Source organism: Chiroxiphia lanceolata, chromosome 1 (genome assembly GCF_009829145.1).
Source record: "Chiroxiphia lanceolata isolate bChiLan1 chromosome 1, bChiLan1.pri, whole genome shotgun sequence".
Lineage (NCBI taxonomy): Eukaryota > Metazoa > Chordata > Aves > Passeriformes > Pipridae > Chiroxiphia > Chiroxiphia lanceolata.
The window spans coordinates 14,348,024-14,420,112 of record NC_045637.1 but is presented as its reverse complement, the minus strand read 5'-3'; the positions used below and the strand labels follow the sequence as shown (position 1 = coordinate 14,420,112).

Here is a 72,089-nt window from a genome sequence, read left to right as displayed (position 1 = left end):
TAGCACATTTCTCTCTCAAGAAGCTTTGATGCCAGGAAACAAAATACCCAAGTACAACTATTTTTCTAACTTATTCATCTTTGGAGGTTGCCAGGGGAAGGTCTTTTTTGCCTCCTAGACCACCACAAAGTTGAGACATGGGGAACAAGGGATCGTCCACATGACTGTTCTGTGAAAGTTCTGGATTTTCCGAAGGGCCGTTTACAGTTACATGTTTATTCAATTTTCCAGTCAGTGAGCATTACAAAAATAAAGGACAGAAAAACAGAGGTTATGCTGATAGTTCCCAAGTGACTATCAAGAGCATGCACTTTTAGTCTCCGATGCAGATAATAGCAGATTTTCTCAGGAAGCTAAGGGAAGACACAGCCCAGCTTTGAAAAATTGCATAGAAGATAAAAATTTGTAAAATTTGTACCTATAAACCCATATCAGCAATCGATTTTTAGGTGATTCTTTGAGTTATTGCTAACATTTATCACATTCTCCAACAGACACCAACTGTAACAGTTGTAGTGAGGTAGTGAGGAATTTTCCACCAGAGGTGAAAAGCCCTTAGATGAGCAAATACACCTAGAACTTAAAAAAAAAAATCTTTTAGTTGAGTAAAAAGTACCAAATTTCTGGTCTTCTGACACTCAAAATATTCTGTAGTTGCAATCTGACATTTAGACCGGTTTTATTTTTTATTAGATTATCTGTCTTAAAAAAAAATCAAGTCAAATGAGGAAAATTCTGTGTACTTGACTAAATACTAAGAATGATGGCCCATTTTACTGTTCTCCAGCATTATTCACTGAGTAATCCAACATGTAGTCTTGCTCCAGTAGTAGTGCAATAGATTATACCTTGTTTCCTCTTTGTGATGTTGATAACAGATAAGCTGTTCATCTATATTAAATGTAATAACCCTTCCTTGTGATTTCTCCTCTTTGCAAACATCTGAAACTTCTGAAGGAAAGAAGCCATGCCAGCTTGGTAAGCCATGCCAAAATGAAAACAGTCATGAACAAAAAGTTGTATTGTTGCATAAAAGTACAGAATTGTCTTCAGAGAAACCTTCCTGCATAATTTCACTATCTTTCTCATATTATTTGTCATGTGATTTCACCCTGTATTTTTTCTGCTTTCCAAAGTAAGTGAAAAACAGTCACTTGAAATGGAAAGAGCTTTGATATGTCCCTTCTTATGTTCTTCTACATATACCTGTTCCCATTGTGAGTTTACATCATTCAGTTGAAATGAAGAGGTGGACCGGGCTTTTCATATTTAAACACTCCTTTTTTCCATGCTATATAATTTGCAAAGGATTTGGTACAAAACTTGGGGAAGTTAATGCGAATTTTTCCATTTTTCCATGCTTTTTCATTCATTTGCATTCAAAGACATGCTGGAGTTGCACATTCCATATCGGTAGCTTCCCTATATTTTTTCTCTTTACCCTATTTCTCCTTTCCACAGAGAATTGGGATATTCTCTGTTGCTCCCATCTCTTTCCCAACCACATCCTGCCCAAATCCTTGTCACATGCCTATCAGGTTTAACAAGGTGGGTCTGAAAGAGCTACCTGGCTTCGTTACTCTCATTTATGGTGGAATTTGTTTCTCCCACATGTAGGAACAAAGTCAAATGCTTTGTGGAAATCTAACAGAATCAACTCTCTACCTTTGAGTTAAGAGATACCACAGCCAAAGGAAAAATACAGGCACAACTTCTCGACCTGAACTGTTCTTGGGAACAACTGCTTAAGCAATACTGTGGCATTGTGCCTAAACTCCTTAGCCTTGCTGGACCTAGACTGACTCACACAGGATCATCTTAGCTCTCCCTCTAACCACTGCACTGGTTGATCTGGAAACCAAATTGTCTTCCCCTGCATAATGCAGGGATGACTCTTCACTTTATCAAGCAAACTGACTGTCTCATCTAAAAGGTTATTCAGGCAAAATGTTGAGGTTTTATTGCAAGCCAGCTCCCTGCATGAAAGACAAACATAAGAGTAAAGCCTCCAACTCAAATAACTGTGGAATTTATCAAGAACACTATATGCTGCAACAACCTAAAACAGTGGGCCTCAGGACTGTTATCCAATGGAAGTAAACAAAGAAACACATATTCTTGAGGGCTGCAAAATTTCATTGCTGAGAAGTGTAACACTTTGGGATCATGTCATAAATCAATTTTTAGGATATAGGATGTAGAACAGGTTGGCATTTGGGCCTAAAATTGAGAGAAAGCTATAAATGCTTCAAATATAATTGTTCGTTTGAACAGGGACACATATTAAATATAATTTACTAAATATGTTACAAAACAATGGTAGCTAGCCACTAGAATGTTGTAGCGTGCTTTCACTCACTTGAAGCAGTTAAATAGAGATGACACATCTTCCCATCACCACCAGCAATTCTCAGCAGTAATCATCCAGTGAAATTCCAATGCTTACGTTACATAAGCGTGCTGGTTTTCATTGGGGTAGAGTTAACTTTCTTCGCAGTGGCTAGTATGGTGCTGTGTTTTGGATTTGTGCTGAACACTGGGTTGATAATATAGAGATGCTTTTGTTATTGCTGAGCAGGGCTTACACAGAGCCAAGGCCTCCTCTGCTTTTCGTACTGCCATGCTGGCCAAGGAAGTTGGGGGTGCATGGGAGGCTGGGAGGAGACACAGCCAGGACAGGTGACCCAAACTGACCAAAGGGATATTCCAGACCATATGACATCATGCTCAGGATATAAAGCTTGGAAGAAGAAAGAAGTGGGGGGACATTCAGAGTGATGACATTTGTTTTCCCAAATCACTGTTATGTGTGGTGGGGCCCTGCTTTCTTGGACATGGCTGAACATCTGCCTGCCCATGGGAAGCAGTGAATTAATTCCTTGCTTTGTTTTGCTTGTGTGGGCTGCTTTTTCTTTCCTTATTAAACTGTCTTTATCTCAACCCACAAGTTTTCTGGCTTTTATGCTTTCGATTCTCTCCTCAATCCTTCAGGTGGGAGAGTGAGCAAACGGCTGCTGTTTGGGGTTAAACCACAGCAACAGGTGTGCTGGTTTTGACTCGGATAGAGGTCATTTTCTTCACAGTAGCTAGTATGAGGCTGCATTTTGGATTTGTGCTGGAAACCATGTTGATAGTTCAGAGATGTTTTAGTTACTATCAAGGCCTTCTCTGCCTCTTACATCACCCACAACAGTAGGAAGCCAGTTGGGATCATCATAATAATCCCTTCTGGTTTTAAAAGCTCTGAATACTATATGTAATCCTTGTAATTAATCTAGCTCCATAGGCCTCTGTTTACAAGTTAGTTATTTTGGCTGTCTGTATCAGGACAGGAGAAATAACTAGTTGCAGACAGTCAGAGTTTATTGAAGGCAGGGAATTACTATTTGGAGCAAAGTCTGTTTCTAAAAAGCCTACTGTATAAGCCTATATTCATTGGAAACACCGAAGTTGATTTCGATGACACATCCTATTTGCTGAAAGTTTACGGTAGATTGACTCATGCAGTTTTATGTCGTGCTCTGTTTAAAATACTTTTTTTTTTTTTGGTTGAGTGGTAGCTGTTTCAGTGGTTACCTTTTGGTTTGATGGTTTGTTTTTATAGGGCAGAGAAAGTTTACCCAAATTACTAGCAGTTGCCAGTACTGCCTGAAGAAAAATGTCATTCTGACATTGATTTCTTTGGGGAATGAATCATGCAGCTATATAACTTTTAGCAGTACTGTCTGTCTAGATTTGTGATCTTTCTTCTTTCTTTTAGAACAAAGTTTGTCACTTAAAACAATGTGTGATGTCTCGTCTTAAGCATATTTATAGCTTTCCCTCTGTTTACTAACCGTTCTGTTCTGTGTGTCATTGGTGTCCGGCATGAGCACCATCGGTAGTTCCATTTCAGTATAGAAACCCATAATTTCACTTTATATTTTGTCCATATGCACCATTTTTGTGGCTATGTTTTATCCATGATGGGGCATTACAAGGAGGCCTTCTTAATGATCGAAACCATAATGTGTCCCAAATATATCACAGTATGGATAACTGCAGACAGTAGTTTAGGGGTATTTTGGGTTTTGACAATTAATGACTGCCTGCACGGAAGTTTTAATGAATTGCATCACATAAAAAAGCACAAACAGAAAACCGATGGCACATTCCTTTGGAGAGTTCCCTTGAGCTCAGCTAATCCAAAGAAAATCTAACCAGCCAAATCTTTAAATCAGCACAAACAGAAAACCTAAGTAATGAATATAGATTTATGGATTTCTTCAGGTCAGTTCCTGCTCACTTGAAATATTCCACTTAGGAGGAAAGGTCTGAGGAATCCCAGGAGCAGCAAAATCAAAGCAGCAAATGTTTCTAGTTTGGTTATAATCTCATGTAATTAGAAAAACAGATAAATCATAACTTCTCATTTTCTCATTCCTACTTACTTTTTAAGGTTGCTTGATTCCTTTGTTTCCTTGCTCTATTACTGTGGGTGCCTGTTATTTACTATTTATTAAGTGCTGGTTGATGTAAATCTTTGGAGGCATAAAGCCGTAATGTTTGCCATGATGTTTAGGGGCTCTAGTCAATAAATCTCGGCTCTTGCCCTTTGTCTCCTTGAGAAAGGGCAATTTAGCATTCAGTTTCTGACTCCATCACCCTCCCCACCATGGAGTGGCACTCACTGAACCTGTTCCAGCCTGTATGGCACAGCCTGAGGGCAGGTACAGTCATAATATCCCAGGGGACACACTGGCCTCTGTACTCAGGGAAAGACTCACACTTACTGACTCATTCCCTACCACAAATTCTCCTTAAAGAAAACACATGAATCTCTTCCTAGTGCTAAATGGCAGTAATTTACTTTCAGATTGATTAAGCTTAAATTTTTTTTATTTTATTTTCAAAGTTATCATTGAAAATAAGCCAGTTCCAGCTGGTGAATTGGCATAGGCAGCATCGAGCAGGATGCCAGCCTAAATCCACTTCCAGTGCTCATCTGTACCCTTGTGAAATTGGCTTCCCACTTCCATGAGCAGGCACCATGCCATCGTACTGCATGGGTACTGGGGTGGGCAGCCAAGCAGTCATGTGCACACACTGACTGTGGGCAGGAAGGGCACAAATCCAAGCCCAGGAATGTGGAGGCAACAGCATGGCTGGAGTCTGCACAGATTCAACAGTTAATGGACCGTGTCAACAGCATGAAGCTGGAATTGCCTCTGATATCAGCCAAACAGCCCCCTTCAGTGTGTGAAGTACTTTTCATCACCAAGGAATCAAGACATATGTTGCACCAGGAAAAAAAAAGGAGAAGAAGGAGAAGAACAATCAGACTTCTTAATGATGGGTTGTGCATCCACACTCTGCCTGCCCTTTCCATAGCCTTTATTCTTTTGATTAGGTTGCTGATCTTTGGAAAGGGAACCACTGATCTGTGACGCAGCATTGTGGATGCTTTGCATGGCAAATCTCTTTTGTGCTATAAAGCCAAGGACCAGTTAAGATTAGAGGAAATCTCTTACCATTATTCTGACAGCTCAGAAGTTCAGGTTTATTCTTAACTGCTTCTGGCTCGCAAGAACTTAAGGAAGTGCTTTGAACTTCCCAAGGGGTAAGACCTCTTTGCCACAGCACAGGACAAGAACCTGCCAGGATCTACTGTTTCCTCCCAGCACATGCTGCTATGACCAAATTGCAAGCACCTAGCAGATTGTGGCAATTTCCTGTTCCTTAGACTGAAAGTGACTGTGAATCCCATGAGAATAAAGTTGGAATCTCCAAAACCCTTGGAGAAATAACAATGCTATATAAAATTTTACTGACAGTCTTGGACATAGTCTGACACTGTCTTTGGAACTGATTTAATCTTACTTGTAAACTCGCAAATTCTTTTGAATGCTGTCATAAAATTCCACATATTAAACAAAACCACGCACCAGTTTTTGGTGGTGAGAAATACTGTGCTGACTTACGAGCCTTTCTTCTGTATCTATACTTACATTGCTGCAGTCAAGAGAGCAGGTAGATTAAAAAGCAAAGCATCTAAGTAGGTGTCACTTCCTCTGAGACGAACAAAAACTTGAAGTTTTGGAGAATTCTGTGTTGGGGAAAAGTGCTGAAAGCTCTGTGGTTCTCAACAGTTCCCACTAATGGCAAAGTCATTACTATTCAGAAATCTTTTTATAAGCCCTGTAGCTCGTTTTTTGCCTTGCCAGAGGTAGCTCAGCAGTAGTTCCAAGTGATGTGAATTACTCCAAATAGTAGAAGTCACAGCAGTCCTTTTATCAAGTTTGTGCTAGTGCTGTAATTTATATGTTAAACTATTAAACTAAAAACCAGTCACAATGACAACACATTGTACACCTAAGCAAGTACCCACAATTCAGAGGACTGGGCAATCACCAACCATAAGAAGTTCAACAAGGGAAAATGCCTGATTCTGCATCTGGGGTGGGGCAACCCTGGATGTTCATACAAACTGGGGAATGAGATGGTGGAAAGCAGTGCCGTGGAAAGGGACCTGGGGGTCCTGATCAATGGCAAGTTGAATATGAGTCAGCAGTGCCCTGGCAACCAGGAGGGACAACCATGTCCTGGGGGGCATCAAGCAAAGCATTGCCAGTCGGTTGAGGGAGGGGATTGTCCCGCTCTGCTCTGGACTGGGGAGGCCTCACCTTGAATATTATGTCCAGTTTTGGGGACAGCAATATAAGAAAGATATTAAGCTATTGGAGAGCATCCAAAGGAGTGCAACAAAGATGGTGAAGGGCCTTGAGGGGAAGCCATATAAGGAGTGGCTGAGGGCACTTGGTCTGTTCAGCCTGGAGGAGACTGAGGAGAGACTTCATTGCAGTTACAACTTCCTTGTGAGGGGAAGAGGAGGGGCAGGCACTGATCTCTTCTCTGTGGTGACCAGCGACAGAACCTGAGGAAACAGACTAAGTTGTGTCAGGAAAGGTTTAGGTTGGATATTAGGGAAAAGTTCTTCAGCCAGAGGGTGGCTGGGCACTGGAACAGGCTCCCCAGGGACATGGTCACAGCACCAAGACTGACAGAGTTCAAGAAGCGTTTGGACAATACTCTCAGGCACTTGGTGTGACTCTTGGGCATGGTCCTCTGAAGGGCCAGGAGTTGGACTCAATGATCCTTGAGGGTTCCTTCCAACTTGGCATATTCTGTGATTCTGTAATTCTGTGTAAATCAGAGGCATGCATATGACATGGGAGGTGAATCCAGCCTTCTCGTCTCCAAATCACAGGCCAAAAGCTCCAGAGGTACCAGCAATAATCAGAATTGAGGAGGAAAACCCCATCACTTTAAAGTCTTTCTTCATTACACAAAATTTGAATTTGTGAGAAGACACACAAGTTAAAAAACAAACCAAAACAAACACAAGAAAACAAACAACTTTCTGAGTATGAATTGAGTAAAGGGTTTTTTCCCTTTAGTTTTGTGATGCTGTCAAGTGGAAAATAAGCCAGAACCAGCAGCCTGCCACCCAGTCACTACCAAACAGTCTGGCAGACAATAACTAGGAAGGTGGGAGAATGAGGTTCAAATTTTCTTTTTCTTCCCAAAAAGACACCCATGTATACAGAAAACCAATGTTACAATACATATTACACAACACTGTGAGTCTTCAAGCACCAGAGAAGCAACTCAGTATGCAAGATGGAGTTCACTGAGCAGTGCAGACATCGTGAGACACATTTAGTAACAGGGTTCAGGCAGTGACCAAGGCCAGGAGAATATGAGCTAGAAAGGAGGTCTTTAAGCATTCTCTGGTTTCCTGTGGACCCTTACTTGTTCAGTGTGTCTCCCACTCTCATCTTCCTCACATCCTTGCCTTTCCCTTTTGCTGGATGAGTTCATAAATCTTCTGGGGCAGGTAGCTGCCTCCTGGTTTGTTGGTGTTTCTTTTGCAAAATGCTGAAGAAAGTGATAAAAGCTGTTTGGCTATGGCTCTACTTGGAAAATATGCAGCAGCGTTTGAACTGAAAAGGAAATAAAAAGAGAAACTAAATAACTATAAATTTAGATGTTGTGTATAATAATAACCTGTAAGGTCAAACGGGTAATACAAGGCACAGCAGCTGAATTCTAGGACCAGGGAATTAAGATCCTGTAGGACTGGCAGAGCTTGTGTTTCGAAGTTTTGTCATTGCTCTGTATGATAAACAGGTTTCATATAAAATCCACAGGTCGCACATCCCCTAGGTACCACTTATTCATTTATGTGTTTTATCCTGGACACAATCTTAACATCTGCCATCTTCTGTGACTATTTCTGCTACCCATCACATGGCTTTTTCCAGAGCACCCCACAGAGTTCACCACTTCATGGAAGGGTTGTGATCATGTCAGAAAGCAAAGCTCAACTTTGCTCTAATACAAGGTTTTGTACAAGATTCTGTCAGTCTGTGCTTCAATGTCAGTGTTTTTTTGTTCTCTTAAAAAATGTTAAAGAGAGCAGAAGCAACCTTTTTCAGTTTGTCGTAGGGGGGATTATACCTATTCTCTTGGGGAAACTTGTGCGCAACTTTGCCACTAGTTTGTATTATAAATTTAGAAAGCAAACACAAAAGACTGCACACAAGTGCTATTTCAGTTCATGGCCATGTGTACAGGTCTGTTTCTAAAAAGAAATACTTTCATTAGCCATGCAATCCTCTGTTTCATTGCTTACATGACTATTTTTTTTAGAAAGGAGCCTCAAACCAGAATGGGAAGCGCATAACTATGCAGGACAGAACTGCGATTCCAGACAGAACATTAAATTTGGTTCTTATTTCTGCAGCCCAAAATAACAACTCTCCAAAGAGCATCAGGGATGTTCAAATTCCAGAGCCAGAACTAAGCTCCATGACTCAAGACATTCGATTTCTAGGAGGAGACTGAAGAACAACTCTAAAAGATAGAAATGCCTCAGATAAGAATGTAAAAATCTAAGGCTGGGTAGATGCCCATAATCTGTCATGTGTAAACAAATAGTTAAATTTATGTCAGGGAGCAGCATGTTCAGTTTTCTGAAGAAGACATGTTTCCCAGAAGGAATTACATAAATATTTATGAAAATGAAGCAGGAAATATTTTCCCAGGGTAGGACACTGTTCAGCACTGCATCAGGTCAGTAGAAGCTGGGGTTTATTTTGTCAGTCTTCCCCTGGAACTGAATCATTGCCCCCTTGTTTGCAAAAATCTGTTCTGACACAGGAAGAGGCTGCACTTATATAAACACAATTACAAACCACACTGAGTATTTCATTTTCTATCACATCTCTGAATACATATGTGAATGACTTAAATTTTTGGACAGCTTCTTTGAGTGACTGCCTGGAAAACAATAGCAATAGGTATCTGTCTTGGGCCTCTCTGGAAGGCTGGCACCGTAAGTCAAAGATGTCTTCAACAGAACTGAAAGCCTGCATGCTAACTGATAAAGAAGTATTCTCAATCCTAGTGTTCACAATAAAAGTGCATATAACACATTCCCTGTAAGCCAGGACATTTTTGCTAAGTGCAAAAGTTAGAAATGCAAAGTTATAATGCCGTGCTACCTGCGTGAGCAGAAGTCACACACAACTGAGGTCTATTTAAAAAAGGGAGTACAGGGTTCAGTACTGTACCTCATACAGCATCCAGTAGCTCTCTGAATCTGTGGTCTGCAACCCAATTTCCCTCTAAAATTTCAGTGCTGACCAACTATTCTTCTCCCCGGACAACAGCTGTCTCCAAATCCCTCCTACCTCACAGCAGACACTTACAGCTGGAATCTGGGTCAGCATTTCTGTTTAGGGGCTAAAAGCTGAGGGGGATAGGAATGTGAAAGGAGAGGAAGGAACATCCCAAGAAGGGGCTGTAAGCTCTAATGCAGATCAAAGGATCCCCCAGAGCACCATGCCTGTGTCAGACCAGGAAAAACTCACACCTATCCCTCAAGACACCCAACTCAACAGAGAGTAAAACTCATCAACAGGAAACTCATCAGCAGAGAGATTATAGTTGACAGGGGAACATATATTTCTATACTGCTGAGGCTGATAAAGCCTTTCAAACATCCAACAAGAATTATCTATAACCATTAGAGTCCTAGAAGCTCTCTTTACTAAACATATAAGCAAGGAGACTTTGGAGAATTTTGTCCTTAATTTGGTTCTTTTTTTTTCAGTTATTTTCAGGCATATCAAGATCTAGTAATTGTTTATATCTTACTCAGAGGAACAACAACTGGTGAAGACTCTGTTTATAGGCTCAAGTAGTCATTGAAGGGTGTCAAAACCAAAAATGAGGGTTTACAAAATAGCCCTAGGATTACTTTGCAAACCATGAGTTACTGCTCTTCCTTTTCCATTTTCTCTAAGCTTTGCCACTGCAATTGATGTATATGGTATGACAGACTGAAATATCTCAAATGATCATGACCTCTCATACCAGGAGAACTGAAACCATCTCAAAGTGGAGAAATACTCTAAATTTTTTTTTCTTTCAGATGTTCCCAGATTTATTCAGTACAGTAAGGTACAGAAGAGGAAAGTTCTCCTTAATACTCAGTTTGGGTTAGAAAGGATGCCATCAGACTCTCAAAACTGATGGCTGAATCAGCCCATGGTTACAAGCAGGATGTATTAACCTAGAGTTCAACCACAGGATTTGGGACTCTATAAACTATTAAAATTAGTTTTTTATGAACACTATTTCAGGATGTTATCTGTATTCCTTATAGTCTGTTGACACTTAACTACTAACCTCTAAAGAATAAGCAAATGAAGGCACTACAAATTTTGAGGGAAGTTACTTGGACTCCAAATAGGCAACGCATGACACAAAGATTACCTGACCAGTGCTCATCTCAAAGAACAGAATCTTTCAAGATATTCTTTTGCGTCTTAGAGTTTTCTTGTAAAACATTCATGTCCCTCAAAGTGTTTGCTTTATGTCTTTTATGTCTGGACAACGCTGTTTGTTTTTCTCTCTTGCCTACAGACATTTCTTTAAGCCTGATTCAATGAGAATTAACATGCACAATAGGCACTTTGCCTCATTAAATCTCCATCAGCAATGAAGCTGCTTGAAGATTTTTCAGTGAAACTGGTTTGATAAATACTGATTTGCCAAAAACCAAGCTTTTCATGCTAGTATATCAATTTTGATGGATTGCCTGCTAAGGGAGGTTTTCTAGATCCAGGACAGTGTTTCTGGTCCAACATACAGTAAGACCTAACTGATTAGCATACAGCCTTGTAATAAGGCAATATACCTTAAGGCTCTAGTGCAGACATTGGTTTGAATTAGGCAGAGAAATAATCTGAATCTGGAGCTCCTACATTTTAAGTGTCTCCGTTACCAAGTTTTTAGATACATTAAACTTAATTTCTCACTGCGTGTTCAGGAGGTTTCTGACTGTCATGGAGGGGGGAAGTAGGGTCTTGATTTATTTTCTGATGTGAAATGAGAACATTTGTAAATGATCACAGCACTATTAGATAAATGTTCCCTGCTTAGTCCCAGACAGTGACTGAAGTGGCTAAACAAATGGTTTCCTCTCTCACTTACACTTACCCCTCTTTATCCCTGATAAATAACAAAGAAGTCACTGTAAGTCTCTCAGTACTGCGTAACAGATAGCATCATTCATGTCAGTTTGGCAACGGTTCCCAAAATGCCTCCTCCAAAGCTAAGTACACTGGCTTCCCACTCCTACGCTCTCTATTCTTGCTCTTACATTGACCTTCTGCTCACAAAATGGAAAGTGAAGAAAAAGATAAATAAAACAGATTTACAGTGTACAAGTCAGAGGCACAGTGCCCAATGCGAATCACAAGTTTTTCCTGGTATGATTCTACTCAACTATAATCCTATCTTTCTCTTTCCTCCCCCTCTAGCTGTGTGTACCCATTATCAAGGCCACATTTGAGGGGGTTAGTTAGATGACGTTCCTTAGGACAGAGACCACTATTTATTTCTGAAGTACTGTATAAATTTTAACAAAAAAGAAAAGTGTTTTGAAAAGGCAGACAGTCTGTGACCAGTCTAGAAAGAAAGAGGGAGAGGAGTGTCTTGATGCCTCTTGGGACTTAGGCCAACATTTTATCCCAGATGAAAGCCCGAAATTGAAGCCTTCCTTCAACCTTTACAGAAAGGTATTTGCTTTTACATCAGTACTGCTACTTATTCTGTCTGCCCAAAGGCTGAAACACTGTACGACTAGGGAATTAATACTCTCTTAAATAATGAGGAAAACCTCTGATAAGCTATTACCATAGGGAATATGTTTTTTGCCTAAAATGGAAAGCAAACATGCTCTCATACACTACACAGTTCAAAACCATAGTTTGGTTTTTAGAGTAGCTATCTCCTTCACTGTGGGAGAAACCAGAAGGTAACAAAATTACTGGAAATATTACAAATACTCATCTCCCCTTTCTTTTTTGCCAGGCTATGTCAAACAGTCTTCTGTCTCTGGTTACTGTGCTCTCCTTAAGAGAAAGCTAGAGCTTTTTCTAGGAAGGGAGTGCACACAGAGAGATATCTGTCACAGCTCCTTTCAAAAGGAAGGATGCACACTACTTGTTCCTCCATCCAAGAGTTCTCCTACACCTATTTTCGAAGTCTCAGCAGCCAACTGAAAACCTGGTAGCTGTCTCACGCAGATTTGAACCAGCCGCAGCTTCCTGGACAACCCAAACATAATATTCTCTTGGGACATATGCTACACCACTGTCCCAATATATGGCCTTTCCCAGTGCATGGAAAAAGCGTTATGGGAGGAGGTGCTGCAGTCATTCAAGCTCATCTTGTTCTGTGTCTCCAGTTCTGAAGTGTGCCCTTTCTGTACTGAGTCTACCAATGTAATTTGGGCTTGGAGCAAGCATTATGAAGTTATCTGCAAGCATAAAACCATCAGTTGTGGGATTGGGGCTAAAATACCCATTGATCACATAAACTTTTCATTTACCACTCTGGGGACTTTGGGTACACGGCACCCAAAGGGTGTGAAATAGCACCAGTGATTTCCACCCACAGAGAACTGGCAGCTCGTCCGTGGTCACTAACAGTCCCCTTGGAGGAAAGCTTTTGTGGAAAAGTATCTCTACATGTTATATGGAGTCTGCATTACTTTCAGCCCACAACCTGCCAAAAGTATCCTATAACTAATTAGTACACACTTGGATACTGTACCAAAGTCTTTTGTCTCTTGAGTAAGTGAAAAGCTGAGCATAAAAAAATCAGTGCTGAAAGGAAAAAATATTACAAAAGAGATATTCCCAAATGCTGAAGAAATTTTCCACAGCAAATGTAGCTAAACATCTCACAGATAAGAGATAAATTGGAATAAACAGCTGTCAGTGTTAAATAAATATCCTGGATAATGTGCAGGACAGAAATAACTACAGCATCGTCAAACTTCTTTCTTCACTTTATTTAGCTGTTCTTGCATGTAGCTCCCAATCTTTCCACTGCTCCAGTTAGTGAAGCATTTATTTTTGAGTCAGCTGCATTTCTTAAGACAGTAACAACGAAAGGCATTTCCTGAGAAGCTGCAAGGATGAGCAGGAAGAAAGAACAACAGCTAAGAAAATACGGGACCCTTGTAGTGCTTTTTATCTTCCAGGTTCAGATTTTTGGTTTTGATGTTGACAATCGACCTACAACAGATGTCTGCTCAACACACACAATTTTACCTGGACCAAAAGGTGAGGAATTATCAAGTTGCTAATTCAGAGACCAGTACTGACAAAGGCTGATTTTTTAAAAATTAGAGATATGGAGGGTTTGTGGCATGGGCTGGGCAGGAAAGATGTGAATTAATGTGGACTGTACAAACATCTAGGAAAGTGGAACTGTAATGGGGGAAAATGATGAAGGAAAGATAGTTAAATTTGCTTTTCTTCAGTTTCAGGAACAGTGTCACATATTTTCATATAAATTAGAGGTGTCCTTTTGCATCTTTCTCCAGCCATATAAATCTTCTCTTAACTTTTTGTGTTCATCACGCAACTAGTACAGATACAAACTGAGGAACTTGTCTAAAAGTAGGCACCTATTGTGAACTGCTAATTGTCTGCTTTGCACTTACGTATAGAGAGAGATATGCAATATTTAAAATGACTGAACCGTCTTTATTCCCAAATGTTTACTTGTAAACACATCTCTGCTGCACTCATCAGACCTGATCCAGTAGCCCTTGTTGAATTAAACGGGACCTTAGCTACAGATTTCAGGAGAACTGGATCAGCCCTGGCATATACAGGTCTTTTATTTTCAAAACACTTTGGAAATACGAGAAATCAAATTTTCTGCATTAACTAAGCTTTTCTGTAACACAATTAATGTTGCTGGAATTGCCTGAAGGGTATCTTAGCAAAAAATTCAGGTTCATGACATACAAATCTATCTTGTACTAACAGATCTAAAATATACATTCCACACCACGGCTATTGCAGTTCAAACTATTGCTTTTTTTTTACAAATTCATTGTATTTTTCTATGGGCTACAGACTGAGAGAAAAAAAAGTGCAACTTATGTAGATTTAAAGTAGAAAAAAGATTATCAAATCAAGAGTACTGCTATAGACTCATTTGTTTTTATGATGGATTATTCAAATGCATGTTGCTTAAAGGACCATTTTTAATCAGCAAGTTAATTTCTTTATGATTACAATCCAAGCTTAAACTTTTGCTGCCACAGCATAAATGCAGAGAGATTTAATGATCCCCAAGGGAGCTAGTGGGAGTTGGTTTATTTAGTATCTAAATAATGGCAGGCTAGAGAACAAAGTTTGACAGGATTGTGTTTAACAAGTCACAAGGCTAATGAGGTGGTCTCGTGAAAACACAGAGTAGCTGGGACTTCGGCTGGTTTCTGTGGTCTAGCTTGTATAGGGAGCATTTGAAGGTTAGGTATTATGGTTCTTTGTAAGTGTGGTACTGAGAAAGTCAGAATTTAGTCATTAGCAGTCCTACTGCCTCCTGGCTGACACCAAGACACAAGATGAGACAACTAATGTATTGGCATAGCCTGCACTACCACTTTAGATTACTATGCCCAAGATCCACGACTGGTAGAAGGAGTATCAAATAAATCACCTCCAAATTACTGGCTCTCATCCACTGCAGGTCATTAAATACTATTTTGCAGACTATGTGATGTAATCCTATAGATTTCAGTTCCTACCAGAGCTGAGCTCATCCAGGACAGTTACAAGCAGCTCTTAGAGGCACTAGTTTTAACTACCAGTCATCTGGGCAACTAAAGACCAAGCAGGCTGACTGTATGAACTATCCTATTACTCCTCAGGCACCCCTTGTAGTCAAGTATGAAACATGCTGACCTAATATGGCAGAAGAAAGTCTGTCCTGCTGCCAGTTTTCCTCTATTCATCTTATGTCTATGAACTCAGAGCACATGATCCAAGCTTATGACCACTGCCACAGGCAGCAGTTTGCTGCTTAAACTCTAACCTCAGTAGTGGACAAGCCTCTGAGTTTTGCTGCTGTAGGTTTTATTTCCTGTGCTACATCTGTTGTGTCCCTGTGTCCACTGTTCTCACAAAAATGGGTTTTGACCCACCTGGCACAAGTTTCACCCCCTCACCTCCCTCTGCTCAGCATCCCAGCTATGGTAAAACATGGTGGTGCTCCCACAAGACAGAGGTGCTGAGGTCACTCAGTATATTGGCCAGCATTTTCTACCACCACAGGCCAGATTCCTGTTGTGGCAACTTCCTCCTTCCATGACAACATGGAAGTGTCTAATAGTCCAAAGCAACCAGAAGTCAAAGGAATTAAAAGATATTCAATAGCCATTAAGACTTCCTACACTGTTCCAACCTCACCTATCCCAGTGCAAGGTACAAATTGTCCTGTAGGCTAGATCCAGTCTGTGTGCTACGAGTGGGATGGCTCCTGGTTCTATGCAACAGCAATACTGCCATTTCCATCACACAGCGCAGAGAAGAGTAGAAAGCTGAGGGAGAAGTGAGTTTGTTTGAAGAGGCTCAGAATTTATAACCCTTTATTGCTTGCACTATTGGGGGCTGTATTTCTCACTTCATCATCTAGGCATTCACAGTTGCTACAGGAGCAAGCTCCCAACCTCTCCACATGCTCACCCTGAAAATTACCTGTTTAAGAAGGGTCATTAGTGTTGTGAAATTAGGCCACTTTGTCCACATGTAAGCCACTTGTAACTCGTCCAAGTTACTTTGTGCAAGGCATATTCTTCCCCTTCAAAAATATACTATTTGGTATGCTCATAACTGAGATATCCTAAGAGTAGTATGACATGAGTGACGGGATCTAAAAAAAGGGTAATTCCAGGCTAATTATCAGGAAAGCCTTCAAACCACTTATGACACTCCCACCAGCTCCCAAAAAGCACGAGGCAAAACGAGAGGCCATCGTGTATAACACTAAGAGCTAGAAAATACTCTTGAAGACTGCAGTTTCCCAGCAACAAAAGGAATGTAGTAAATGTCCTGTCAGCCTTTGCACTTTTTATAGCAATGACAGAAATGGGTCCGAGTTAAACTGCTCAGTGTGACAAACCATCAGGGGTTTCAGCCCGACCTCTGGTGGTTCACGCGATGATCACCAGGCGCCTGCAGTCCCCGCCATCCATCTGCTGTTTTCCAAAGTTGGTGCAAGCAAATGAAAATTGAAGTCTGTTTGCAAAGAATTATGCAAAGAAATTTGCTAAATTGGCACTCCAGAAAAACGGGAAATTAAAAAAAAAAAAAGAATAAGAGACAGGCAAAGGTTGGCAATTTTCTCCCAGTTTCCTTTTCTAGGCAACACTCAGATTTCTTCTCAAAAAGAGGGGATTATTTTCAATAAAAATAGCCCCACTGCAATGGCTGTTTAGTGCTGTCTGTCTGAAAACGCTTTTAAGGTACACAACAATCTGGCTTACATGGCAGTGTGAGGCATTTTCTAGGGTTCTTATTGAAATACCCAAGGAACAAAGCAAACAAACAAAAAGTACAGATTTTCAGTGTTTCTAACTAGTGATTTTTGGTGTTTGATCTGAATCTGAGGTGTTAGGAACACCTTGCTCCTAGCTGGGTTGTTGTGGCACAGGAACTGGGCTGAAAATTTACACTAGGTAATGCTGATCCACAGCTGAGCAACTGGGGCAATAAAGGCCAAGTTCTGTACTTCATTCACTTCTTGGATCCAAAGAGAACAAGATCAAGCACAAACAAAACAATGAAATTTCCAGGGCAGCCAGATGCTTGGCCTAGCAAAACTAGTCATGGCCCTATTGCTTGCTTTCTACCCTTCCAAGCCTGGAAGCAGGCTGGCTGTTCCTGCTGCTGAGAAAGGATCTGGGACTGTGGGGAGGCAGCAGCTAACACAGTTAGAGCAATGGCACCAGTTGTTGGTTCATGCCCTGGCAGCATCAGGAACACCAGACTCTGCTCCCCTGGGCTCTGTCCTTCCAGCTTGCTCTTGCCTAGAGACTGCAAGCTCAGCTCTGTCTAACCTGCAAAGGAAATAGACAAGATGGGATTTGACCTGTTCTGAGTAAATCAATAAGCAAGAATATGAGGGTGAAAATAAGCAGAGAATCCAAAGTTTTGACTCCTAAACTCCCATTAAAAACATGAGCAGGGGGAGAAGATGACTGGAGTGGGGGCTGGCTCTGTGGAAGCTGATTTCACATGGATTCATGAGAGCTCAGCGCTTCAGAAGGCTGGCTCTAGATCTTGCTGTCTGTCCCAGGTCCCAGCTCATTTCCTTTGAAATCCAGACACAGGAACTTTGAAGGTCTTGAATAAGATCCAGGTTGAGAAACTGAAATGAGATGAAATCTGAAGAGTGTTGGGAGTTTTCCATAGCAATTTAGATGTTTCCTTATCATTATTTCTGACAAGTGATGCTTATAAACTCTTTGACATTGGCTGGTGCCTCAAAATAGCATTTACTGTGGTCTCCAGTATAGCTGTCCATCTCTCAACTTTAATTGTGTTTACGCAATTTCACTCCTGGAAAATCTCAAACTCTCTCAGAAACCAGATATGCTCTTATGCACATTTCCTTCCGAAAATATAAAATGCTTTACCACATCCTATAAGCTGTTCAAAACTATAGCTAAACTTCCCTCTTAGTGCCTTAAGTTTGGTCTGAAGAGCCCTTTAATTTCAACACATAATTCTTTTTTTCATGGCTTTTAAAACTCCTCATTTTAGTGTACATTAAATTTCTGACATTTATCAGCCTCAGCTACAAAGCATGTATGTGGGGGCTTAAATACATAAATTCAAAAGACAGTGGGTCTGCATTTCTTACCAATGGCAGTCTGATTCCTCCCTGAAGCCAAAATAATTCATGAGTCTCTGAGACCATGCCAGAATGGCAGGGAAACAGGCTGGGAAAATTAAATCAAGCAGATCAGGTAAAAGGAGAATCAAGGATAATTTAAATTATTTCTGTGTTATTAAAGAAATAATATATGTTCCACTCATGCACAAAAGCCCCCAGTTTCAAATAATACAAGTCAGCAGAGGTTCACTGAGCCTCCTGAAGGCTTAGGTATGACTCATGCAATGCAAAAGGAGTGGAGGGTATTCCTACTGAAGTCAATGGATGTTTACAAGTAGAATAGCAAGCAGAGAATTCAGTTTTTCTTGAAGATTCTGTTTCACAAGGGAAGGGATTCTGTTGTCTAGTTTGGATCTGGGTGAAAAAAGACAACGTCTAAGAATGGAGGAATATGTGGGAGCCCTGTATGTTCCTGCAGGACACCTGGGAGAGTGTCCACGGGTGCAGTTTCCCACTGCACTCAACTTTCAGGCTTTCTACCAAAAAGGGAGGCCAAACATTATCTCCTTCTTACACTCTGACCACGTGGCCTCACCTTCACCTTGTGCTGGGTCAGCTATTTACTCACCATACTTTTCACTGGGCTGATTCAGCTCCCTCACTAAAAATGTGTATTTGCCTTACCGGTATTCCTCTGTTAAGGGAGTTGAATTCCTTCAACACAGGGTCAAAAGAGTGCTCAACATCAGGCAGAGGGGAGGGAGGTGTGCAGGACAGTGCTGGGAGCTGAAGTGAGGAGGAAGGACAGGGAAGAGGACATCATGTCAGACAGGCAGAAGACATCAAGTAATCCTGTCCTCACTAGCCATGTATAGTGTGAAAGCAAGAATGCACACTGCTATGGAAATTTGCTAAGGATCTAAAAGACGCTGAAAGTGAAATTAGAGGAAATCTTGAGTCTCTCCATTGACATAACTGTGACGTGCTCATACATTGGAAATACAAACTGGGATGTGTTTGCTTATTTCTTAAAGTCTGTGACTCCCTCTGGTGACAACTCTCTCAGGAGCTATTGTGCACGTGAAAGTGCTGCAAAGATTCTCCCTGCTCAGGGTCAGTCAGCGCCCCAGGCTGCAGAGCTAATCCTGTGGCTATCTGCAAGATTCTTCCAGGAGGGCAAGACATTCAGTTGTTCCTGCAGGATTCTAAAGGCTTCAGGATTATGCACATCTCTTTATCCCTTTAGTTTAACACCCAAGACAAGCAGAAATCACCTGCACTCTTCACACTCTCTCTCTGGAGATGAGGGGAGGTCCGTCCCTCTGGTGCCTCTGGTGGGACTAAGAGCATGAAACATGTTGCTCAGCAGAACTGTGTCACACATAGTCAGATGGTAAAACCACATAACAAATTCCATACAAAACCTTTGTGATGGGACATTGGCTATGCCCAGCAATGCTAAATGTATGCAAGGCAAGCTGTGCAAAGCATCCATGTGGTATACTAATTGAGATCAACCATCCTTCCCCCCCTCATAGCAGATTAGTCGTGGCCCAGGGCTTCTCAAGGACTTTTTGGCTGGTAGTGGGCTTTTTTTTCATTTCAGAATATTTGATGTAGGAGGACAACTGCGCTGCAGCCCAGTATACGTGGTGTTTCATTTGGAAGGGTGGGCATGCCCTGGAGTGTGGAGGAAGATATAGCTGCCAAAGAGAGGATGAGAGAGCATTAACACTTCTGTGGTGGTTTTGCTCAGAAGACAGGAACTGGAGCTGACCTGAGGCCATGGCTTGCCAGCACACCTGACTAAGTGTCCCTGCATGGACCCAGAGAGTCTGAGCAGAGCTCCAAGAGAACAAGCTATGTGTTAAGAGAGATACACATGCGTAAGGCCAGATAGGAGTCTCCTCCTGGTGTTGGCCCTTAGGCAGCCTGCAGATGTGCTTTCACCCTGATGCAGGGCTGCCTCTATTGATAAATGCGGGCTCTGTAACCTCCAGGAATTACACTCTGGTTCTCCAAAAAACAGGGTCAGCCCTTGATCACAAGATTTGGAGAGCCATTAGATATATGTGAACAATATATATGAACCAGAAAACATCCTCAGTTCATCAATACAAACCAAATAAATTGCCTACAAAAGATTCAGCAGGGAAGTCTAAGCCACTTGAAGGTCAGTAAAATCTTACTACTTAAATTCTTACCAAATGTAACCTCTCAACACTGTGTTCTTTAGTGAAAGTCCTAAAAAGACCGAGCCCCTTTCAACTGCCTAAAAATCCTGCTGGTGATTAGACCTTTAGCATTTTCCTGAGCTTGTTTATAGGAGAAAGAAGGTCTGTTGTTCGCTCTCAATTATAATTAAAATTTTCTAATGGCTGCAAAAGTCACTTTCTATTTATGGCTTCTGCTTTTCTTTTGTCTTGCACAGTCCCAAGATGGAAGAGTCGAGTAATTTACTGCTTCAGGTGTTCATTTCAGTAATCTGGTATTTTAAATCTGTAACACAGAAGAAACAAATCAACTTGAGGGAATACTAACACGGTTGACAAATGGTCTTACTTCAGTTACTGATTTCAAGTGCTTCTTCACCCATGCTTCAAATGCCAATGCAGTGCACTATCTGACATCCCTGCAACCACAGTTTTAAGGTGACAATCTGCTAATCAGATTAAAATTTAACCAGACACTGCCACGAGTGTAAAGCAGCACAAAGGAGAGGTGATCCTCTAGGTATAGATTACAAGCATATGAGGTCAAGGGTCAGAAAAATCACATTGCACAAAGCACAGTAATACAGAATTCAAAAATCCAGCCCAGAGTACTAGCAGGACAGATTTTTTTTTTCTGGATAATCAAAAAACAAACAAAAAAAAGGGGCTAATGCAATGGGATGGCTTGTCCACGTGAAGCCCCAGAGAAACGGGAGGAATATTACAAATTAGAAAGGAAGTCAACTCAACCTCTGCCCAAAACAGTCAGCCCCGCCTACTTGGTTGCAAATCATAGCGAGACCACAAGAGGGGAGCACAACACAAGAGTTCAAGTTTCGTGCCAAAATTTGAGATCACTGCACACAACAGCTAAAGGAGGACACAAAACATTTTAAAACCATATTAGCAAGCACTGGGCTTAATCCAGTCTTAAATTAACAATTAGATGGTACCACTAACTAATACTGGTTTGTGTCTACCCTTGTTTTGTAATGGCCTACCTATTCTCAGATGACATGGGGAGAAAAGCAGGATTACTCTCCTTTACAGACAAATTATTTTTCTTCCCATTTTTCTGGATAGGGAAATTAAGACAGAATGTGGTAGGCTGCTTTATGCCAAGGTGATAGATCTTACTTCCCTCTCCCTTAGGCTTTTGGATGGTTTAAGCAAAAATTTGGACTATACAAGGTATAAACAATAAAAGTTGAGGCCCTTCCATAACCTCTCAAAATCTCAGAACAAACTTTCCAAAACCCATCATTCCTTTCACCTGTTGGCTCTCAGTCTGATGGTCCATACAGGACAATCTTCATCTGCAGCAGTCTCATGTGTGAAAAGCTTACTCCAGTGTCTCTCAGAAAAAGTCACTGTAGCTTTCAATGGCTTGAAATGTTGAAACTGAGATAGGAATAAAACATCTTTGGAAAGGAATCACAGCTTCTCTGCTTTTATATTGGCTTTCTTTTTTGGGGTCTATTTCTAGGATTAACTGTCTAAGCAAGGTTTCTTTAAAAAGAAAAAAAAAAAATGAAAAGGCATCTTGCACAGAGGTCCTTCTGCAGCAAACAAGAGTCCTTCTGGAGCCTTTAACCCCAGAGAGCAGCCTGCAGGCCACAGGGAATGTAACTAACCAGCCTGAGAGATGATGAGGACTGCCAGGGTGACAAGCCCTGGTTTGAAAGGTCAGCAGGAATTTGGTTTGCTCCAAAGAAACTCCAAAGAAACAAAGCTTCTATACCAGACCCAGACTTACAACCCATCTTACACAAAGCAATTAATTGCACAGGGAAAGGTTGGACCTGAAAAGCCTCCCACAATTCTCTCTTGTCAGAGAACATAGTCCATTTGTTAAATATCCCCATATTGTATTTATAGTCAAGATTCATCCAAATTTTCCAGCCTTTGAATCATGCATGCTCTGCTTCCTTTCTATTATCACACAATTTTCCCCCTGTATAGGTTTCATGACCATATTGGCTCTTAACCTCCTCCCAGAATTTCATTTCACAAGCTCTTTGTCAGCCTCTGGGAACCTTTTCTGAATTTCTGAGCTACTGAGAAGTGACTTTTACACTTTTCTCAAGGGTTTCACAGATGGATTTGGAAAGAACAATATCTTGTCCACTGAAGTCAACAACAAAATTAAACTGTACATTCTCTAGCTCTGCTGTTTGATGACCGGCAGAATCATAGAATGGCTTGGGTTGGAAGGGACCTTAAAGATGATCTAGTTCCAATCACTCTGCTATAGGCAAGGACACCTTTTACTAGGCCAGGTTGCTCAGAGCTCCAACCTGGACTTAAACACTGCCAGGTATGGAGCATCTACAGCTTCCCTGGGAAACCTGATCCAGTGCCTCACCACACTCACAGTACAGAATTTCTTCCTCATATTTACTCTAAACCTACTCTCCTTCAGTTTAAATTCATTTCCCCTTGTCCTGTCACTACATGCTCTTGTAAATAGTCTCCTTTATCTTTCTTGTAGTCTTCCTTCAGGTACTGGCAGGCAGCAATTAGGTCACTCAGAGCCTTCTCTTTTTCTGGCTGAACAAACAAAATTCTCTCAACATTTCCTTGTAGGAGAGGTGCTCCATCCCTCTGATCATCTTGGTGGCCCTCCTCTGACTCACTCCAACAGGTCCATGTCCTTCCTGTGCTGGGGACCCCAGAGCTGGAGGCAGTACCCAAGGTGGGGTCTCACCAGAGCAAAGTAGAGGGGCAGAATCACATCCGTCACCCTGCTGGTCATGCTGCCTTGGATGCATCCCAGGACGCAGTTGGCTTTCTGGGCTGCAAGTGCACATTACCAGCTCATATCCAGCCTCTCATTGACCAGCACCCCCAAGTCATTCTCAGCAGGACTGGAAGCCAGTAAAAGCAGGCTGATCCTTCCATCAGCTTCAGGCTCAGACCCACAGCTTCAGCTGGATATTTAGGGAGCTTGGCTTTTGGAAATATATACTAACTTTTACAGTATTTTTAAGACTCAGTGAAAATAGAGATGTTTAAAATTTCTATTGCTGCCTGCTTATAGCCTTTTCCTATTTTGTCCTGTGGCAGCTGGTTTTAAAAACAAAGTGCCTGAGTGAGCCAGCCCACACATACATCATGTTTCCTCCTTGTCTATCCCTCTAGAAACTGCTTCCTCCGTCCACCACAGACTGAAGTTCAGCCCTTTGTCTTTCTCAGCTTGGACCACCGACCTTTTACCCCAAATGGCATCCTGACCAACAGACTGAGTCTGCTCTCCACAAAAAAGTCCCAACACTGAAGGGTTTTTTTGGCATAAAGGGACAGACTCAGTTCGGTCCATGCAACTGGCATGGAAAGGTGCCAAACATCTAGAACTACATTTTATATGCTGCAACTAATATGCAGCACTTCTCATCTGGCATCACTCCACAGAACAGCCTCATGGCACACTACCTATGACTACAGAAGTAGAGGAAGGTAAATCAGGAATGAGTGGGCAGTATTTCTCAGAAAAAAACATGAGACCAATGTAATGATCACTCTGAAAACAACCACGGGAAGGTACTTTCTCCTCACCACATAAAAAACCCACTGAGCTCTTTGCCACGGGATATTTATTATAAGGGCCAAAAGTATACATGGATTTAAAAGGCACAAGGCTATTTGGTGGAGGGAACAATCACTAGTTCATAAGAGGTCTGGATGCAGTGTTTGGCTCAGGTGAGCCTTTAAACCACTGCTTGTGAGAGTCTGGAAATGGCTGCCTGGGTCATAGTCACCCTCAGTACTCCCACTTCCCTAAACACCTCCTGTCAGGGCTTGGAGGCACCATCCTCAGTGAGATAGGTTATTGGTCTTGTCACATACTGCTGTTGTGTCCTCACTTCTCATTTTGCTGACATCCAGGCAGACTTCCCTCCCCTGGTTCTCCATACACTGAACTGCAGCCTCTTCTTCCCTTACGGGCTGCAGGCACAGACACAACTGGCTGCCAGTAACAGGTGAGATCCTGGCTGAGCCAAGAGACTGTGGCACTGCTTCCCACTGCATGGCAAGGCTTACTGCCAACAAGGGTAGGGAACAGGGGGAGAGGCTTTGGAAGACTGCCTGCATTCAGTGCTGCTGTTTGGTGCAGGTGAGTTGTGTCCCCTGCCCGCACCTCCTGGGGGAGGGCAGGGGAGAAAAATGAGAGAGAGCAAATCTTTTCTTGGGATTTGGCTCAAAACTAAGAAGTAAAAAATAAGACAATCAACTTTAGTTGTGCCTCAAATTTCCTGCATAGTACAAAGAAACACTGTATGGTACCTATGGAAGGAGACAATATTTCTTTCCAACTAATTGCTGCCTTGCACCTTTGGACTGTAAGCTGCACAGTGAGAGACTGTCTGTTACAACAGTAAAAATGTTTGTACAGTACTACACAGGAACCTGTGTAAGAGGGTCTTGATCTCATTTGGAGAAATCTCTGCACTACTGTAATAAATGCAATGATTTTGCCTCTTACAGATACCCTGTGTATGATTTTTCAAAATAAAGCATTGGAGTAACTGCAAAACAAGTTTGTTATATCAACATACAAATGTTATCTGTCAAAAACTGAAGGCAAGAATTCTGCCATATTAAGTGCCAAGGTCTATGTTAAGAAATATTTCAACATATTTACATTCCTCCCATTTTGAAAGCATCTGCATACCTTGAACACAGAGTCACTAGGAAGAGAATCACTAGGAACAATTAATAAACACCTACTGCCTGCCCTGGTAGTATGTCTGTGTGTTCACAAGTTTCCCAACAGAGAAAGATTGGCTTATTTATCTGTTTTATAGCTAATAAGGCTTAACGCGTGGGAGTAGAAATTGGTGTTGTTGAATTCTCATGTTGTAACAGCCTCTCAGAAAGGTAAAGTTTATAGCTTTTCCTAATGATGGTCAGATTCATCATCTCTTCTCTGGAAATTTATCCCATGGCTACTGTGCCTTCAATGTGAAATAGAAAGAAATTAATAGGAAAAAAACCCTGTGAACTTTACTTTCTGAGCGTGTATAGTTGTACTTACTGCACTCAGAGAAATGTACCATGTTTTATTTTCTGGTTTTTTGGAAGGGGATGAAGGTGAAAAAGGAGACAGAGGAGAAGTAGGCAAACAAGGAAAGGTTGGACCAAAAGGACCAAAAGGTATTTATAACATTTTGTTGGTTATTACTGATATATGAATATCATTATGCACAACTGTAGTGGTGCATATGATTGCTGATGTTTAATGCTTTTCATTCCTGTTGAACCAGTGGATTTCACAATCCTGTCAAACATTAATCAGAGAACCTAACAATACTAAGAGAGGTTGGAGCAATTCCTACCGATACTTAAGACAACCATATATGGCTGTTATGAGTGTGATTCAGAAGAACCAGATCATATGTATAATCAGAAAGATTACTGATCCTTACTCAAATGATTCTTTAGTTGAAACTGAATTTTGAAAGTTATTTCCTAGTAATACATCAGGATGCTCAATAACATTGGGTCTCAGTTGTCTGTATTCTGCAGAAGAGCAAACAAAGCCATTGAAAACAGAAGTTCCTCTAAACAAGCAGCATCTGAACTGAGAACAAAGAGTGACAGATGTTTCAGAACTTGGCTCAATTAAACATATTCCATATCCACAGTGTGACCTGTGGAGGACATTTGGAGGCACCAAATGTGATGGTGTCAGCCTTGTTTGCATTCTGCAATTCAAAAGCTTAATTTATCTTTAGAGTTTGATGATAATGTGTATCCATGGTCTTTCTTCCTTGATAGTGGTGTAAGACTAATCGGGAAAGTTTTTACTTTTATAGAACCTTTAAAATAACCCTGTTATTATTGCTATAATAAAAAACTTTTTCCATTTTTAAATGCATTCTTATGATTTTGATTCTTACCTTAAAATGAACATCAGGTAAGATACAAGGGAATCAGCTAACCAACCATTTACAAAGCATCTTACTGATGTTAAATTCAGTGTGCAAGCTGAGATTCCCTAGATTGGCCTGTCATCATTAGGCAGCTATTTTAGAACTTGAACTACTAATCAATTAAAAACTACATCTGATATTTTGGTGCTCTGAAGACAGGGAAAGCACATACAGCAAAACTAGCTCCCTACTTGCAATTCTGCTTTGAGAAGGATTCCCAGCAAAGCTGCAAGGACTTTACCTCAAGAAAGAAGGGAAGACTTTTGTCTGAGGTGCAGAAAAATGAAAACAAATAAAGCTGCTGTCAGCGTGGTTTGACTGTGAAGTAAAATCAATATTTGAATATTCACTAGCAGTTTTAGTTTGTATTTTCTGTAAGAAAATATGATATTTCTGGGCATTGAACAGGCAGTTCTATTAAGGTGCCTTGCAACGTCCCACTGTCGTATCCTACAACAGCAGACACCTGTGCTGTACTCCTCCAAACATCCTCAGGGCTGCACTCATTCTGACTTTGCCACACATGCAGACTAGCCACACTCAGGAAAAATAGCAGCAGTAGATACCTAAACAGTGCCTTGGAAAAGAAATTACAGAAACCATCCATACTCATTTCCTTTTCATTTCTTCTCTTAGGAAACAAAGGACCAGTGGGGGATGCTGGTGACCAGGGAATGCTTGGGAAAATTGGCCCAATTGGTGGCAAGGGTAAGCTCTGGTCTGGGAGTTTTCTTGGTTTTTTCCCTCAAGGTAAATATGTGTTTTGTGAGAGTTCCAGAGATGGAGTAATATCAGATAATGGCTGTGACCAATGCTCTCCAAATAAAGTTATGCATAAAAATTGGTGATGAGAGCTAATGGAGATATTCTTGTTTTATTTCCCATGTGCACTATATCTGTCTTATTTGGATAAAATAATTTGGTTTATGAGTTAAAAAAACAACTCTTTTTGATGGATCTAGTTGAAGGTGTCTCTGCTCATTGCAGGAGGGTTGGACTAGATGATCACTAAAGGTCCTCTCCAACCCAAATTATTCCATGATTCTATGGTAAAAGAGGAAAGGAGAAATCCAGCCCTTGTGAGGCAAATCCTCTGCATGTTCTAAAAAAGAAATACAAATTTATACCTCTGATTTGGACACTGAAGCCCTAAGTTAATGTTCTGCTGCTGTTCAGGATGCCACACCTGGTCACCTGCACTGTTCTGGGTCACGTGCACAGGACAGCTTGGTAAGGAAGGGATTTAGGAGTTTTAAGAAGACATTCATATAAGCAGGGACAACAACTACTTGCAAATCAAGGCAGACTCCAAGTCTGCCTGGACAATAATTTCATGAAATTATGCTCTATTTATCCTAAGAAGAAGCTCGGGCATTTCTTTCTGGTATTTCTAAAGAGCTACTTAAGAAGGAATATCAATTCTGCCACAAGGAGACCTGCCTTGAAAGCTGATTAGGAACTCCACCATCCCCAGGGGAACTCTGTGGTCTCTAACCAGTGCATCAAGACAGGTATGCTGGTGAATGGGTGGAACAATCTCTCCAGGGAGCTTCTCAAACCAGTGTTTTCAATAGGCCTTTGGTGGCCTCTAGCCAGCATCAGTGTCAGAGAAGAAAAGAATTTTGTCTGAGGGACTAATTTTAAATGAAGTATCTCACAAATTGCTTTTCTTTATCTGAAAATAAACCAATGCTCTGAACCTTTAAACCAAGCTCTTTCAATCTGAATGCACAATTTTCCTCTTACAGTTTTTCTCATTTTCTTTATTTGAAGAAGCAAAGGTCATTAAGTCACTGTTTAAATCTACAATTAAACATTCTAGTTCTTAATGAAGTAACTCTGAAATTCCAGCTTGCAAGTATGCATGTCAAGCAATGCTAATTAAAATGACAGCCAAAATGTAAATTCTTCTAAAAATCACAACCATATAAAGTAAAAAGTTCATCAAAACATGGCTATCAATAAAGCAGAGCAAGCAGTATTTTTTCACTTCTAAAGGTTTAATTCATAAATGAAGAGCTGACATGAATTCCAGATAAAGTCCAGCTGCTCCTGATCCAAATTACAGATGAGATCTTTTAAAAAGCTAGTCACCTCCACTTATATACTAGCAGAGCATTGTAAATCATTTTTATGATTTACAAAAGAGGAAAGCAGTTGGATGAAAATAACTCACATTTCCATAAACTGCAACTGAAATTAAATGCTGCTCCTTACTGACCTCCCTCTGTGCAGGTGCAGGTGCCAACTGCTGCCCACACACACAATCTGTGGCACACATGAATTCAGTGGCTTAGTGCACATGAGCCTTGTCTGGTGCCTCAGCCCATTATGGAGCTACTGAACCCAGGGAAGGGCTCTGTCCTGTAGCCCACGAGAGAACCCAGATCTCACCTCTCCAAGATTTCTGGAGTGCTTTCAGCCTCTCAGGATCGTTTTGCAGTTTATATTTAAAGTAAGTAGTACCAGGAACCAGTAGAACACAAGATGCCTGTGTTATCAGCAAGTTAGCTATTAAAGGATTCTCATTTCCATACACCAGAATTAATCACGGTTTGTTTAACTTGGCATATCTTCCAGCACAGTACATCAGAGCTTCCTATCAGAAGCACACTGTTAATATATTATTAAACAGGTTTTCGAATACACTCCCCTGACATGTGCACTGTCTGAGATCTGAGAATATATTTTCCTCTTTATTCAGGTGACAAAGGAGCCAAGGGCTTATCAGGGGTTCCTGGAAAAAAAGGAAAAGCAGGTATGCTATGCGTCCTTCTCTGCAGAATGATCAAGTCTGCTGGATTTTTGATTTCAGCACTGGTTTGTCTGGAGTTTCAGGAAATTTTGAGGTCCAGGGGAAAACATCAGAATAAACAGGAGGAGACTGAAAATGTTTTGTTGAGCAAAATGAAGACTAGGATAGGGACATGACTGATGCCTACGAATACACCAACATACACAAAATACGAAGAGTCACCCAAATTAATGGGCAATGTTTGTTATCACAAAAACTAACACATAGACAGGCCGGCAGTTTACATTTATACTGGGTTCTAGAAGAAAGTTACTAACATAGTTAGTTCACTAACATAGTCCTTCTACCAAAAGTTTTGCCAATCCCACCTCTGTGCATACTCACAAAACTCCTTCGCTGAGAAAGCAGCAGTTCCCCGTTTCATGGATGCTGTTTTTGTTAGAAGGCTGGGGGACCTGTGCTGATTACAGATACAAAGGTAGATCTTTGGTATTCAGATGTGAGGCTGTAGTGATCCTCCTGACAAGCCACATCTCTGGAGCTAGATAGAATCAATAATGAGAGGGCAGAGGATGTACAAATCCCACACTGATATGGGTCAAAAGAAGATGGCAAACTCTTCTATCCACATTTTTAAAAGCAGGGATTCTTAAGCCAGTTAGCAAGGGATTATACAGAGTCAAAATATTTAGCGCTTTGATCAGCAGAAGTACAGCCAGTGGGTCAAGGTGAGACTGGCTGTCCACATGTAAAGCCTGGGTCTTCAGAAGCTTTGGAAGTGGGCTATGGGTGACTCTCCATGCACACACACAAATGCTTCTAAACAGATAAATCCTCTACCCTTTGTATTGCATCAGGCACGGTCTGTGACTGTGGGAGATACCGCAGATTTGTTGGACAACTGAATATAAATGTTGCTCGTCTTAATACATCCATCAAGTTTGTAAAGAATGGTAAGGATCTTTATGTATTTGATGGGTTTTAATTGGCTTCAATAACAGTTATCATTGCTATTCTTCTACCATTGCTTCTCTAAGGCAGAAGCCACAGATGACCCAGAGAGAGGGTCCCACTGTGCCAGGCACTCTAAAAACCTACAAAAGAGAGACAGTCTTTTACCTATACGAATGTAAGGCCCAGATGACTAAAAGCAAAAACAGCACAACAGAATGAATAATGAAAAGCACAAGGCACAACTTGCTAATCACCTCTGCACTGTCAGTCTGCTTAGGCTCAGTGTCCAGTCAGGCAATGTAAGGAAAAAGTTTGTGTCAATCTACTCCAAAGAGGCAGGAAAAGCAATAGGAACCACTTGATCTTTCTGCTGCCCGGGAAGGCTGCAAACATTGTATTCCTAGTGCTCCCTTCAGTGCAAGCATCATTTTTCTGTAAGAGGGAGCCAACACTCAAAGACATGGGTTAGAAGAAGCCACATTTGCAGGCAGTGCTGTCAGGTGGACAGTGCAAACTGCCCCACTGAAAGGAAAGCAGAGAGTTTCCTGGCCTATCAGAGATTTTGAGACATTCCACCACTGCTTCCAGGACTAGGGCTGCATCAGTAAATTAAATGCATTTGAGACTGTTCTCTGTCACCGCAGAGAACTCATCTGTATTATAAATCCCACAAAACTGAATGACATATTATCAAGGAATGTCTCTCTACTAACTCCTAAACTGTGCGTGGGATAACTCCTAAATTGTTTGGGAGAGTGTTAAATATCCCAGGCCAAACACTGCTCAGGACCATGCCAGCAATCCATCAACAGAGATTACCAACTTCCAGCTGCCCAGGCACGCTCCTTGTCACTGCTTAATTCACTAGGTTGTACACTGGTTGAGAGGTCTGCCTTTTAAAGCTGCTGAGCAGCCACACTTTTCTTCCTAGTCAATGCCACATAGTGCTACAGCAGCTCTGAATATCAGGTTGTATTTAAAATGTCTTATTTTAGCAGTCACATTCATTTTCCTCTTTATGGAAAGGGCCTGAAAAGCTATCTATATCCCTATGTTTCTATCCCTGGGCACTCTTTCACAATTTATATTCAAACACGTATGATGGAGGTGATTCAGAGTTAGACATTGCTATTTGACCATTTAGCATGCCTTAATTTGGCTAGTATTAGATTTCTATGAAGTAAAACTTAAGTGTCACAGGAGACACACCAACCAGGACTGAATAGCTCTTGTCCTAATGTGCGCAAGGTGCTTGTCAGTCCCATTAGTTGCATCACTCTCTGATCAGGTCTTCATTGTTCATCACAAATTCAGTGCTGGGAATACTTTTCCTCTTTCCCTTTTGTCAATTCTAATCTAAAAATCATCTTGCTGTCATGTTGGAATAGAAGCACCTTCAGCATCTGTTGACATGCCATTAAGCAATTTTTTTCTCCTTTAAAGTAATAGCAGGTATCAGGGAGACAGATGAGAAATTCTATTACATCGTGAAAGAAGAGAAGAATTACAGAGAAGCCTTGATCCACTGCAGGGACAGAGGAGGAACACTGGCCATGCCTAAAGATGAGGCAACCAATGCCCTGATTGCCGACTACATCTCCAGCAGTGGCCTCTTTCGAGCCTTCATTGGGCTGAATGACATGGAAAAAGAAGGACAGTTTGTGTATGCAGACAACAGCCCACTGCAGAACTACAGTAACTGGAAGCAAGGGGAGCCTCATGACCCAGCTGGCCACGAGGACTGTGTGGAAATGCTCAGCACAGGAGAGTGGAACGACTCTGAGTGCCAGGTCACCATCTACTTTGTATGTGAATTCCTCAAGAAGAGGAAATAAAGGTGCCAGAGAATGTGCTTGGCACTTGCTGTGTATACAATAACCCATCCTCATTCATCTGCTGTAGAAAGAGAGCAAACCAGGGATAGCAAACTGAGGATAGGACTGAATCCAGCCTTCACGTCACCAGGTTAAACAAGAGTAGCTAAGGTTTAGTCATCAGTGACCATAAAGTCAGCAAAGATTTGCAGAGGGCATCCAGCCAGTTGTGAATTTTTGTTTCATTTATACATGCATTTTAGGGTGGGCATTTCTTTGTGTAATTTAGGGGTAAATTTATTGCAGAGGTGAATATAATTTCACCAATGCCAGAATTAGTAAGCTCATTGGTATATTAATCTCTGATGTGATTTGCAAAGTCTACAAAGTGGAAAAAAAGTGAAAGAGTATGATTTTCACTAATCTCTGATCTGTGCAGGAAGTACCAGCAACCTCCCTGGTGACTTCAGAGCTGGGAGAAGAGATTTACAGCTTCTCTTGAAAAAATCCTTCTTTTGTTAGAATCATAGAGTAATCTGAGTTGGAAGGGATCTCTGGAGGTAATCTGGTTGAATCATCCATGCAAAGCATGGCCAACTTCAAACTCAGAAGCTGGAATACTCCCTTAATTTGGCTGTGCAATTATATTGCCTGATATGCATTTATCTGGACTTCAGCGAAGCCTTTGATATGGATGCCCACAACATCCTTCTCTTTAAATTGGAGTGAGATGGATTCTCTGGGTGGACTATTAAATGAATAAAGAATTGGTTAGACTGTGACATCCAGATGTCAGTGGTTGATGGCTCGAGTCCTGATGGTCATCAATGACAAATGTTGTGTGTGTCCCTCAGGAGTCCGTTTTGGGACCAGTGTTATTTCATAGCTTCATTAATCATATGGACAAAAGGATTGAGTGCACCCTCAGCAAATTTGCAGATGACACTGAGCTGAGTGGTACAGTTGACAGACCTGAAGGACAGGGTGCCATCCAGAGGGACCTGGACAAGCTCGAGAAGTGGGCGCATTGGAATCTTATGAGGTTTAACAAGACCAGGTGCAAGATGCTGCACCTGGGTCAGGGCAACCCCTGGTATTAAAAATAGGCTGGGGATGAACAGACTGAGAGCAGCTCTGCTGAGAAGGACTTGGGGGTGCTGATGGATGAGAGGCTGGACATGAGCAGGCAAGGTGCACTCACAGCCCAGAAAGCCAATTATGTCCTGGGCTGCACCCAAAGCAGTGTGGGCAGCAGGGCGAGGGAGAGGATTCTGCCCCACTACTCCACTCTTGTGAGGCCGCATCTGCAGTGCTGCATCCTAGAGTCCCCAGCACAAGAGGGACATAGACCTGTTGGAGTGAGTTCAGAGGAGGGCCACCAAGATGATCAGAGGGATGGAGCACCTCTCCTGTGAGGAAAGGTTGAGAAAATTGGTTTTGTTCAGCCTGAAAAAGAGAAGGTTATGGGTGACCTAATTGTAGCCTTCTAGTACCTGAAATGGGAGCCTACAAGAAAGTTGGAGAGAGACTTTTTGCAAGGGCATGAAGTGAGAGGATAAGGGGGAATGAGTTTAAACTGAAGAAGAGTAGGTTTATATTAGATATCAGGAAGAAATTCTGTGTGATATCAGGAAGAACTGCTGTGAGGGTGGTGAGGCACCGATCAGGTTGCCAGAGAAGCTGTGGATGCCCCATCCCTGGAAGTATTCAAGGCCAGGTTGTATGGAGCTTTGAGCAATTTGGTCTAGTGAAAGGTGTCCCTGCCTATGGCATGGGGGTTGGAACTAGATCTTTAAGGTCACTTCCAACCCAAGCCATTCTATGATTTTACACAGGAGAGATCTTGCTTATTTCTGCTTCCAACTCTATCTTTCATCAGGCTGGTCTGAGTTGTGAGGAATTAATGGTACTTCTGCATACAAGCCTGCACAGCTTGTAGGAAACCTGAGAATAGGTGGAGAAGTTCTAGTCTCTGAAGTCTCCCAAAATCTATGAAAGACAAAGAAAAATAAATCTAGCACAAAGAGAACTGCGCAAAGGAAGCAACACCATTCCTGTAGGCTGTAAACAGCCACATGTAGTATAAGCTATACCTTGTGCATTGCTGGTTTAACAAGAGATTCTAGAAACATATTAACTCCCTAACTCAGAAGGTAGTGACAGGTGATGTCTAATGCTAAAATCACCCATGCCTTTGCAACACGGGGCACAGCTATGCAACAGGCTTTATCCCCCAAGAGTTCAGGTGTTGTCAAGCAACTTAGTCATGCACTTCAGAGGGACTCCCCAAAAATGATAAGCAGTGAACATGAAGGCTCTGTGTGTCAGAATGCCCACAATGGATCACAGCTTCATGTCTTTGAGAATATTGACAGACCTTTTTTCTTCAGACACAGCGACCACCTTGCCTTCAGAAGTGAGCCTGTTCTTAATCATGGTTCACGTTTCCTCACAGCAGAAGATGTCAAGAGACATCCCAGGGCCATTGCAATGAAAGTTTCCTTTTCCACTAGACACTAAAAATTAAGGAATGATATCCGGAAGCTAAGGAGAATGCTAGACATTAAGCGCCATGTAGCGACGTACCCTGCAGGTCACTCTGAGCACCAGCTGCACACAGTCTTCCTCTGAGTGTATGAAGAGGTGGACATGTCATCAGCTGGTAATGCAGAGGATCAGCTCCAAGTCTCCTACTACTTTGCACACCACTGCAAAGCCAAACAGACAGTACCCAAATTTCCTCAACCTCACCCTCAACAGGAAAATCCTCCAAACCATTTAGCTGGTTGTTAGTTTGACTCCAGGTTCACCTCTGAGCAATGACCAATGCAGGAAGATCCCAGAAGACTCTGTGACTCAGAACCACTCTTGTAATCCAGTTTCTCTGACACTTGTTCCTCCAGAGAACCACTTGTTGCTACCAGCAGTAAAATATCTGTGTTGCTACACGCCATCCAGAAAACTATTCAGATTCATGAATGAAGGGGTGGGACCACATTTGTTTTCATTGCTCCCCTACTGTGCTATGAGAGTATTTGGGCAAACAGGTTCACTTACCGCAACATAACTCAACATGAATTGTTCTTTCTCTGGGAATTGATATTCCCCAAAATTAAGCAGCATTACACTTTTTAGGATCTATACTAATAAACTCATTAAGCTAAACATTTTTGGTCTAGAATCATTAATGGGTAATGATAGAGTTAATGACTAATTTGAGACCAAGTTTCTTGACTAAAAGTAATACCTTTTAGAAGTTCAAGGCCAGGGTTGCTGCCTCACTCACAGCAGACCAGTTCATACCAGTCATGCAGAAGTGTCATAGTAACATCCCTGTGGGTAGGCACAATCATTTCTCTTCATCTCATCTTCTGACCCCAAAAGCCACCAAAACATGCTTGCCAGACCGGGGGCCATATTTTGAAACCCTCTAGCCATACTGAGACCACTGAGTGACAAAATTTAGAGGTGTCCTTAATGCTACAACCATCAGGAACTGGATATTTTCCTGTTCTTTAGGAGGAAACTCAGAGCTGGTAGAAGGTGAAAGAGGAGCATGACTTTGCTGCAGGATCAAGTTCTGCCTCATATTAGACCAGGTCCTCTCCTACACATTCAAAATTAGGGAATACATGTCTAAATTGAAACTCTAGGGGTTTTTCAGGTGACCATGAGTTATGAGTAATCCTGGAGCATGCTCCACATACAGGAAGGAGTGACTGTCACAACCTCTGGCTGCATGGCTGCGGGAAGTGAGTGAGGACCTTGTGTCAGGTTTCTACAATGGAAAGGCTGGAACTGCCCTCATCCTCTCCTACCACACCAGCTTCATCCTTTCTTAAACAGAAAAAAATAAACAAAACCAACCCTTTTACACACTATGTAGTAATGTAACACTGGGCAAGGCTAGGCAGACTTAAAACAAGCAGACTTGAGGTTGCAGTTCCTTTGCTGACTACAGAAGAGGGACAGTAGAGTGGCACAGCAGATGTTAACCCAGCCAGGCATAAGTGTGATCAGGTGCTTGTGCAACCCATTCCTGCAGCACTAGGTCCCAGTTAATAAATTCTGCCAAGAAGCCTAACCCATAGGCCAGGCCAAATAAATAAAGCTATCCCATAGAGGAAAATTGGCAGGCAGGTGCATGCAGCCCTGCACCATGCCATGCAGACACTGGCTTGAGCCTGAAATACTACAGCTGTGTTTTGCAGAAAAAAATATTCTTGTCATAATTAAGAATATGGGATATATCAAAGGTTTCATTGCTAGCCAATGGAAATTCACCGTGGTAGGTAAAGTATCTTAGGTTTCTGTACTAGGTGGATGGAGCCAGGAACACAGGAAATGGTGTCTGACTATTCACTATTTATGGTCTGTTAGTTCTTGACACTAAACCATTTTACCCAATCCCAATATTATTTTTCACATGTTTTTCTTTTCATCATTGCCAGGCCGAACATTTCTTGTTTCAATTTATACCTGCTGTTTCTTGTTCTCCCACCAGTTACCACTGTGAAAAGCTTGGCTTTGTCTTCTTGAAAACTCCCTCATAGGTCCTGGCAGTCTGCTACCAGGTCCACCTGAAGCCACTTCTTCTTCAGGCTGAATAAGTCCAATTCCTTTAGCTCTCTGTCACATGGCTCTGACTCTAATCATCTTGGGGGGCCTCAGCAGAACTCGGCTCCAAGTTTTCAACGCCTTTTCTGGAGGGGCTCAAAAGGACACAAAGTCTAGATGTGGTCTAACAGGTGCTGAGCAGGAGCATAATACCTTCTCACAAGCTCCTGGCTGTGCTCCCTCTAGCACAGTCCAGATGCTGTTACCATCTTTGCTACCAGGGCACACTCCTGATGCATGAGCAGCGTGCTCTCTGCCAGGACTCCCCAGAGCCTTTGCAGTAAAGTCAGTCAGCCCCAGCATGTATTGATGCAAGGGCTCAGCATTCCCAGGTGACAGAAACTTTCATTTGTCCTTGCTGAATTTCATAAGGTTCCTCTTGGCCCATTCCTCCAGCCTGCCTAGGTTCCTCTGTACGGTAGCACTGCCCACAGCATATTCACTGTTCCCTCCAATTTGGTGCCATCTGCAAACCTGAGGAAAGTGGACTTCATCACCTCCTCGAGGTAACTGGTGAAGATGTTAAACAGGATCTTTCTAGCATCTAGATCCCTGTGGTACTCTACTAGGAAACCAGGTAAATGTTCCCTGGGTAGAGAACAACTAATTTAACCATCCTCTTCTGAACCAAATCATCCAGAGACCATAAAATCCTAACTCAGATGTAAGAATGTTGTTGGAGACAATGTTAAAAGCCTTGCTAAATGTGAGGTAAATGACATCCACTTCTCTCCCGTCATCCATAAATCCAGTCATAGAATCATAAATACAATCAGGTGGTCAGGCATGATTTACCCTTGGTAGATCTATGGTGATTGTTTCCAATCACCTTCTTCTTCATATGCCCAGAAATGTGCTTCAAGAGGACCAATTCCTTAAAGTTCCAAGGGGACTAATGTGATATTGATCAGTTTACAGTTCCCCAGATTGCCTTCGGCCTTTTTGAAGAAGGGTGCAACATTTATCTATATCCAGTTATTAAGAACCTTCTATTACCTCCATTACTCTTCTGATTTGATAGAGTGACTCTGCAGAGACATCTAATCAGGTTTTTTGGCACCTTGGACCACTCCATGGTCCATGTGCTCCCATGGAGTTTTCTCGTCAAACTCTCTCAAGTAATCCCTGGTTAAATACTGTAAGTTCTCTTTGGACCCTTTCCCTAAGCACAGAGGAATGGGATATTTTGGTGGTAAAGATGGCAAATAAACTTTAGAACATCTCCGTTCTATGCATGTCTGCTGTCACTGAATCCCCTCCTCCATTCAGCAATAGTTCCACGTATTCTTGCTCAGGCTTTTTATACTAATACAGCAGTGGAAGCTCTTCTTGCTCTGCTTCCCATGTAAGTCTCAACTGCATTTAGGCTTTGGAGCCCCTGAGGCTACCCCTACAAACTCAGGCAATGTTTCTAAATTATTCCATTGTAGCCTGTCCCTGCTTCCATCCCCTCTACACTCCCTTTTTGTATTGGAGCTCCACCAAGCTCCATGTTTAGCCACTCCAATCTCCTGACACATTTGCTTGTGGATATACAGTGAATACAAGACAGCTGCTTAAGATCTTGCTACATCATAGGAGGAATACTTCAGCACACTTCCTGCTCTTTCTCGGTCAGCCAGGAATTTATGTTCTTCTATATTCTGAAGACCGTCACTTGACTCAGTGCAAGCATTATCATCCTGTTCTCCCCAGGCTCATAACACACATAAGGCAAGGATACCTATGGTAAATATAATGTTTTAAAAACTAATTCTAATAAAAATGATCACAGAATCAATATATCCCATTAAGAATACATTTTCCTCAAGCATTTTAAACAATCTCACATGGGCATTCAGCAGTTCCAATTCTTTCTTTCTTTCCGCTTTTTTCACTGCCTTTAATCACTTTTCTAAAAAAACAGTTTAGCACCTAGAGCAACAGAATGACACATTCTTGACCATAGCCACAAGAATACGTAGGCATCTCTATTTAGTTTCACATACAGCCTTAAACAGTATATTGCAGTTGTATCTCAGTTGACTGAAATGGTTAATAAGATGCAATTTGACACCACATATGATAATAAAAATAGTAAATGCCTCACAGAGAGAGGGATTACCATGGTTATTTGGAAAGCATTGCTCTAGATTGTCTTGATTTAATAAGGTTGCACAGGTACATAAGCTGTGAATTGATATTTCTTTTTTCCCTCTCTTTTTTGTCATTTATTGAAGTCACATGTAACCTACTCACGTGGGGGAAAAAGAATGAGCAAGATCAAAGCAGTAGCTTAATCTGGGTTTCTTTTATGCTTGTGTGGTAAGGAAGAACAGCAAATTGTAAAAGAATTGTCTGCCTACCTGCTGCATACAGCGCGCCCGACTGCAGACTCGGGGCCCCACCCACTCCTGGCCTGGAAAGGTTTCTCCATGAGGATCTTTCAACACAGGGAGGAAAAGTTTCAGTTGATTGTCGTTAGGTGGGTGGGACCAGTAACTCGCGTCACCCTGTTTTGCCGGCAGCAGCAACAGCCTGTCGAAGTACAGTGGCTAACCACACAAAACTCCATGCCTGGGAAGTGTGGGTGCATTTCTGAGTTCTGAATCCCTAAGGCCCTAAGTGTTATACCTCAGCACCCTCAGTGCTATACCCGTGCTTAAATCCCATGGAGGTCCTGTGCCTAATCAAGTGCAGATCTGCAGGTGCTGAGCCGTAAAGGGACTGTAGCTTCTCACTGGGTGTGATGCAGTGCATCACGGGTGCATCTGCAGAGCCATTACCTTCACAGACAGTGCAATTTCATTATATATCTTCTCTTTTGTCACATTTGTCTTTTCTCATGTGCTTTACAAAATAGACATAACTTTATAAAAGTAGCCAGATGCCAATCATTACTTTGATTTTATTGATGCAGACACAGTTCAATTCTTAAGAGTATAACAAATAAAAGTAATGTCTTTTTAGGAACAGATTTCAGTCATGAATACCCTGTTCATTTTCTTCCCTTACTAGATGCTTCAAGCTTTTGCTATGTTACTAACCCCTCAGCAGCAAATTGTCTAGCAAGAGATGCTAATTTTCCTAATTTCATACAATAAAAGTCTTTATAACAGTTGCCCCATGACATTCCCTGAGCACGTGGAGCACTCTACTCTGTGGAGAGTGAAAGTAGTCACAATGATGATCGTTCAGTAAAAGGCTAAGTAAAACAGTGCAGAAAAATGTGAATACAGAGTTGGCAGATGCTTAGCATGTGAACTGATCAATTTATTTCCCCCTGTGAGACAGTTTCTAGGTCTTGAAAATGCTTTTAAAGTTTGTCAGAGGAAATCTAAAGGGCTGTCAGTACGTCCAACAAGAAATTTCATTTTAACAGCTCAGGAATACCAGACCTTTCTGCAAGCTCACATATGCAAGAGAGAGCTTTCTCAGGACTGGAAGAGGCAGAAATACATTTTTTGCAAAACCAAGGACAAAGCAGAACACAAGTGATTCATATGATCTATTTCCAGATACGTACTTTAGTACGAAACAAATTGTTCCTCAAATGCAGCCATTTCTTTCCTGTTTGTAGTGGGAGGTCTAGCCAGGTAACTAGAGATACACAGAGGCACTTGGTCAGCTGAATCCCAGCATGCTTGCTTTCACTGTGCACCAGAAACTCAAAAAGGCTTCAAGTAAGTTAAGTATTTCTTTTTGAGTATAGCTAGATGTAGAAGTGTATGAACAAAACATTAGTCCTGTACAACAAATTACATCTTCAAAGTACCCTATAAACCCTAACTACACAGCAATTAGACTGTGCTACTAGTAAAATAAGGCACAGAATACTGACTGACCTATTTATTCTTTTGCTATTATGTAAAATTAATGAGCTGTGTTTTTTGACCACTGATTCATCCTTCTTCCAAATACCTGTGGATTAAAATTTAAGCTACTTAAATAGCTCCACAAAACTACTGGTAGGCAGAAAATGGCAAGGCCATTCAAGTATTTGAAATGCACTGCTACAGACTGTAAACGCTCCAAAGGATATGTGAACATAAGGTCCCATTCCAAATCAGATTCCAGGGTAGAAGAATAATTTTGTTTAAAGGTGCAAGAAAGCTGCTGTTTAAAGTTTGTTTGGTTTTATTTATTAATTACTGCCTTGTAAATAAATTACAAAATTTTCCTGGTAGCCAATCCACCGTCCCTTTCTCTCCCCTCATCCAGCACCTCTGAGAACAAGTCCACTGTGAGGAGTTATTTATTGTAGTGAATGAAAACACCCACTACATAAGAAGAGCATGTGCAAGAAGCGGAAAGATGTCAGGAAACAAAGCACAAAGACATAAATGAATACAAGAAACCATCAGGAACTGTGAATGAAATAAAATATTCATTTTCTGTTTGAGTAAATTCTGTGCTTGTCTCATTTAAAATCATGGAGGGAAAGTGAGACAGTTGGTCTTTAACTTATTTTTCCTAGTCTAAACCACATCTTAGCAGACTGCGTCTCAGTATCAGGACAACATGAACCACCTCATCTTCCTTGATGATTCGTAAGCTAAACCTGCTAGTAGAACCACAGTTTGTTTTCTATCCAGAAATTGCATACATAGTGTGTGTAACACTTATTTCTTCATGAAGGACGCCAGGCCAACAGGAATGCAGTTTAACTGGTTTAGGATTTATGAAAGAAAGGAAAGAAAAAAAAAATCAAACCTGTTTGCTTCCCTGTGAATCAGAACCTACTTGATCAAATGTTTAAACTTACCAAAACATTGTGAAAGAATCTGGGCCTGGGTTCAGTAGGAACTAAGTAGCTGAGATAGGCCTAAGAAACATATTCATACTAATTCCATGAAATAAAGATATTTTTCTCATGTGTTCTATTAACTTCTCATGTAGCTTCAGCACTTGGTGAATCAGAAGGAGCTACTATTTGGAACTTACCATCAGTATCGGAGCTGTTTTTCAGAGGATGTAAGCACATCAGTGGGAAGTATTTCTCAATCTGATGTCAGAAGATCAAGCATTAGAAACAGGGTTCCTATTCTATAAGTGGCATCCAGCTCCTGAAAATACCTGGGTGTCCTAGGGAGTAATCATTGCAGAGGACAGGCAAACTCATAATAAGCTTATAACTCTAAAGTTCAAGGTTACAGAACACGTATTTCTGCTTAGTCTAAGTAAGGAAAATGAGAAAAATGCTAATATATTGTGACCCATTCATCTCAGTTGAGACTCTTGGAGTCCTCTGGGATGTAAAACACCGTAAACTTCACTCAAGAAAATACACTCTAGATAGCATTTTCCCTAAAATCACCTATACATAAGAACGTTCAAATACCTCTTTACGAACAATTTGAATTTCATAATGAAATCAATATTCTTCCACTACAAACAAATAACTGTGATAATTTAATTTTTCCCTTTGCTTAATATGGGCACGGCGGTAGAGTGTCTAAAGATTCAGAAGCATGGCTCAGACCACCAGAAGGCTTCTAGAAGCTGCATCAGCATTTCTTGTCTAAAAGAAAAATCCTAATAATGGCTTTCCATCTATGATCTTAAAAGAGAAAAAACATCCGTGTACTGTACATTCTATGAAGAAGATAGAACACGGTGGTGTATCTGATTCACAAGTTTTGTGTTCATTTTTAAACTGTCTTTTTGTACTGAAATTAATTAATTTCAGCATAAACCTAATCAACCAAAGAGAAACAAGGAACAGTTTTGCCTTGCTCTGAACCACTCTGTACCCTCATTTTCATTGGGTTTGATGCAAAGTAGGCAGAGGAAAACCACGGCTGGGGCAATGGGATCCCTTCATTAGGCAGCAGCTCAGTTACACTGGCTTATCATAGAATCATAGAATCAGCTGGGTTGGAAGGGACCTTCGAGATCATCAAGTCCAACCCTTGATCCCCTACCGCAGTTTGAACTACTATGAGGAAGTTTGCAAACACCAGAGGCACTGGATGCTTGGAGGCTGGAGGCTTGGAGACAGTTTTGAAATGATGCTTAGTCAGTAAAAGGATTACAGGTCTGTCAGTAATTTGGTAGCAGAAGAGCTCCATCTCAGCCTTATAACTCCAGTAGTTACTGTAAGTAAAAACATGTGTCAGTAGAATAAGACACTGCTGTTTTAAGCAAACTGAAACTAACTACAAATATATATTATACATCCTTTAAAGATGCCCATACTTACATACAAATAGCTCTTTACCATCCTACTAACAGTCATCAGATAGGTTCTAATTATTTTAACACTGATAAATCTTTCTTATTTACAACTAAATAAATTCAGAGTGCTTTGAAATCTATGGATTCACTGCTTTTGCAGCAGCATTTTCATGCTATATTAAACCATTACAGTGCTTTTCTATACAACCCTATTTTAATGTCTCCCTGCTTCTCCTTCCTGAATTCATTTATCACAAAATAAAGTCACCATTGTCTTTTGCTTAATTATCCTTTGCCATCTATTGGATTTTTAGCCAGGAATTTGCTCAATAAAACAAACAGTCCCCAAAAGGTAAACAAACTCCAACTGAGGAAAAAGGTGACTTTCCGTCTGTACTGATAGTTCATCAAAACAATAGATACATACTCCTGAGCAACAACAGATAAGATCAGAGCTCAACACATTATGAGTAAAGATTAGTAGATCAAGCCTTGAGTGATGTCAGAGTGAGAAGAGACCCACGCTACCAGCAGTACCAATGGCATGGTGCTGTGCTGCATCCTGCACTGGCAGCATTTAGCACATCCTCCTGCCTGTGCTGCTGAACGTGAGTTCCTCTGCGACTGGCTGGACTGATCTTCTTTTACATCATGATGCTGGAGGGGGACAGGAAAAAAATCAAAGCATTAAGTATTGCTGCTGTGCAGTCCGTCTGCTGGTTTCCCTGGGCGATTCTGTCATAAACAATCAGTGTCATTTACTCATCTCTCATCTGCAACAATGTTATGCTCCCAGTTTGTACCTCTGAGACTTCCACATTCCCTTCTGGGGATGATCCACACAAAACGTTTTTCCTGCTGGGTCACCTATGCCAAGAGCAGCACATTGACTTCTGGAGACATTTTCCCATTAGGTAACTTTGCTCTGCTCTGCCATGTCCCTCTCTACACACCCCGCCTCCTGCACCATGCCAGTTCAGGATCCTCCTCTCTACTACAATGAGATTTTGCATTTGCTGCACCCTCACACATCTAAAAGGAGTTCCTCAAAGTAAATTAAAGCCCTTTGACTACACCTTAAACTACACTGCTAGAGAACACCAGTGCCATCAAGTCAAACAAATTAGGTGCTGGCAACCTTAGGAACATGGAAACGATGTTATAGGAACGGTCAGAGACCTCAGTCCGTTCTCAGTAACACCAGCTTACTCCACCAAGGAGGGCCCCTGGCTCAACGCCAGACTCCCAGCTGTGTGGTGCCTGTGTGAAGGGACCCTCAAAAGCCCTTAACCAGCCAGCTAAGGATTCCCTGCTTTAAAGGGCATCCTGAGACTGTGGAGAGCCAAGGTAGCCAGGTCAGTGCCTTTCATCCCAAAACTGTGGGCACAGAAGACACTTCTGTGGGAAGAGGTCATATCCAGAGTACCACCACAGGCTTATGAACCAGCCAGAAATTACTGCTTGGAGCAGCTGTGAAGTTGCTGTAAGCTACTGTAGGGACTGGTTTGGTAACCAGCCATCTCTGGGACTGGTGGGCCAAAGAGGTGGCACATTTATCTTAACCTGCCCTCTGCAGCACCCATCCCAAGCTCAGTTTAACCGGATGAAGTGAGAGATTTCAACAATTATTTTTCCCTTAGTGTAGTGATTCAAAAAGGGGCACCATGCATTCACAAGCCTGGCCCTGCCTGTTAGAAATAAAAACTGTTGCACTGCCTCCCAAGAAACCTCAATAGTGTAGTGGTATTTGCACACTAATTCATAATATGCATAGGTCCAACCATGACTCTCAAGTTCTGTAACCACTGAGTAAATACATTATAAAAAAGATGCAAAAGGGTTTCCTTATCACTCATCTTATGCAAACCAGTTTTATGCCTATTTAATTTCACTGGCTAAAGGGGAATGACTCCAGAGTTTGTACCAGTATGAGATCAGAATCCTGCATGCAATTTCACGGAGCATGTTAAATTAATTAATCCATTAAAAAACCAGTCTGCATTTTATACAATCAGCCTCCGGTTTTCTATTTTTGATATGCAACTAATTATGGGATTAAGAGAGTCTATGTTCTTTCTTAAGAAAGAGCAGCTTTGCAAATCTAAAAGAAACACAGATGACTTTTGGGGGCAACTTCCTCCAGAAAAAGAAAGTTTCTGGAATAAAGAAGCAGATCCTAATACTATCTAATCCTAATACTTTCTTAGCTCTGCTCTGACTTGAGGAAATCTGTTTGTGTGTAAACATAGCCACAGGAGAATAGAGCTACTCTAATTTATTGTTTTTTTATTTTTCATCCCTTTGGCCATTTTGGCAGACCACCCTTGTGCACACTGCAACATGGGACGTGAGATTACATCTCTTCCTGAAGTGCTTTTGATAACATATTCAGATAAGGTGTTAAGGACCATGAATTCTTAGACTGACATTACTTTCACTTATTACTCTAGTATCCTTACTAATATTCAGCTTTTCCATAAGTGTCATGCCACACATTACAAAAGGTAGCCTGAATTTTGCTGCATAGGACTGCTCTATAAGTAATTTTCATATCCTTACTGCATTTTTCTAATGGTTGATCACTTGAGGGAGAATTACAGTATTCCAAAACAGATATTTTAATTTCTATATATAAGATATCTACATATTACATCACTGTACGTGGAACTTGAATCATCAATTATTTTGCATAATCTAAAATTGATAGCAACTGGTTTTGTAGTTCTGTGACAATGCCAACTTTGTGTTAGGCTGCCATAAGCATAACAACATGAAGGGGAAAGAGTTTGGATTTTATGTTATAGCCATTTAGGAGCAGTTTTTAGTCCTTGTGGTTGTATAGACAGACTTTCCTATGCACAGTGAATCAATATACTTCTGTCTACTTGTTGACTCTGGTGGACTTGAAGCAGCATCATTAGTTTACCTTGTAACATGCCAAGATGCAATTAGTTACATAAAAATGCTATTAAAAAGCAGTCCAACACAAACATGTGCTTTTGCCGTGGAAATTTAAAAATGCAATCCTGACACTAATCCCTTAAAGAATCCAGATCTTTAAAGATTCAAACAGGTCACAAATCAGTATAAAAGCAATCCCTTATGGTGCTGTAGTGCATCCTGCCTGAACACAGTAAAAGTATTTTAAACAGTCAATTTCATTTAAATGATTATGATTCAGGAAAAAGCCCTGCCAAAAATCTACTCAGCATACCTATACCTCCCAGTGAAATTTAGACTTTATTGTAAAAACCTACTAAAACTCTAGAAAAGAAGCGTTAAAAAGAATGTGCAGACTAAAAGGAATGGCATTTATAAGCAAGAAAAAGTGAATGCACATGGTATGTAATCATTAATAAAATCCAGTGCTGCTGGAGTTCACACAGATTAATTGCACAGCTGGATAATAACACTGGAGATGTTTATGACCAAGTGTTATTTGTACTTCCTTTGTATAAGATAAGGACAACCACAGTTCTCCTTCTGAATCATAAACTGACCAACCCAGCTTTCCATCCACTGAGATTTCTCCCTCTGCAGGGCAGTTTCAACAGATTTAGGGCCAGACTGTGAAATGACTTGGACATATGGTCTTCAGAATGCAACCTCGAGAACAAACCACCTACACCTAATCACTTAGGCACAAGTCTGAATCCCATTCCTTTCCAAAACACACCCAAATCAGGTCCTGTAGGCATACACCTCCAGATCCTAAGTCCTTTCCTGAAGATAAATGGATGGGACACAAGGTTCACTTTTAAAATAGGTCTAGAGGAGAAATATTATCTTACTGAGTAACTGATGCACTTAGAAAAGAGGGAAGACTGGGCACAGTGCCTTCCTCAGCCTAATGGGGATTCAATCCCACATCTACTTAAGTGCAAGAGGTATCCAGCTACAACAGGCATGCGGATGAAGAGAGTAAAATAAAGAATGCAAACTGTTGCTTCTTCCTCCTTTAGAAGCCACAATTTCAAAGCCAAACAACTTTTACTGCATTTTAAAAGCATCACAAACCTATTTATGTACTAGGTATGGTAGAAGCATGGATGAGTCGTGTTTACTGGAGTCAACTGCTCTCCACCTGGAGCTTGGATTGGGATGGGGAAGACAGGCATTAGGCTGTGGCATTTCTTGCCATGACAAAGGCACATCCCCGAAACATCATGCATCTAAACATAAAGGAATATAGTCCTAACACCCAAGCCAGTTCAACTTCCAGAGCTGCTGCTACGCTTGCATGAAACCTTCTTAAAATCGCAGCTATATGTGTTGTGGATAAACACCCAGAAACACTGCACGGTTCAACACTGAGGTGAAACAGTGCTCAGTCATCCCATAGTCAGGGCACTTAATCCTAAACCAGTCTGGGAGAAATAACAGAACTGCTGCTTAGTGCCACATCTTTCATCTGGGGAAGATGTTTATACAAGGAAACATAAGAAAAAATGCATTATAAGTGGTCTGGGGAACGTGTGCCTTACAAACAAACATTTTCTATTACTTTTAAGCAGCTGTGCATAGTTGAGCCAGTTTGAACGAAAAGAAGATACACACGAAATGTTTTCAGTATTTTGAATGGGCAGTGTTCCTTTCTAAAGGCTCCTTTAAAAAGAAAAAAAAAAGTGCCACCTCGTAATTTCGAAGCCCCAAATATCTGTAACCAGAAGGTAAATAACAACCTTTTGCAAGCCGGCATTAGGAAATCACGGACTGATTCAGGACTTGTGAATGCGGAGCGCTGTGCTCCCGGGGAAGCCGGACAAGCACCGGTCGGGCACGGCCCAGCCCCAGGTCGGGTGCCCGGCACGGCGGGGCCGCCCTCCCAGCCCCGGGCGAGGCGGGGCGGTGCCGGCCCGGGGCGGGCGGGGGGCGGGAGGAGGTGCGGACCGACCCGCCCTCACCTGCCCCCGCCCCCTCGCCCACCTGGCCGCGGCTCGGGCGGCCCCGCCGCGCTCGGCACCGCACCCGCCGCCGCGGCAGCATGTTGCCCAGGGCAGACTCGTCCATGCCGCCGCCTCCCAACCCCGCTCCCTACTTCCCGCCTGCCCGGGTCACGCTGCCCTCCGGCCTGGAGATCCTGCGCACCTTCTCGGGAGCCGTCATCTTCCTGGAGATCGTGAGTGCACGGGGGAGTTCGGGGAGGGGGGAAGCGGCCACCGCCTTCCCGCGCTCTTCCCTGCCCTCCGCGCCCGCGGCCCCCCCGTTCTCCGGGGCGGCCGAGCAGCGGCTCCGCGCCGCCCGCGCTCCTCACCTGCCATTTTGTGAGCGGGGCAGGTGCGGGGGCCGGGCCGGGCCGGGCCGGGGGGGCAGCGGGACCCGGCCGGGGGGGCAGCGGGCCCCGACCCCGGCGGGTCCTCTCACCTCGGCCCCGCCGAGATGGTTTTCGCGGGGTTGTTTGAGCTGTCGAGGACTTTAAGCCACTCAGTGACTCAGACCCAAAAACGCACCATGGAGTTACACCGGGTTTTTCCTGCGCGCGTGCGTTACTGGTCCTGTGCAGACTCCTACAAGTGTGTTTAATGTCACGTATGTGGAAGTCCTCGCTGGTGTACACAGGGCTGAGACCTTTGAGCTAAGGCCGTGTATGAGGCTCTGCAGTGCCCTTGTACTGATAAGTAAGAGGGGAAAAAAAAAAACCTCGGTAGAACTGATTTTATTAACTTTTTTTTTTCTCTCGGCGTCAGAGCAGAATGCTGCTTGTGAGCTGGATCCCGTCCCGCAAGCTATAAAACTCCGCCTGAGCAAGGAGCTCAAAACACAAGTCCAGGCACTAAATCAGGCCCTGACTCAGTAGGAACAAAAGGTTAATTAGGTTGGCCCACCTATTGTATATCTGACAGCTGAGCTGGACAGGTGTGGTGTGAAATAACACAGTAGTGAGCGCTGAGATTAGCAGTCTCTACAGTACATTTCTAAATTTATTTTTAAAGAACTTGCAAGTTTGCACATTCAAAATACTGAAAACATTTCACGTGACTCAGTTTTTTTGTTTAACAGACACTTTCTGATATCCCTTCTGCTTCCTAACTGCCCATCGCTATCTGGTCGCTGAGTAACAGACTTGCACCTGCAGTCTTGTGAAACTAGAGAAAGTTTGGTTCTTCACAGCAGCTAAAAAAGGAACCCTAGAGAACAACTTGAACGCTAATACATAAACCCTTGGGAGCTTTGAACTGAGACTTAAAATGCATCTTTACATATGTGCTGCTGCAAAGTAACATGAGAGAGGAACCAACTAATTTTATAGCAGGCATTTTTTAAAAGGTCTCTCTCGTCCAACCTTGATACAAAAGAAAGTTCTCTGAATCTGAAAATGTAACCTCTGACTTCCTGGTTGTAAAATTTAAACAGGAGAGAAGTAACTTGCTTGGAAATTGATTGTAGTTGTCACTGTTCAGCAGGTTGGATTATGAAGTAAAATCTTTCTGTAATAAATGAACATACTTTAGGTGACAATTGTGATTCATTCCATTTATCCTTTTTTTATTAAGAGACGGGATTTGCAGGAAGAAATAATAGCCTTCCTTACACCAACAGTTGATTAAACCAGGGAAGTCATAGAGTACATAAATTCTTCATCAGTCCATCATAGCACAGTGTCCCTCTCACTCATTCGCTGTGATCAATATGCTGAAATGAAAATTGGCAGTACTGAATTCTTCCTCAAGTTATGATGATTCTGGAAAGCTGTGTATTTTTCTAATCTTTACAACATAATTTACAACATGCCTTATTGTGTATTCTGGTTTTCTCTTTCACTTTATTGCTTATCGTGTTCTCTTTCAGTTTGTTATTACAAATACATCGAAAAAGAGAAGTAGTTTCATCTTCTCTGTATCTCATCTGATTAGGACTACTAAATTAAATAGTATGAGATTGAATCAAAATCTGAAGTACATCCTTCTCATGCCAATTTTAGTATATGTAGATAGATTTGCTTCACATTTCTTATATTTTCCTCAAAATGAGAGTAAGGGTAGAATTTGCAGCAGCAGCACACACGTCATTTGGGTTCGTAAATCCCATTTTCAAGACTATTTTAAGAACTTTGAAGAATTTCAGAGCGGCTTTGTCCTACCACCACTTAGTGCGTATTATTTCTGAGAAGAGGACTTGGCTTTCTGAGTAGTTTGGAAGTGTTTCCTCTTGGTTCCTAAGAATAATCTGATGATATGTAATGTGTGATATCAGTTCTTAGGCAGAAAGGACTGAATAAAAGTTATCTCTCAGTTCATTCTCTGTATTCCTTCCCTTGCAGCTTTTTGGCACAATAGTCTGGATTTTGGTCGCTTCTACCCAAGTTCCACTGCCACTGCTGCAGGGATGGGTCATGTTTGTAGCAGTGACTGCATGGTTCCTGTCCATTGTGTTCCTCTCTGTGTTCCTCTTCGGCTATGCAAATAGAATTGCTGTCAACTGGAACCAGGCGGTAAGATTTTTTCTTTATTTGAGGTTTCCCTTTGCTTTATAAACTGATAATGATCTAATGAGAAGTGCTGATCCAAAGTCTTAATGACTGGCCTTCTGTATCAGCAGAAAGTTTTTCAAAACTGAGAAATTCAAAACTGGAAAAAGAATAGGGTTACAAAGATGACAGAGGAAATACAGGACCTGTTTTATGATGGAGGTTGAAGGAGCTTTCGAAACTGTTTGAAGGAATACACTTGTCCTCTGTGAGCACATAAAATGCATGAGCAGCAGGAAGAGGACTAGTTTAACAAGGCATGACAACAAATTGGTTTAAATGACCAGAAGTTATTGTGGACTGGAAATCAGAAAATACTTTCTGGTATTAAAGAAGTGGTAGTAACACCCTGTGAATAATGGGATGTAGAAAGATACTTCTAATATTGTAAAGGAAGGGATGCATTTGGGAACATTCTGTGTGATGGGATTGTCTGAGATCCCACAGACTGGACTTCAGCACCTGGAAGGTCCCCTCCAGTTCCTAAGAAAGTCTATGGGTGACTTTTGGGCTGATTCCTTAAAACTAGGGCAGCAATGCTGAGTGGCTGTTAGACCTTAGGTGGTCAAAGACAGAATAACCTGCAGGATGATATAGTTTCTTACTAGGACACTTAACGTTCGTCTGGTGAGACTACAGATATAATTATACTCTGCTCAACTTTTCCTCATTGTGAAGACAAAACCTGATTCTCGCTGTAATCAATTGTTGTGGCCTGTGCCAGCAGTTCTCGCAGACTGTGCCTTCCTATTAAAAAAGGGAAGTTGTTTGCTCTGGTTTTGTCAATATGGATACCTCAGGTTATTGATTGCTAATTTATGTGCTCCTTTTTTATAATTAACTGTTTTTACTTTGAGTTTTTAGTACTCAAATAGTTGAGCAGGAGATGATATCACACTCTTTTATATTACTGGAAGTGAGTAAAAAGGGATGGCAAAACTGTGATCAGAATGGAAGTTTTAAAAAAAATCTAAAAGGATTACAACCTCTAAAACACTAAAGTATGGCTGTCTGTAATTGCTGATCACCTTCACCTTCCTTCTGTGTGGCTTAGTTTTCCTGTTGACACTTTCCTTGATGACAGCTGGAATTGCATGCTTCAGTATCAACATCTGTGGAATGTGTTCAGGTTATTCATGGACAATCCCTTAAAACAAAAGGTCTTTAAAGCAAATCATAGAGCTTCATGAGTTTGGAGCTCAGATAACTTCAAAGCCTATCAGTGATAACAGACTGGATTCTATTAAAAACAAACTTTAGCACTGTGAGTACACATACATACGGCATCAGCTTTCCAGCACAATACAGGCAGTAATTAGGCTAATAATGAGTTAAGATCACAAAGACCTTTACAGGGATTTATGCTGCAACATCCTCACAAATTATGATGCAACAAAGCCCTTGAGCATGTGCATAACTGAAGTAAATTAATAGTGTCCTGGGTTTCATTGAAACTGTTTGCCAGTTTACAATCATGCATCTATTTAAGAGTTGCTGGGTAAGGACAATGCCTTCTATAGATTGAAAATGCTATACAAATTTCACCTTATGACAATTGTGTGTATGTTACACATTGGCTACTTGATACTGGCAATGATTTGTTGTACTGTTCATTTTGTCCCCTTGCATATAATAAATTACTGGAAAACTTTCTGTGTCAGGAAATTGCTACAAAACTTGTATAAAAGCTGTATCTGTAGCTTCATCTGAAAGGCTATCATAACTCAGTCAACATCTTAAATAAATGCAGAAAGAATGATTTTATCTCTAACTTGGTAACTAAAACCCAGCCCCTTCCAGCTGTCAACAAAAATAAGACTAGATAGATCATTTGACCGCTATTTTCGGGTACCCAAATGTTCAGTAACTTGTTGGCACTAAAGTCTTTAGCAGCACTTAACAAGATTTTTTTTTTTACCTTCTGTTGCAAATAAATAATTACTGGAAACACTAGAACTATTTTTGTTACAGTAAATGCAGCTCTGTATTTAGCAATACCTTACATAGTGTAACGGATATATCCGTTAATGCTGATAAAGATATTAAAAAAATAAGATGCTACACAGTGGAAAAGATGGACCTTATGGAGCCACATCACTCTGTACATCACTGTATTAAACCAGATGGTATGACAAATACTGTCCTTTACAGCCTGACTCACAACATACTCATTTACAAAATTAGATGTGAACTAACTTATCATGCAGGTCTGTTAGTATTTTACGAACACTTTGTATGAGGTTCCAATGATTATACAAGTGTGGAGGCGAGGGAGAGTTAGGCACCATGCCGACAATTACTAAAACCCAAAAAACTCTCCTTCATAAGATTTTGGGGTTTTTGGTCACAGAAACCATAACCATGTGAACATGAAGCCTTACTGATGCTACATAGCTTCACTGTCATTGCTTCCAGGAGAAGGAAATTAGAGGGTTTGGCTGGAGAATGAAGGAAATTAAAGAGTTTGTCTTCTGAAAATATCTCTCTTGTATGCAGTCAGTCCTGATCTAAGTGGAATGGGGAACTGTAGTAGCAGCTTATATTGTAACTTATCAAAACCGATGAGGGTGGGATAAGTAGCTTTAGCTGCTGTCAAATATGGAACGAGTCATGGGTTTGAAAAGAAAATTCTTTCAATAAAAAGAAAATCTCACATCTGCCAAGAAACTGCATGTTTCTAAATGGGGAAATGCAGCACTTTGATATTAGGTTAGGATGTCACACAGTAATTTCTAGTGCATATAAATGCTGAGTGCTGCTGTGCTGGGCACACAGTGTACCCTGGGTTCTCACTCTTGACATGCTGGTAGTCCATTGCACTTGAATGAAGTTAAAGTTGATAAAGAATTCATTATGCTGGAGATAGACTGTGTATCATGGATATCAGCATCATCAAAAAGCATACATATACTTGTGTGTATTTTAAAAATTGTGTCTGTGGCTTTTGCAGACCTGCATAGGTATAGGCACAAAGTACATGTTGTATGGACTCAGGAATTGAGTGCAGTGCAGATGTCAGTGCAATTTTCAGACTCAACAACAAAAGGAGTTGTCAGAAGAATATTTTAGATGTTTTAAAACTGTACTGGAACATGTCTTAGATCTTGCTGCTGGAACACTGGACTCTGAAATAGAACCTGCAAAGATACTTGAGCACCAAACCTTTTTCCTGTGTGTCAGTAATAGAACCCTGAAATGAGAGTTAGATGTTTAAACCTTACATTCAGTTAGTATTCACCACAGAGGAGGGAATAGAGAGGGCTAGGAGAGAAGCATATTTAAAGTAAATCCTAACATCCGTCCTCTCAAATCTCAGGCATTTTATTAGACTATGTCATGAAGATCTTTTAGATTACTGACTATTGGGTAGAGCCAAGTCAGAGTGAGTTAAGGAAATGCCTCAGGTGTTGTATTCTGATGTTGGGAAGTAAATTTCATCTGTGTCAAGGCTGAGGTGTCTCTGGGCATTCACAGAAGCAAAGTTCAAGCACAGAGGGGGCATTTTTTGAGCTTTGGTTATAGCTAAGAAGGGATGTGGGGGGCTGCAAGATCATATTGTACTGCTTGAAATGTGATAAAGTTGGCCTGTATGTCCCTTCTTTTTTATCTGAGCTCTATGAAGGGAGACTTCTGTAAGGTCCAATAGCTTTACAGTGATCTAAGAGGTCAGCATGTGGACATAAAGATGAGCACATGCCTCTTAATTTGAAAGAATGTAAAGTTTGGAGAGAGAGAGAGAGAGCTGCACTTTATCACTAATAATGTTAGTGAGTTGCTTATAAGTACAAGCAGCTGTGAAAATATGTTCAGGTTAAGCTCCCACATGGATTTAACACAGCTTATCTAAAGTTATTGTTATCAGTGCTCGTTTCATGTTTCAGTGTTGGATTTCGTTCGTACTGAGACAGAAGAATTACGTATGGATTCCAGCCCGGACTGATTCTGTTATTTGTTTTTTAGGATTTTATTTTTCATGGGGCTACTTTTGTCTTTTATTTTGGAGCTTTTCTACTCCAAGCAGCAACTACATCTCTACATCACTTTCCCCGCAAATTCAATTCCACCGCACAAGAGAGGATTCTAACTGGTCATGAATATAACATAAGCATAGCAGCTTCGGTATGTATTTTGTGTATTTGTATCAGGGGAGCAGAAATCTGTTGTAAGTCCTTGTAGCCAGCCATTCAACTTGGGAACTTAACAGCAAGATGGAATAGAAAGAGGAGCTGTGAGAGAAATGATTGTCTTTGAGAGCTGCAAATAGTGTCTAACAGCAACGTGCAAAAACTATTGGTATAAGCTAATGGGATATCTACTCTTCACTGCAGTGTAGAGTTGCTACTCTTCACCATAGTGTTTTAAGTATATGATCGCTACAGTTTATAATTTTTAGACAAAGTAATGTGTAAAAATGGTGTTGGTTATTTGAAGAAAAAATAACAACTAAGGCTTTATCAAAGGATGAGGTACGAATTTCATGCCCGTGTTCATATTTTCAGTTGCCTTTTTTTTATGCCATTTAGATAGTCCTGAATATGACATGGAGAAATAAAATTTGAACTAGATCTTTGTGAAGTTTCACATACGTACTTATTAAATCAGACATAAAAGTTATGTGTCAGGGCCATGCTGTCCCTTATAGCAATTATTAGAGTGCTTTTCTTGATAGCCTAAGTTCAGAATGCATTTTTCCATCATCACTGAATCACTGTATCTGCTTATGTGGGCATGCATAGCTGAATCAGAAAATATACCAGGCTCTAGTTTTCTCCCTGGCCGGACTCCTCAGGGGCAAGTAGAGGTATGCCATGTAGGCTTAGCTTAAAGTACTGAAACTAATGCTCTTATTTTTTGTTCCATCCAGAGGGTCTTGCATACCTCAGGGAACAATATATATTTATTAAGCTTCTCAAACCCTCCTCGGGTATCTGTTGTCCTTAAAACTTAAAAGTACACCATAAATTTTGCATAGTAAGCACCCTCAGTTCATCTTAAGATAAAACCAGATGAACAGTTTGAAGAGGTGAAGTGGTCACGTCAGTCTCCAAGTCCGGAGTTCCTCACCATTACCCACCTCCCAGTAACACACAAGCACATCTGATCTGTGTGGCCATGTGGCACAAGGACAGAGGTGGTGTCTCATAGCTGTGTATGAACTAAGGGAGATCTTTATACTAAGCAGGTATCTCAAATTCTACCCTTAAATGTACCTCTTCAATCCTAGTTTAGTGTGTTCAGATCCCACTGAATATATGGTCACTTAAGTAATTTTGTCTGACAACAGGATACTGGGGACTCCAAGAGACTGTTTCCCCCTTCCGTACTACTTTTTTAAGGAAGAATTCAGTTCTTCAAAATCCTCAAATACCTGTCAAGATAGGGGTAGAGACCTTTCCCAAATCTTCATTTGCGAAGACTGGCCATGATGATAAGTCTTTAGTGTCTTTGCATTTTTTGCAAAAGTGTATATTTAGGAAGACAGAACACACAGAAAAATATTTGTAATCCTTTGAAATACTTCATTAAAATGGTCCTGTAAGCTACATGACAAAAAAATATATAAGGCTGCTAACATTCTGTCTTTTTAAATTACTTTCATATACCATGATTAGAAATATATATGATCATTTTTTACAGGTGGTGTTTCTGTGGTGTAGCATCTATTCAAAACTTCAGTTGTCAAATTAAGACGTGTATGCAAAGCAAGGAATAGGTTGTTATGATTGAATTCGTATCTTCAAAGAGACATAACCCATTATTGTGTATTCGATTTTGTTGTGACATGACCTTCAGTTCAAATCTGTCCAGTTCAGTTCTTGAACAAGAGCAACTTCCTGGTATTGTTCCGGAAGTTGTTCTAATGACTGGATATCTGGTCGAGGAGGCCACACTAGGAGTTGTTTCTGTATTTCTGCAAGTAAAAGAGCTCTGCTACTTAGAGGGATGTCTTCCTAGATGTTTGCTGATAAAGACATTCACTTGGAAACAAATACGAGATTAATGTTTGATCAGTCTAGGTAAGAGAAAACTGAAATACACAGTGTATGTATACATGTTTACTTTGTACCATAACTTTGCAGGAATTCTATTTAATATTCTATTTCAAAATGTCTTCTGAAGCAATCAAGTGTAAAGTAGTAACATAGGGTAGTAGTAAAATGGGGTTATAACAGAGAAGTTCCTGAAGAGACTTCAGAGGATCCCAAACTTATCTTTACCTTAAATGTTTTTGGGGGGGGGGATAACTTTTAAATCATTTGTGTTTATATATTCATTTAGAATAAAAAACAATTGTAGAGCAATGTAATGTGTGATTCACTTTTTTCTTTTTTCCCCTGCTTCTTCTCTAGATTTTTGCCTTTGCAACAGCTGTTTGTTACGGTTTCAGCACAGCCCTGGCATTGAGGAGATGGAGGCTAAATAATAGTTGAAGAGAGATTGACACCCATGTGTTTCACTTCAGATCAAATTAAGTGCTACTTGTCTGTTTTACTGTAATTCCAAAACGACTTTTTTTCTGCTTAAAATGTGTTTTAAATGCAAATAACCCTTAATTAGGATTTTCTCGACAAGTTTCCATCTATTCCCTTTCTAATATTTACTTCTATTGTGTATGCATTTTAAGTGTACTCATTGTATGGTATTAGGGAGTTCAGGGATAAACAGCAGAACTCTAGTGCTACATCAGTAGAGAAAGAAAATGGAAACTAAGCCAAGATGTTGACTGCATAGGCAGCTAAAAAGCTTCCCTCTTGTTAAGTCCTGGGATTGGGCCTTAAGTGTCTTGCAGCATTATGGTGCACTCCACACAGGTCCAGCCTTGAGGCTCCTTGTAGAGTCATGGATGTTCTGTGTGCTGCTCTTTGCATGATCAGAGCTGACTTTGAGATACCAACTTAGTATATATGTATTATTAACTTCGATGTACAGAGAATATATTTTAAATAACCATGCAGTGAAATTTTTTGATACTCTTTTGTAGCCATATCTGGCTGTGGTCATCTGATCCTTTAAGCTTATTACATTCTATACTAGATGAAAACTGTTTGGGACTGACAATCAGTAGTTCATTAGTTTTAGGAACTATTTATCAGATCTATTTATACTGCAAAACAAAACAGTGCATTTGTGTTGTGTGTGTATATACATGGTGTATTTTTGTTTAACAGGAATATTTGCACTGTTTTACTTCCTTAGAGTACAGATTTGTTTTTGTTACTTAAAGTGCTGCATTTGTTGGGTATTGTGTGAGTCAATATCATTTGAATGGAATGTTACCAAATGGTGAATAATGTCTGACCTCAATTCTTGCAGTGTGTTATTTGTTGCATTCTAAACCTGCAGTGTTGTAAAGGTGTTTTTATTTGGACAGATACCTGTGCAACATCTTTCTGAAAGCAGTGGAATGCAAAGCGGTCCACCCACTATGGAGTTTGCTTTTCGCACGAATGAAGTTTAATTGAGCCTTTCTTGAATATCCTGTTGTATAATGACATGCAATATTATATATAGATAATTGATTTAGCAAAACTAAACGATAACGTTGTGCTCTGCTCCCTGACACTCATGTCCTTTTGCAGATGGTGAAATTTTTTTTATACTGCTAGCAAATAATTTTTGCTGTTGCGAATAGTGCCAAATAGATAACCCGGGAGAATAAAAGCTCCCTGTCATTCGTAAAACAACTTGTTCACTACATCCTGCCAGTGCACCTGAATATTCTGCAGAGACCAGCAGTGATTGGGTAAGGGAAGACTGGATTTCCTTCATTCCCAGGTGTACTCATTCTCCTTGAGCCAACAACGGAATCTGCCATGGAAGTTGCTTTATCAAGCTTGTCAGGTACAAGCATCTCTTGAGAGGCAGCCACCCCCAGCAGTGCCCTGCAGTCCCTGCTGACGCAGGATAGGTTCTTATGGGTGACACGGCACTGAGTGGCAGCCCTTCTGACTACAGAACCACTTGGTCATCTGGAATTACTGCAATGGGATGTTTTCCTTTATCTGTTTTCTGAATCTTTTTTTCTTCCAAAGATTTTGTACTCTTGTCTGATTTTTTTTTCCTAATTCTCTAATTGCGTTGAGACTTTTTGTGAACATTTTACCTAGAGCCATATACTTTTAAAAATACTTCATATTGTAAAAAATACCTTTACACTGGAGTATATGGATGAAAGTATATAACAAAGACTTATGCTAAGCAGCATTAAAGTTACTTAATATATTTATGGCAGTAGTCTGGTTAATCATTTTGTCTTTGGAAAGTCAGAAAAACTACCTTGCAACTTTGACTTGCTGACGCTAGATGTACAAAATTAAGGCTAAGATTTCTTGAGAAGGCATAATTGCATTGGGGCTGGTTTCATATATATATATGTATATGTATAGTTTCACAGCTGTTTTGGCATGTGACACTGCGTGAATATTAGTGAGAATAGTAAGGCCGGCTGCAACAACATTTCACATGGATGCTGATCTTTGGTGTGGTTTCTCCTGTATCCTGCAACCTGGCTGTGCACTGCTCACCACAGACTCTGCGTGCCACAGCTATGGTCTTGGCAGCCAGGTGGGGTGATGGAGAGCGGATCTTAATATTTTGACTATTAAAACCTAGAGAGTGTGAATCCCACACCTGGTGTCAATTAAAAAGCTTCCAAAGTTTTGTCAGCATTTGTATCTAACCTCCAACCTGAGCTGTAAAGGTCATGATTAATGAGTGCTACTCAACTCTCCCAATCTACTTGTAGAAGTCCAGATAGCAGAGTGTGGTTAGTGTAGTATGGAAACTGTTTGCACAGTGAGGAAAGACTGAACTTTTCCCTCCTAAATATCAAAGGCAAACAAAGGACAGAGAAGAGATAAAGGTAAAAACTACAGTAGTGAAGAATGACTTTAACAGCTAAAATGGAGTGAAAGAATGGAATTTTTCTCATAGTATGCACTGTACTTTGAGGAAGATCTAAGGAAAGACACACCAGAACATGCAGTTACATTCCTAAAAAAAAAAAAAAAAAAAAAAAAAAGGAAAAAAGTCAGTAGTTAGTTTGCTATTACTTTGTACTGGGAGGTAAAAAGATAGGTGTGACTCAGAAATGGTATGTGGTTGCTGGATATCTGTATGCAGATACTGATATGGGAATAATACGTAATCCTTGTGATAGGTATTATAGAGGATATATGCAAGCTGGTTCTAATAAGTCTCACTCTTCCTTGTACAAAAATTCCCCGAAGCCTACAACCTTGAGGAATGCAAGCTTAGACCTTCCAAAGAATGGAAAGCATAGGAGGGGACATAGGGAGATAAATAATCTCAATTAATTTAGGGCGAAAGGAAGAAGACCACAGATGCTAAATAGTGTTTTCATCAAACATCTCTATTTGATGTGAAGTTGCAGTGCAGCAGTGTCTAAGACACCAGGCAGGTCCCTACTCTTAGAAGATATTTCAAGGTGTTTTGGATATGACTGTGTGGTAGCTGCTGGTAAATAAGAAGAAGCCTCAAAGGAGACTTTCCTTCAAAGGGTGCAGAGATAAGCAACAGTTTATTGCTTTTTGCTAAAGAGAAATGAAAGTGCAGATTTTAGAAAGCTAAAACTTTATTCGAATTTTTTCAGAAAATATGCACAGCAAGTGCTTCACAGGAGTCCAGACTCTGCTTCTACCTCGCTGAATGTCTGGAAATAATCAAAAATTATACAGGTTCTGCAGTGATTATTGATCTGTGAAGATCAGTCTGTTCAGATTCTCATGATTTCTCTGCTGGGTACATTGGTTATAACTCCTGATGTGAGCAAAGTTATGCTATGTAAAATACTGCCTTAAAACACAGCTGTAAAACACAGCTGTAAAATGTGAGAGAGGTAGAATTAATGATCACACAAATCTGTGCCCTTCATAAACATTAAAGAAAAAGCACTGGATAATCACTAAACCGGCTGTTCTTTGTCTTTTGCTTCCAAAACAAGATGACAATGCTGACTCCCATTGCATTTCCTCTAAGCATAGTATGTTTGCATTTGCTTTATAACTTTAAAAAATGTTGGCCTTCATAATTTCTCCATCTGAATTTCAAAAAATTATGCTAAGAGAGCTTACAACTCTAATAGCTTGTTTGTTCCATTTTTATCTAGATACTGTGAAATCAGTCTCTGAATGCAAATGTGCTGATGCCTTTCATACTCCTCTGCCAGGCTGCCCAAGTCATACAGAAAGGCTTCCCAGGGTTTTGTCTGTGGATAACAGTGAACTAGTTCTCAGACTGAGAAGCAAATAGAACATTGCTCTGTTAAATCTTACAAAAAGAAAAACTTGGAAATGAGAGCGTGTTGTATTTCTTTCTTAGCTGTATTTTGTACAATTGGTCATGATGCATTAGCCTTGTTGAAACACAGAGAAAACTATCAGAAGAAAAAGCAAATCTGATGTACTAAAGTCAGTAAACAGCAATGGAAAGCCCATAATATTTTTTTAAGAAGTTGAGTTCAGCATGACTATACCCCTTTCTCCCATTGGGTTAAGTTTCTTTTGGTCAATGATTTATCCTCAAGGTGCTCCTGGAAAGGGGGGAAGTGCTATTCCCATTTCACAGGTGGGAAACTCAGAGACACTGAACAACAACTTGCTTGCCAAAGGCCTGTCGTGGGAGATCTGTGGTGGAGCAGTAAAAGGAAACCTGGTTTCTCAGGTGAGAGTTTCTCCATGCCCTGCCCAGCAGCCCCTACTGCTGCCCACTGTGGGCTGGAAGGAAGCAGTGTAGTGTGGATGGTATGTGACCTGTCCCACTCCTGTCTCTGTCCTGGTGGTATTACTCTGGCAATTAGTTACATGGGGTTAAAAGGTAGAATTAGGAGAATTATGAGTCAAAGGGAGATTTAATGTGCCAAATTGGCTTTCCTATATTAAACATAATAGTTTCTGGGTGTTCTAACAAATTTTGATTATGCATGGAGTTTGAGGTTTGAGGTGTTGATCAACCTCCTGCATCTTAAGAGAGGAAACAGATCCTCAGGAATCCGCAAGTTTCAGCTGCTCCCTCCTATACAGCATGTTTGAACCCTAAATTCTTGATGCTAGTAAAATATTACCTGCCTTAAACCTGCCAGGACATAGCACCTTTCAGTTCGGAAACCTGAGCTAAGTTTTGGCAACTAACCTGTCAAGCTATTCAAGGAAACCCAGTGATCAAACATGATTATGCCTAGGTGTGGTTTTAACACCTTTCTTGCCATAGGGTTATTGCAAATATCTGTTGGGATTCTGGAGATTATGGACAAAATATTCATAAACGTGTCCAGACTTACTGTGCCTGTCTCCAGAGAGGCTCTTATGCACTTGATGATCCTTGTGGGTCCCTTCTGACTCAGAATATTCTGTGATTCTGTGATACAAATATCCCAAAGGTGAGTGCCAAGAGGATGGTGCCAGACTCTTTTCAGTGGTGCCCAGTGTCAGGACAAGGAGCAATGGCCCTAAACTAAAATACAGGAAGTTTTGCCTCAACATGAGGAAGAAATTCTTTCCATTGAGGGTGGCGGAGCACTGGAACAGACTGCCCTAGAAGAATGTGGAGTCTCCCGCTCTGGAGACATTCAAAACACACCTGGTTGCATCCCTGTGTCACCCACTTGAGGTGACCCTGTGTTGGCAGGAGGCTTGGACTAGATGATCTCCAGAGGCCCATTCCAACCCTAACAATTCTGTGATTCTGTAACTGAGCTCTATGGATCCATACAGAGTTTGATTATGGTTGCACCATTACCAGTAATCTTAAAAGAATGACTGAAGATTTTCATCTCATCTGAACACCTTTTCCTGTTCATCTCAGCAAGCTGTGGCCTATGTCATTGGGCCAGTGGTGCGGCAGAATAAACGGCAGATCAGAACAAGCCCAGAGGAATGCTCGACTTCCCTTGCAGAGAAAAGCATCATAGTATCATAGAACAGTCTGGGTTGGAAGGGACCTTAAAGGTTCTGCGCTCCTGCTGCAGTGCTGGGACCTCCCACAGCCCTGTGACGCTGCACAAAGGTGCTGGGACTTCCTGGTGAACTGATTACAGGCTCAGGCAGCTCTGCTCGCAGTGCCCACCAGTGACTGGCTGTTAACTTTACTGTGTGACAGGTGGTGTTTTGGGTTCAATAAGCTTTACCAAAATAATGATGCAAAAAGGGTTTTATTTCTGTAAACACTTTGCTGACTCTTGTTTTTTCCCAGACAAAGATCACAGTCATTTTAATTTGTGATTATTTTTTAAGTGGAAAACATACTTTAACATAAATTAATAATGTAATTAATGATATCATACGTCTTGCTTTTCATAAATTGCATGGTCTGGAAGTATTTCCAGACATTTGGGTCAATGTGAACTCCCCAGCTTGGTTACAGTTCTATGCCACAGTAAGACCTGAAAAAGCATTTTCTCTTCTCCCTGCCTCCTCCCTGGTTTTAGAAAGAAAGAAGGGAGCTGCAGAATGATCTGGACAGTCTGAATAATCCAAAACCCAATGTAGTGTATTGGAATATGATTCCCTCTTTAGGAGCACAAAAAGGCGTGGATGGTCTTAAGGTTGTTACACCAAGATAAGATACAGCAACTGGGTGAAATGGGGTGGGAGGCCTGCCAGTTAGAAAAGGAGAATACGACCTTAGTACTTGGCTACAACTGTTTGCTGTATAAAATCTGGCATTGAATCCAGCACTTAGCTCTATAATATACCTGTTTTTCAAACTGTAAATACCTTAGCCTGGGATCTAAAGCCCTGGGGAACCTGTAGGGCCAGCTTAGAGCTTTGGGCTGTTGGAATAAGAGGCAAGATGAATCATCACCAGATGCTTTAACCCAAAATTCAGGAGCAGAGGAGAAGGGAAATTGTTTTCAGGCCCACTTTCCAACTTGGTATCAACTCTAAGAGTTGGGAGAAGGGCAGGAGTGGTTCTCTACCTCTGTTCTCTGGCTCCACTTGTTGTGGACCCTGGATGACCTGGGGGACAGAAAGGAGGAGGACTTGGACAGAGGTGTCATCTGAGTCCTGAAACATGCCTGACTTACCCACAGCACTGGCAGCTGTTCCTGGACCAAATCCAACATCCAGCCCCTGACCTATAATAAAAATTAAATATATGCCATAATGAAATTGTCAAACAACAAGGCTGAGTCTTAGCTGGAGCAAATGTTCTTAGAAAAAGACACAGTTACCTCAGAGAGAAATTTAATGGTGAACAAGAGGCCAAATTGTTCTTTCAGTTACATAAATGCAACTTCCAGTCGCCAGCAAGGAATTTCACTAATGGAAGTAAGAGCAGAATTTTCCCTCAGCACTAAATAGAGCTGACCTTTGAAACAAATGGTATTACAAATTCCTTGGCCTTCTGTTATTTGCTATTCCTCTTAAGGATCCTGCTGCTAGAGCAAGGTGCTGCTGGGATATGTTTCTGCTGCCATTAGGGCACAAATAGCCTTTGTGTTCATGGCAGACTTAGAAAGTGTGAAGACTCCAAGATAAAAATCCAGCACTTGTAGAATCTCATTATTTTGGAGGACATGACTTATGGCTTGTGAATGGTTTAGGGTTGGCAAAGTGGAGAGGGAATATGAGGTGCAATGTAGCATAAAGCTCCTAAGGTGAAAAACTGCTACATAATCACCAAGTTCCCGTGGTCTTTTGGGGATCTGAGTACCTCTGCTGGCTGAAAGGGTAGCAGGAGAAGAGATCCATGCCGAATTGACTTCCATCCAATGTACCGTAACATTTTTTGGTAAAAGGAGACCCGCGGAGATAACCGAGCAGCTGCCGCAGCCCGTGGCTGACCGGGGCAGTCGGTACCGGCAGATGGAGCCGCAGCGCCGGGAGCCGCTCGGTGCCAGCCCCACTGCAGGGCTCCTGCCTACCCTAATCCTGAATAAACAAAGCTCCCAGGAGTGCAATTAGGAACACTCGTTATAACTTAGGTGATTCATCTGAAAGGACCGGGCTTACTTTATCATCTTTTTGTTATAAGAAGACATAGCAACAACTTAGCATTGTACATGACTTTATATTTTGTCACTATGGTTGTGTTAAAAATTTCATATTTATCAAGAACAATCCTAGGACACAAATCCTACGATGTGAAGTCCCTTTTTGTGGAGTTGAGGTAGCTGGAGACAGTACCCTTCACTCTTCTTCCTGCAGGACACAGTTGGCTTTATTGACTTCTAGAAATCATTTGTGATTGAAATCCATGTAGCTCCACTAGGTTAGAGAAGTAGAAACTAGCCTTCAAACTTTAAGGGGATTTTGAAGGAATTTCTTTTTCCTAGGGATTTTTAAAAGTTAACCAGGTCAACTAATTTAAAATGGCAACAGAACCAGCTCATACCATGGAATTGCTGTCATTGCAGTTTGTGGATGATACTTTAGACAGTCAAGTTCTGTGCAGGCCATGAAGACATCATCAAACGGAGTTGGCTCAAAGGTGGCAGATGAACTTTGTATAGATAAATCCAGGGCAATGCATCTAGGAAAAAATTATCCACATCAAACTTGGAACTGTGAGTTACAATTTAGGCAAGAGATCTCTGAGCCACTGCTGATGGTACTCTGAAATCATCAGCTCAGTATGCAATGGCAAACAAAATCCAATAAAATGTTGGAACTCATAAGAAAGTTATTAGGAACAGGACAGAGAGTGTAATGTTACTGCTACATTAAAAAAAAAAAAACAAAACCAAAACCAAAAAAAACCACCCTGATGCATTCCTGTAGTAAAGGGCAGTAAAAATGGTCAAAATTTTGAAGCCGCTGCCTTACAAAGACTGAAAATACTGGGACTCCACTCTGAAATGAAGGAGGTGATGGAGTGGGGTAATCATGATTTACCAGATGATGAACATGCTGGTTAAAGCAAACATGTAACTGTTGTTTACAAGGACCTTGTGTGGGATCTGGGGGACACTTGAGGCAACTACCAAAAGATGGGTTTAAAAGAGATAAAAGAAAGTATTTGCTGACACAGTGACTAGTGAACTTCTGAAGCTTGTCACCACGGAAGCTTGTGAAGGCAGACAGTATTAGCATGTTCAAAAAGGGATTGGACAAATTAATGGGTCTTTATGCAAAACGGATGAGGCAGGAGAATACCTCTAGTATCCCTAATCCAACAGTTGTGAATGCTGCATATTAGGGGAAAGGGCTGCACGTAACAACCAGCCTCTCATGTTCTTCCTAAACAGTGTGTCCTCTTGCCACTATTGGAAACAGAGCAGTGGGCGAGATGGCTCACTGTGTGACCTGAAGGCCATCTCTTTTTTGCAGCTTGTGACTTCTTCCACGTGGCAAGGTTCTCCTGCAGGATACAGCCTCACCTGAATCCTCAGTCCTTGCTCCATCACCAAAATACTGAGCTCATCCTCAGGCTGAGGTCAGCTGATAGTTTAAAATCAAGCCAGCTAAATAAAGATTTTTAGGAAAAGGTGCAACTTGTTTATCCTTGCATAAACAGAGCTGCTTGATTTTGTACAAATGAATAGCAGTGTTGGCTCCTGTTTCTTTGCAAGGCAATTGGAGAACAAGAGGTAATATCAGGTCATGCTCTTTTACACAGTTTTGAGAGGAGTAAATGGGTACAATACAAGATGCCCAAGTCGGCTGAAGAACTTCTACCTTACCTTTTGGTACTGCTCTTCGGAGTTGCCCCCAAAACACTTTTCAGCAGTGACAAGGTGAAAGCTAATTGTAAAACTAAGTACTTGTACAAAGTTATTGAAAAAAGATTAAGGAAATTTTCATGTTATCTCCTAGATACTTCCTGGCCTGTTTTTTTCTTCTCTGGTTCATTACCTTTTCTTACACAATTCTGTGAGGGTTGGGCTGCCTGTACAAACATATAAACACACACATGCACACACAGAGACACAGACAGACACACACACTTCCTCATCCCACTCACAGTTTTCACAGTCTAATTCCCTTCCCAATCTCTCCATAGCATCCTGGTTCAGCCGTTCTCTCTGCTCCATCTTGTTTTTTTATTCTTTTAATAGTCCCAGTTTCCTTTGTGTAGTGTTTTCCGGCCAGTATGCCATGCTGGTGTTTCATGCCTGTCTCTTCTCACTGTCCTTGTGTCATGTTTTAATATTCCTTGTTGTCAGCCTTAACCAACTTGACCACTTGTGTCAGACACAAGATGGGAGTGTCATCCTCCAAGTGACTTGAACAGGGCTGTAGGACTTGAGGTACCCAAGGAGTTACACTCTGCTGTGGACATGCCACTGCTTCTGTGTGTTGAGTGAGGGACCTTGGAGGTGGTCAGGTACCTGCCTTTCCCTTGTAAAACATGCAGCTGCTTAGTAATATAGATACAGAATTATTTCGTCACTATAGGCAGAGCAGTTTTTCCCAGTTGCTCTGTTTGAAAGGATTGAATGACTTCTGATGAAATCTTTCCCAAACAGTTCAGCAGCAAATAAGCAAACATAATGGAGAATTTCAGTCTAAAAGTCTTTCAAAGGAAAGGTTACATTTCTTTAATGATAGGCAATGCTTTCTGCTCTGGCCATGGGATATTTAAGCCTTCACACCAACAAGTCCCCTTGACACCAAAGCAACACTGCCTTTTTTGGATAAAATTTCAGCTGTATGATCATCACTGGAAAATGCTTGTATTGTTACGACCAAATTTTCTCAATTACAATCTAAATGCCATTTTTCTGAAGTAAATGAGAATGAAGTTTGCTTTTCAGACTGAGTGAGAAGAGTATTTGCCACTTTTAAAGTCCCCCTCTCCTCTGAGTATATGTACCACTTTTCTGGAGGTCTGAAGCTGAGGACCTCTCCTCTTACTGCTGTGGGGCATCTGTCTTGGCTTGTTCAGCTGTGCCAGCTCACATCAGCTGAGCATCTAACCTGGCCTTTAATTAAGTTCTTTTTGAACTTTTATGCTTTGCATTTCTTTACTCAGCAATCACCACGATGATGAGGAACAACTGACAATAAGAGATAAAAGCATATGGGAGCAAGTGAACAGAACAAACTTCCAGCACCAGTTTTTCAGAGGTTCACGATAACACACTTCCCCCAGAGAGAATTCTTTACTCAAATATCCATTAAAGGGTAGCAAGTAACCATGGGATTCAGTATATCTCTGAGTATTTAGCACTGAGACTGCACAGCTTCCTGGATTGTCTTTAACGGGAGACAAGGCAGACCTGGAAAGCTTTCCATTTTCCAGCCTGCTGGCTTTAGCAATAATGTCATGTAAGTCCAAAGGGAGACAAGTGACCTTCTAGCTCAGGCTATTGTGCTGGTAACACACATAAACAAAGCCTGTAGCTAGAGGGGGAAGAATTTCACCAAAAATAAGGTCTAAGGAGAAGTCCTTTCCTTTTCACCTTCTCATATAACCCTCCTGTTGTGAAAGCTCTTCCAAGTGACTGGTGTTTTTGTCCTCCATCCCCCTAGGGGGTTTAAACTCACTTCTCCTACTGTCAAAAGAGATCCTTAAGCACCACACTCTCATCCAGGCTGGAATAGCTCACAAACATACATACACATGCTGAAGTTGTACCATACTGAACAAAAAGTCATTGTTTTCACATGGTGACAGGCATCAATAAACTTCAAGTGATAACCATTTTCCCATCATATCCTTGTCATCCATTACCAAATGGCTATAGAATATCCCCAACAGGCAACAGGTTAAAATTTTAATAGCTGTAGAAGGTGGTCAAATCCTTGGACTATTAGGTCATTACTACTGCCCATAGCCACTATCAGCCTGGATGAATTTTCCACTCTTCTGACAGCACACAGTATGCTGAGATCTGGCTCTCAAGTGAGCCTGCTTCTGACAGCAGCTTTGGAAATCCCCTCCCTGGCTGCTACTGCCATCCCAAGGATGCTACTACCCCATCCTGGCCTGCTGGCCCCATGGAGGGTACCTGTCCTGCAGGGATCTGGCAGCACCCTCTCTCCACAGTTGTGGGCAAGGCATATTGAGCAGCACATCCAACAGAAAGGGGAAAAAAAGTATTTAAAATATTTCCTATCTTTAACATTTGAAAAATCTAGACTGTTCCAGTTCAATAGTGTGCCCCTTGTGGCTTACTCTACAGCTCAGTCCAGCACTCCCTTTGATGTTTTGCCAACAGCATAATAAACTTCACCGAAGAATAGAAAAACAGCTTGTCTCTGTGAAGGCCACAGACAAATGAACGGGAAATGTGAACTGAACTGAAGCTATACCATGTTTTTTGCAGGAGCAGATTCTTTTATATTAAGTGACCTAAAAGTATACTGTAAAATTCAGCCAAACAGAATGGTGGTCAACCTTGCTAGCATTTGCCTGGGTAGCAAATGTTGTGTTTATAGTAGTTTTGGTAAATTACTAAAATTTGTTAAGTGCAGAAAAGGGAAAAGGACTTTCTTCAGAGTTAAGTGTCTTAGTTTTTTCTTCTTTTCAGATTCCTGGTTTCAGCTCGTTCACTATCAAAAAAGCCAAACAAAAGTATGAAAAATATGACTTCTGGGAAATAATCAGTTGTGGGAAGAGCAAAACTCAGGTCTGAGAATTGTAATTGGAAAAAAATTTCTCTAAGACCAAATCCCCCGTGCCCTATAAGTTTAAAAAGGAAATATTATGTCTAATCTATCCTGAACAGTGGGAGATTTTTTCCTCTCCCTGTATTCATTTCTGTTTGTGTCATTCCTGGAAAGGGACCTCTTTTTTAGATATCTTCTAATTTTGTGGTGGGGATTGTGGATTTTGGTGAAATGCCAAAGTTTCAAGACTTTCAACACCGAAAGTTTCTAAGAAAGAAATTATGTCAAATAGTCTCTCTTACCTCATATGACACTTGGCATGAGATTTACTGCTGCTTTTTTCTAGGATGCTAGCAGAAAGTTATGCTGCCACTGAGTGAGTAGCCTGTAGTTCATCTTTCAAGCAGTCCTTCACTATGCTCAGAGAAACAGAAAACTAATAAGAAAATGTAGGGCATCAGCTGTAACAACATGCCACATGAGTTAAATTTGGGGTATATTTTTAAAACCACATATATGATATGAAAGGCTAAAAATCCCATTATCTTTTTAGGTCATAAAGGGTCAGCCCCTCAGAGGCCAGAATTATGACCACTGTTGCTGTACCTAAATATGGGTGTTCAGTGCCCAAACTGGAGTTTCCTGACAGGATTCAGAGTGAGAAGGCAGGTATGCTGTCCCAGTGCATGACCAGAAGATATTGCGGTGCCTATAGATAATTTTCCTTTTATTTTAAAGGTATCGTGTGACAAAACATACTGGAAAACGGTACAAGAGATGAGGAAGAACATGTCAAATGTCTAAATGGCAAATGCTGCTACTTGTGCTTCTGCTTCTATTCCTAATTTGAAGAGTCCTGTGCAGTGTTTTACTTAATCTCAAGAGGAGTTCCCACAGCACGAGTACTGTGATAACCACAGTGCTTTACCCTTGTCACTCCCCTTTTTGCAGGCAAGGACTGTGCATATATTTCTCTGTCCAGGGCACTGGTCCCCTCACCCACACCCAGCAGTGATGCTGAGGTGCAGCTTGATAGGAAATACCCTATTTCTCTCTTCCTTTTGGCATCTGGTCTAGCTTTTGAATTTCACATGGTATTGTTCTATACTGGAAGACCTGGGGCAGGGACCAGTGCTAAATACAGCAAATTATTTCCTCAAGCTGTTGCAGAACTCACCATCAGAGAACCATAATGTGGGACAGCCTGTGGGATGTATCTACAGACAGCCCTTATTTGGAACAATTCTGTCAAGACAAACTAGACCCCAGCTCAGAGTCTACCTGCAGTGAGTTTGTAAGATTTGCTATGAGAAGTCCTGCAAGTCTGTCTTGTGCCTACCACGCCAGGCACAAGCTATATCCACCTAATTCTTTTAGTAAAGACATGCTGTTCTATATACCGAGTTCACACCTGCTTGTTGCTCTGCAGATGTACTCCTTGTTGACTCACTAGGAAGCAGACCATGAAATCCCAAAAGACTATCTTGAAGAATGTCTGCATGTTCCCTAACAGCTATCAGACCTCATGGGGATGAGAAGAAGCTCTCTCCATAGAGTGCCGTGCTCTATCCCCTGACACCTCGTTGCTCTTTTGCAGAGTATTCAGTGATGACCCCAGTAGAAAGCCTTTTGTGATTTTTAATTGAGCAAAATTCCCATTGCACAGTCAGCCTTTACACATTTGAGGGCAAAATTTTTATTATTAGAAACAAAAATTAGGCATACAAATCCATTCATTAATACTCTTTGGCTTTTCCAAAGCATCTCCTCATCTAGGTTAATCAGAAGCCATGCGAAGCAAAGAGGATTAGGAAGGCATATTTTCACAAGGAGTTTCTTTATTATTTTTCTGCTCTAAGGCTCAGCACTTATGTGCTGGTTTTGGCTGAGGCAGAGTTAATTTTCTTCACAGTGGCTCGTATGGGGTTGTGTTTTGGATTTGTGGTGAAAACAGGACTGATAACACAGAAATGTTTTTGTTATTGCTGAGCAGTTCTTACACAGAGCCAAGGCCTTTTGTGCTCCTCACCCCACCTCATCAGTGAGGAGATTGGGGGTGCACAAGCAGTTGGGAGGGGACAAAGCTGGGACAGTTGATCCCAACTGACCCAGGGGATATTCCAGACCAACCTGATCTCCTTTTATGATCGGGTGACCTGCCTCGTGGATCAGGGGAAGGCTGTGGATGTGGTTTACCTGGACTTGAGCAAAGCCTTTGACACCGTCTCCCACAGCATACTCCTGAAAAAGCTGCTGTCCATGCCTTGGACAGGGGTACTCTGCACTCTGTGCTGGGTTAGGAACTGGCTGGAGGGTGGGCCCAGAGAGTGCTGGTGAACGGTGCTGTACCCAGTTGGCAGCTGCTCACTAGTGGTGTCCCCCAGGGATCAGTGTTGGGCCCAGTTCTGTTTAATATCTTTATTGATGATTTAGATGAGGGGATTGAGTCCACCATCAGCAAATTTGCAGATGAAACTAAGCTGGGGAGGAGTGTTGATCGGCTGGAAGGCAGGAGGGCTCTGCAGAGGGACCTAGACAGGCTGGAGAGATGGTTTGATTCCAACGGGATGAGGTTCAACAAGGCCAAGTGCCGGGTCCTCCGCTTTGGCCACAACAACCCCATGCAGCGCTACAGGCTGAGCACAGAATGGCTGGAGAGCAGCCAGGCAGAAAGGGACCTGGGAGTTTGGATTGATAGGAAGCTGAACATGAGCCAACAGTGTGCTCAGGTAGCCAAGAAGGCCAGTGGCATCCTGGCCTGTATCAGGAACAGTGTGGCCAGCAGGACCAGGGAAATGATTTTTCCCCTGTACTCAGTGCTGGTGAGGCTACACCTCAAGCACTGTGTCGAGTTCTGGGCCCCTCAGTTCAGGAAGGATATTGAGGTGCTGGAGCAGGTCCAGAGAAGAGCAACAAGGCTGGTGAAGGGACTCAAGCACAAGTCCTATGAGGAGAGGCTGGGGGAGCTGGGGTTTTTCAGGCTGGAGAAGAGGAGGCTCGGGGAGACCTCATCACTCTCTACAACTACCTGAAAGGAGGTTGTAGACGGGTGGGAGTTGGTCTCTTCTCCCAAGCAGCTATCAGTAAGACAAGAGGGCATGGTCTTAAGCTCTGCCAGGGGAAGTTTAGGTTAGATATTAGGAAGAAATTCTTTACAGAGAGGATAATCAGGCATTGGAATGGGCTGCCCAGGGAAGTGGTGGATTCTCCGTCCCTGGAGGTGTTTAAGATGAGACTGGATATGGCACTTAGTGCCATGGTCTAGTAACTACGGCAGTAGTGGATCAATGGTTGGACTTGGTGATCTCTGAGGTCTCTTCCAACTCAGCTGATTCTATGATTCTATGATTCTATGATATGGCATTATGCTTAGCACATAAAGCTGGAGGAAGAAGAAGGAAGTGGGGAGGGG

At 41.4% G+C, this 72,089-nt stretch overlaps 2 protein-coding genes across 2 annotated transcripts; both read left to right on the top strand.

Moving 5' to 3' along the window:
• The first annotated feature begins 13,238 nt into the window (after positions 1 to 13,238).
• COLEC10 (collectin subfamily member 10) lies at positions 13,239 to 41,348 on the top strand. The gene is made up of 6 exons (XM_032701471.1): positions 13,239 to 13,682; positions 25,548 to 25,619; positions 27,035 to 27,106; positions 29,103 to 29,156; positions 30,011 to 30,106; positions 31,551 to 41,348. The coding sequence occupies exons 1-6, from the start codon at positions 13,535 to 13,537 to the stop codon at positions 31,940 to 31,942; spliced, it is 834 nt and encodes a 277-aa protein (XP_032557362.1). The 5' UTR covers positions 13,239 to 13,534; the 3' UTR covers positions 31,943 to 41,348.
• Positions 41,349 to 47,609: 6,261 nt separating this feature from the next.
• On the top strand, positions 47,610 to 59,180 carry MAL2 (mal, T cell differentiation protein 2). The gene is made up of 4 exons (XM_032711936.1): positions 47,610 to 47,813; positions 49,956 to 50,126; positions 54,123 to 54,281; positions 56,513 to 59,180. Exons 1-4 carry the CDS (start codon positions 47,679 to 47,681, stop codon positions 56,591 to 56,593), a joined length of 546 nt encoding a protein of 181 aa, XP_032567827.1. The 5' UTR covers positions 47,610 to 47,678; the 3' UTR covers positions 56,594 to 59,180.
• Positions 59,181 to 72,089: the final 12,909 nt, after the last annotated feature.

Bases quoted from the DNA above. Each gene is read 5' to 3' on its own strand.
- COLEC10 (XM_032701471.1), top strand. From the start codon at position 13,535: ATGAGCAGGAAGAAAGAACAACAGCTAAGAAAATACGGGACCCTTGTA. The intron at 27,107-29,102 runs GTAAGCTCTGGT...CTCTTTATTCAG, and splicing joins TGGCCCAATTGGTGGCAAGG to GTGACAAAGGAGCCAAGGGC. The intron at 30,107-31,550 runs GTAAGGATCTTT...TCTCCTTTAAAG, and splicing joins CATCAAGTTTGTAAAGAATG to TAATAGCAGGTATCAGGGAG.
- MAL2 (XM_032711936.1), top strand. From the start codon at position 47,679: ATGTTGCCCAGGGCAGACTCGTCCATGCCGCCGCCTCCCAACCCCGCT. The intron at 47,814-49,955 runs GTGAGTGCACGG...CTTCCCTTGCAG, and splicing joins CCGTCATCTTCCTGGAGATC to CTTTTTGGCACAATAGTCTG. The intron at 54,282-56,512 runs GTATGTATTTTG...CTTCTTCTCTAG, and splicing joins ACATAAGCATAGCAGCTTCG to ATTTTTGCCTTTGCAACAGC.